Genomic DNA, 54,227 nt, shown 5'->3' with positions numbered 1-54,227 from the left:
TTTTTTTTTTTTTTTGGTTTTTCGAGACAGGGTTTCTCTGTATAGCCCGGGCTGTCCTGGAACTCACTCTGTAGACCAGGCTGGCCTCGAACTCAGAAATCCGCCTGCCTCTGCCTCCCGAGTGCTGGGATTAAAGGCGTGCGCCACCACCGCCCGGTAGTTTGTTTGTTTGTTTTTGTTTTTGTTTTTTTTTTTGTTTTTGGAGACAGGGTTTCTCGGTGTAGCACTGGCTGCCCTGGAACTCACTCTGTAGACCAGCCTGGCCTCGAACTCACTCAAAATATATTTCTATTTTTTGAAAAAATAAAAGAATAAAAAACCCTGAAGGATTAGGGCTACAGCTTAGTGGAATGTAGCACTTGGCTAACATGTATCAGGATCTAGGACTGATACGTCTTAAGAATGATGCTCAGAGGCTGGAGAGATGGCCCAGAGGTTAAGAGCTCACACTACTCTGCCAAAGGACGCGGGTTAAGTCCCTCACACCCATGAGACAACTACAACTGACTGTAACTTCAGTTCTAGGTTACCTAATGCCCTTTTCTGACTTAAATGGACACACATGTAGTGAATATACATATATGCAAATAGAACACTCATACATACAAATACAATTTTTTAAAAGATTTATTTATACAAGTACACTGTCGCTGTCTTCAGACACACCAGAAGAGGGCATCAGATCCCATTACAGATGGTTGTGAGCCACCATGTGGTTGCTGGGAATTGAACTCTAGCCCCTATACAAATAAAATTTTAAAAATCTAAAAAATAAAACGAAAGAGAATGCTTTCTGGAGGTATTGGTTAGTCAGTAAAGCGCTGCTCTGCGAGCGTACGCTCTGTCACCAGACATTTAGAGTCAGGCGAAGTGGCTTTCCCTGCAACCACAGTGCCGGAAGCCAGGGCTTTAGAGAAGCTCACTAGCCAGCCAGCCCAACCAAATCAGAGAGAGAAAGGGGTGGGGGGGAGTGGCGACTGATCAAGGGAGGACATTGGCCTCCACATGCATATTCCTTACACATGCAGGAACACACACATATGCAAACCCACAATAACAAGTACATACAACACACATACACATGTGAGCGTCTCACTCTGTAGTAGTAATATACATATTCTAGGATAATTTACTTTTTCCCTATATGTCCAATGAAAACATTAAAAAGAGGTTTTTTTAGATTTGTTTATTTATTTTATGAATATGAATACACTGTAGCTGTCTTTAGACACACCAGAAGAGGGCATCAGATCCCATTACAGATGGTTGTGAGCCACCATGTGGTTGCTGGGAATTGAACTCAGGATCTCAGGAAGAACAGTCAGTGCTCTTAACTGCTGAGCCCTGAAAACATACTTTTTAAATTAAAAATAAGAAAAGAATTGTATTTAAACTTAACTCTTGACATGTAAGAGGCATTTAGAAGGTTTTATTACATAAATATATGTGTGAGCTCAAAGTGGCTTTCTTTTAAGTGTTAGGAGGTTTTGTCTGTTTTGGTTTTTGAGACAGAATTTCACTATGTAGCCCTAGCTGTTTTGGAGCTCACTATCTAGGCTAGGCTGGCCTCAAACTCACAGAGATCCAGCTGCCTCTGCCTCCCCAGTGCTGGGATTAAAGATGTGTGCTACCACAGCCTGCCCTTTAAGACCCAGCTGGCCCTCTTAAGATTTTGTTTGTTATGAGGTGCGTGTGTGAGTGTGTGTGTGTGTGTGTGTGTGTGTGTGTGTGTTCGAGGATGATTGTGTGTGGGACTTGGTTCTCTTTTACCCATGTATTGTAGGGGGACCATGTCATGTTGTGAGGGGCCTTACACTCCATGGTTTGGGTGCTCTTGTTTCAGTGGCTAAAAGCTGTGTGTTCATCTTTCTCATATTCCTTCCCTACAGAATCCTCTCTAATGTGGCTTCTGTAAACTCTTAATTCTAGATGCATCTTTGTAAAATATTTAGTAATGGGAAGAGTTTATCTTTAGTTACAGAATATCTGGTTCTACTCTGCTCTTATAGAATTTGGCTTTAGAATCTCCTGGAAATGCCATCTATCTCTGGCTTTTACTTTGTTTACTATTTGAAGATTTATTTATGCTGGGTGCAGACCAGCTAATTGATCTTAACTGTGTCACAGTATTCCATGGTGTGCATAGATCCCCATAGCAATGGGTACCTGGGCTACTGTAAACAATAGTTCCAGTAGCAATCTTGCACTGCCCGATAGCAGCATATTTTAGGATACAGGCCCAGGATCGCCATGATGGCATAAGAGCTGTTGAGAGCTAAGTAGATCTATCACACTGCACCCCACAAGCATGGCATGTCTGTAACTGCCCCAGTACTTACATTTCTACCCTTTGCCATTTAGTAACAATGTCTCAGTGTAACTTGTGTAAGGCACTAATGAGATGGAACATTGCTTCCTGTTTCAGTTAATTGCTTCCCTTCTGTGAATTGCCTCTATATATTCTTTGTTTCCCATAGAAACTAGAAATTATATGATTATAATAATCTATAAACTTAATATCTGTACATCCCCTGGTTGGTTTTAAGCCATAGGAGTGTCATCTGAGTATCCTCTGTTAATTCTGTCTGAGTTGTTCTTTCTTGAATACAGATGAACTCCATGTAGTCAGACCCATCACATCTAGCCGTAATAGGCTAGCACTGTTTTCCTTATGGCACTGCTTGGACTTAGCTTTCCCAGGTTGTCTCCTGGTTGTCTTTCTTTTAGTGGGATTGGTTTTCCTGTTACATTTCATGTATGTGAAACCCTTCCTGCCTTTCCTCAATCCTTTCCTTCATCTCCACCCCCTCCTTTCTTCTCTTTCCTGTGCTGGGGACCACGTCTAGGACCTTGGACATGATGCTAAGCAAGCCCTCTGCAGCTGAGATTTCTCAATCCCCTGCTCTAATTTTGACATTGTTTTAATTTTTTGGTAATTTAGCAAGAAGTGGCACCTTTCTTTCTTTCTTCTTCTTTTTTACAATTTATTTATGTATTTTATGTATATGAATGCTTTATCCGTATGTACACCTTAACTGCTGAGTCACCTCTCAAGACCTCATGTTTTATTTTTTATTTTATTTTTTTTATAAATTTTCTCCATTTATGAGCATGAAAGAATAAACATAATTGTTTTTTTCTCTTTTCTTTTCTTTTGTTTCTCTTTTTTCTGTTTGTTTGAGACAGGGTTTCTCTGTGTAGCCCTGGCTGTCTAGAACAGCTCATACCTGTGCTAACCTTGGTATGTCTAACCCAGAGTCTCTGTAGTCATCGTCCTGGAGAGTAAACCTCCCAGCCTCCGTCAGTGGCCACTAGGCAATCAGGGTAGAAGTTCTTACATCCTTCAGTTCTGCCTGCTGTCCTCCTTTTCACAGGTATTCCAAGTTCCAATCACTTTGCTTGGCAGTATGTATAATTTTATTTTTTAAAGACACCTCAGTTTGTATCCCTGGTTAGCCAAGAACTCATCTATAGACCAGGCCAGACTAAAACTCACAGGTATCCTCCTGCCTCTGTCTCCATGGTGCAGAGAACATATGGCTTACTGTTTACTCTTCTGTCTAGGGCTACAACAGAGTCTCAAGTGTTCCTTTCTGTACCTGGGTAGTATTCTCTGAAATAGCCTCTGGCTATCACTGCAAGGTGCTAGGATTAAAACTAGAGCCTCAGGCATGCTAGGCCAGGGATCTACCACTGAATAGTCTATCCATTGCTTATGTCACCAAATGGTCTCTACGTTTACTGTTGTTTTCTGAAATTTAAGTCCCATTTTTCCTCCTCATTGGGCTCTAGTGCTACTTTGGAAATTTTATTTTATTTTATTTTATTTTATTTTATTTTTCCAAGGCAGGATTTCTGTATTTTGCCCTGGCTGACCTAGAACTCATTCTGTAGACCATGCTGGGCTCGAACTCAAGAGATTTACATGGGGCTAGTGAGATGGCTCAGTCGTTGAGAGCACTGACTGCTCTTCCAGAGGTCCTGAGTTCAATTCCCAGCAACCATATGGTGGCTCACAACCATCTATAATGAGATCTGATGCCCTCTTCTGGTATGTCTGAAGACAGCTACAGTGTACTCATATACATAAAATAAATAAATAAATAAATCTTAAAAAAGACCCAGAAAAACAAAAAAGAGATTTACCTGCTTCTGCCTCCTGAGTGCTGAGATTAAAGGCACATGCCACCATCACCTGGTTTATTTTGGTGAATTTTATGTTTTTTGGGTTTTTTTGTTTTTTTGAGTATTTTGGTAAATTTTAAAACTGAGAAAATCTATGCTTTACATTTAAACATTTTTTTCTTTAGGTTTTCTGTAGCTCAGGGTGGCCCTAGAACTGTGTAGTCAGGGCTGGCCATGAAGTCAAAGCACTTCTCCTGGCCTAGCCTCCTGAGTGCTGGGATGCCATTACTGAGCCACCACCTTGGGCTCCTGTTTCTATTTTTAAAGAGCTTACGTGAAGCAATAAAAGGGTTTTTCTACTACTCCTGGTCCTGCTCTGTCAGCTCTAAAAGTGCTTTGTGAGACAGGGTCGGGTCATAGTTAGTAACTGCAAACCATAGACACAAGACTGTAAACTGTGTTCCTTGGTTACTGGAATGCACCAGTAAAGCACTTTGCCCTGGGTGCCCCTGTTTCCTTGGCCATGTGTGGGCAACTCATTTACTGAGTCTGACCCTGTGTTGTTCTGTAAACACCACTCACACCTGTCTCTGAGTCTGACCCTGTGTTGTTCTGTAAACACCACTCACACCTATCATCTCCTTGTAAACCCTGACAGGGTAAATGTGTGAAACACCCCAGCACAGTGATGCTCTGTGAGTGCAGTGGACATCCCCACATGTCCCCTCCCTCCCTCTTAAAGTTGCAGCTCTGTTCTTGAAAAACTGTTGTCTAGTGTTTCTTTTTTAAAATTGTAGTGTGTGTGTGTGTGTCTGTCTGTCTGTCTGTCTGTCTGTCTGTCTTGGTGGGGGTATGTGAATGTGAATGCAATGCCCACAGACTCCAGAAGAGGGCCCTCTGGTGCTAGAGTTACCTACCGGTACTTGTGAGCCACCTGACACAGTGGGAACCAAACCTGGGTCCTCTACAAGAACAGCCTTTTCTCTGAACCACTGGGCCATCTATAGCACATTGTTTAGTCAGTCAGTCAGTCAGTCAGTCAGCCTGTCTGTCTGTCTGTCTGTCTGTCTGCCTGCCTTCCTTCCTTCCTTTTTTAAACTTTTAAAAATTATTTATTTATGGGGGTGGCACTCTTGGAAACCAGAAGAGGGTATTGGAACCCCAAGAGCTGAAGTTACAGGTAGTTGTGAACCTCCTGACATGGGTGCCCAGGTCCTTTTGAAGAACTTGTGTGCTCTTAACTGTTGAACCATTTTCCACCCCATTTTCTAGTATTTCTAAGGAATCCCTAATGACAGCATTGCTGTTTTGAAAGTGGTGTGACTATATTGGAAGGTGAGACTCTCCCAGTTAACAGCATGTGTTGTATGTAGAGGCATAGAGGGTAGGATGAGAATCCCAGCGCGCTGAGATGGGGGCTCTGCTGCACGGTGATAAGGTCATGCCCGTGCCTGTCTCTCTGCTGCTCAGCGTGGGGGGATTGGGATTACTTTGGGAACGAGATCACACTAAGCCAGTACTCTTAGCTCATTCTATTTTATTTTATTTTATTTATTTTATTTTATTTTATTTTATTTTATTTTTTAGTAAGAAGGAATTCTCAATCTAGAATTCTCATCTAATTATGTCCTTTAGCTCCTATGAAGCTTGGTAGTTAAAACTAGGTGGTATTTAAGTAAAATAAAGAACCAAGCCGGGCGGTGGTGGCGCACGCCTTTAATCCTAGCACTTGGGAGGCAGAGGCAGGCGGCTTTCTGAGTTCGAGGCCAGCCTGGTCTACAGAGTGAGTTCTAGGACAGCCAGGGCTACACAGAGAAACCCTGTCTCGAAAAACCTAAAAAAAAAAAAGAAAAGAAAAAAAAATTCAGAACTCTTCATTCTGCCTGGATGACCTAGCTCTTTGATTCCAGCTTGCTCAGAGCTCCCGGAATGTTTAAATACCAGGGTCTCCTCTCACCAGAATAATATCTCACACATACTTATCTATAGTGCATTTATACACGTTTTATTGATTTGGGCAGCATCTTTGGTACAGCTGATGTTATAGGGGAGAAAGTTTAGGGGTCCCAAGTCATAAGTGAGTTGTCCAAGGTCTCTCAGCTCATACGTTAAGGTCTGGGCCATACACTAAAGCCCCCTGGTTCTAAAACGAAGGCTTTTCACTTCCATTATCTGTGCCAACCCTTATAAATGAACAGATCCTCCTGGCATCTTACTGGATATAATGGAATACAGAGTCAGGTCTCATTTGAGATTTGTGGTACTAGGATTTGAACTGAGGGCCTTGAGTTAGGCAAACACTTTATCCCTGAGCTACAGTTTCAGTGTCTCTGATGAAAAGTTAAGGTTGTTGGCTGGGGATACAGCATTATTGGTAGAGTGCTTGCCTGATGGGGAAAGCCCTGCATTTGACTCTATACTCAGCACCACAGAGCAGGCTGGCCTCCAACTCAGCTTCTAAAGCACTGGGATCAGAAGCATATGCCACCACACCCAGCATGGCCTTTAACTAAGATCGAATGTAGTATGTTAAACATAAATTCCATGTGGTTACATATCTTACTTATTGAGTATAGAGGTGATTTACGTAGTTAGGTGTGGAGAGGGGATATCTAAAATTAAATTAAAATTACTTGGTTTTAACTGTAATTAGCTTTGAGGGGAGACGTTATTACTTTGGAAGCCAGAGTGTTTGGATGAGAGAGAAGGATACTGTTTGAATTTGAGGCTCCGCCCATACAGTGCCAACGTGGTTTGTCTGGGTGAGTGTCTCAGACCTGCAGCCTATAATATATAGTAAATTAAGCTCTTCCTATAAAGCTTTTGTGAGTGTCTCAGTCGGTAATTCTTTTGCCTGTGGGCCCAGACTTTTCTTGCCCTGTAGTACTGATTTGCACCAAGTGCGCCCAGATGTGAACCTTGGTCTGCCTGATTTTCAGAAAGCCTCTATTCACTCAGGGCATTGTCGATTTGTATACCTAACTAAAGAAAGGGAGCAGACTAGAGGTGGAGAGAGCCTCGCTTTGCATTAATGCAGACAACTTTCAGCCACCCTGGGCTGGGCTCTTCATCCCCACCCAATCCCAGCTCTGCCCTATTGTACGGCTCTTCTTTTCTTCTCTGTCCTCTCCACATTCTTCTCCCAGGCCCCTTTAGAGATAAAACAACAAATCCTTCCCCTCGTAGAATGCAGAGCAATTTCCCTTTCTCTACATCCATTCTGAGATCTTGACAGCCATTCTTCAGGGAACCGCCCACTCCAAGGAGACTGGACCTTAGAAGTGGGGCCCCATATCCAGGGTGCATATTTTCAAAAAGAAAGTTTCCCTCAAGAGGAATTCTTGTGTTCACTGTTAGGCTGATGAAACAGAGAATTTGCCATCCTGTTACGTAGCAGCTAATACACCAGTTGAGTCTTATTAAATCCCAAATGAAATGTCAGAAATCTAGAAAGTGACATGTGTGACCTATCAGACTTATACATGCTATCTTTGCTTAATATAATACCCTTGAGTATAGGATATGTTGCTTTTAGAGATACTTGCTGCTGCTTCCATATAGGTCAGAAACCCAGTTAATAAATACAAAGACGTCCTCCCGTTCTCCTCTCACTCTCTCGCCAACCCATCATCCTTTACACTTGTGCAGAAGGAAGTTTAGCCTTTGGTACTGGAGTATTTTTGTTAGCATGAGTTTTTAGTTCTGACTGTTTCAAGTTATATACAAAGACAATGTTTCTTTGTATATAACAGAAATGCTTTTTTTTTTCCCCAGAAGAAAACCTTGAAAGCATTTATGGCTTATTTTCCCTGTAAATGACTGAATCCTTGGTTGCTCGTAGCTGAAATATGGGACATATTGTTTCCCATTTTTTGAAATATCAAAGTTGAAAAGTTGTAGGAATTTCACTGTTGTAATATACTAATCCTTTTCTGAAAATTTTTCTGAAAATCTATAAATTTTATAAAAGTTGCTTTTTTCTTGCTGTATATCATAGCTTGCTCACAGGTTGTTTCCCTTGTAGGGAACAGAGGAGAGGAAACCCAGCCAGTGACTTTGTGAGACTATGGAAGACAATGGGAGCACCTTGTTTAATGGGTAAGGAAGATGCTGTGGGAAACCTTACATGAGAATCATTCAGTCCTGTCAGAGGAGGGAGGAACCGTGACCTGTGTCTTGGTGATGTTCTGAACTTTCGGTAAAGTTTTGGGTAGCTTGAAGTTTATTGATGAAAAGACTGCTTGCCATAGCCTGTGGAGTAATTACCCACCCCTTTTGCTCTGAGCACTGCCGGCTGCTGCAATAGCAGGCTCACCGAGGGGGTCTTGGTCACTTGTGCATCGTAGATGTGTGTCAGGTGGTAACAAACAAATTTCAAAAGCCGTTATATGTTTATTGTCCAGAACTCAGATACTCTAGATAACCCAAACTTACATGAATGTTAGGTCCCTATCAGGGTCTAGAAGTTTATGCAGCTTTATCTGGGCAGCCTTCTTTGTCAAGGGCAGTGATCTTCACCCTTCCTAATGCTGCAACCCTTCCTAATGCTGCAACTGTAGTTCCTCATGTGATAACCAACCATAAAATTATTTTCATTGCTACTTCATAACTTAATTTTGCTACTGTCATGAATTGTAATGTGACTATCTGTGTTTTCCAGTGGTCTTAGGTAACCCCTGGGGGTCACCCCACCCCATAGGTTAGAACTGCTAGTGCAGTGGTTGAAACCATGAGCTTCAATTCAGGCCTTCTTTGGGAGAGTTGGTGCCAGTGGCAGTGCAGCAGTGATGGTTTCCTTTCTCATTTCTATCTCCCATGCCCGTTAGTGTTTGAGAATCTTTCCTAAACACTGATCAAAGTATGGCATTTAACCGTGTCTTACAGGGAAGCACTCACACTTTCAGGGGTACATGGGTTGGCATTATTTTAATAACAATATTGGAATATGTTTTGTCTTCCATCCTTTTCCACTCCTGGGCAAGCAGTGAGTTTTCATAAGGCTCCTAACTGTGAAACTGACTGGATGCAGAGGTAGGTAGAAGGACCTATCTCTTCCTTAATTAATCTTGAACATTAAAAAGATTTGTAGAAATATAGAGACCGCTCTTGACTGCAGGTTGGCTAGAAGCTGTTAGCCCAGTGTGAGCTGGAGTCAGGAGCCCTGTTCTTTGTGTGGCATGTTCGTGGCTTCAGAAAGCTCTTCCCAGACGGTTTTTATTTTATGGATTTAGCCAAGCATCTACTGTTGCAGCCTCTATATGGTATTACATGGTAGGGCCTGGAAACAAAACAGTAAACAAAATGAAAGAAAAAACCTTGCTAGAGCCCATGTCACTTCCAGCCTTTGAGTTTGTTGTCCCAGGCATAGCTCCCTTCCCAGGGGAATCTTAGTTAACAGTTACTGTGTGCGTGTGTCTGTGTGTGTGTCCAGTGTCTCACTCTGTAGCCTAGACTAGCCTTGAGCCCCTAGTCTTCTGTGGTGTGTACTCCTGTGCCTGGCTGTCACTGCGGATCTCACACACAGGTCACTCGACTCACATTTCCCAGGGCTTCAAGGAGACTGTGGCTTGACATTTTGTGTTTTGTTTGTTTGTTTTTAAAGAATTATTTATTTATTTTTTATATATGTGAGTACACTCTCGCTGTCTTCAGACACACCAGAAGACAGAAGAGGACATTGGATTCCATTACAGATGGTTGTGAGCCACCATATGTAAACTCTGTCTCAAAAAATCATGTGCTGGGAATTGAACTCAGAACTTCTGGAAGAGCAGTCAGTGCTCTTAACCACTGAGCCATCTCTCCAGCCCGTGCTTTTTTTTTAATTAATTAATTAATTTACTTATTTATTTTGGTTCTTCAAGACTTTTTTTTTTTTTTTTTTTTTGGTTTTTCGAGACAGGGTTTCTCTTACAGCCCAGGCTGTACTGGAACTCACTCTGTAGACCAGGCTAGCCTCGAACTCAGAAATCCACCTGCCTCTGCCTCCCAAGTGCTGGGATTAAAGGCCTGCGCCACCACAGCCCGGTTTCTTCAAGACTTTTTAATTATTTTTAAAGGGCAACAACTGACTTACAAAGTTTAGTATTCTAATGGACCCCCCTCCCCAAGTACAGAAATAAAGTTGGGTCTGCTAAGCATTTCTCTTTATCTGATTTGATCTCATGTGTTTTCAAAATTTGGGCCACTTTTACCAAGATGTTTAAAGGAAATAAAATACCAGTTAGTTTTCAATTTATTCTACTGCTTTTTATTATTTGAAGAAAGATGTACTTGTATGTATGAGATTTTCTGTGCATGGTAAGTTGCTCCCAACACCCTGTAATTTCCTTAAAGAGACTTACATAAAAAGAGATTGCTTGGCTTATTAGATTGGGTCACTTAATAATGACTTGAAGGTTAACTAATAGAGCCATCCGACTCTTGCTCATCAGCTAGATGTCTGTCTGGTATTCGCCAACTCCAGCCATTTCTAAGCACAGACAATAATTGAGACTATCAATAGAATACTAATGGAAAAAGAAACTGACATTCAAAATGGGAATGACTACAGACCTTAGTGGTTATTTTAACCTTAAAATACACTTTTTTTTTTTTTTTTGAGACAGGGTTTCTCTGTATAGTCCTGGCTGTCCTGGAACTCACTCTGTAGACCAGGATGGCCTCGAACACAGAAATCCGACTGCCTCTGCCTCCCAAGTGCTGGGATTAAAGGCGTGCGCCACCACCGCCCGGTCTAAAATACACTTTAACAGAAGCTCTTTTTGTTTTTAATCTGACATTTGACCTCCCTTCCCTTGATTTTTGAGAAGCTTTTTAATCAGAGAACTCAAATGGCTGCTGTCCATTCCGCGTTGCCTCTTGCCAGCTGACTGACCCTTAGCTGTACTTATAGTTCTAAGAACTGGAATGCCCAGCCGTCTTCTGCTTAAAAAGAGATAGTTACACCAGGCATGGTGGCACATGCCCTTAATCCCAGCACTCAGGAGGCAGAGGCAGGTGGATTTCTGTGAGTTCAGAGCCAGGCGTGTCTACAAAGTATGTTCCAGGACATCCAGGGCTGTTAAACAGAGAAACCCTGTCTCAGAAAATCAGAGGGTGGGGGGCAAGGGAGTCACTTGACTACTCAAAGCTCAGGAGCAGGGATTGAGAGAGATCCTTAGGAAGGTCTCTGTCCTGGTTGGGTATTTTGTCAATTTGACACAGCTACAGTTTTCTAGGAAGAGAAACCTATTCCTCTGACTTAAATAAGGGTTTTTAAGAGAATGGCAGGACTGAATGTTGCTCAATAGTAGCATTTTGTTTCATATACAGGGTCAGTGGTTACTTTTAGCACTATAAAAGGAGGGAGGGAGGGAAAGAAGAGAGAAGGGGACAGAGGAGAGGGGAGAGTGAAAGTGAATGAGAAAGAACATGTATAAATGAATTTAATTCCCTTGATGCTGACTGGTGTTCAGTTCAGGTGAACCAAAGTTGGAAACAGTATGCAAGAAGTATTGTTTGTTTTTATATATAGAGAGTCTCTATTGTGTAGCTCTGTAGCTCTGGCAGTTCTGGAGCAAGATACATAAAAAGGGCTGAGCTCAGACTCACAGATATCTACCTGCCTTTGTTGGGATTAAAGGCTGGGGTTAACACACCTTACTGGAGTGGGGAATTTTAACAGCTGTGAATTGTATGCTTGGGTGAAGATGAACATCTGCCATGTCTTTTTGACATTTGTCTGAATATCCTATAGTTACATCATATGCTCCAGGTTCTAGAGAACCATCCTATAGTTACATCATATGCTCCAGGTTCTAGAGAATGGATTTCAGTAGTCACATGGTTTACTGCAATGCAATTGGTCATCTTTTTTTTTTTTTTTTTTTTTTTTGGTTTTTCAAGACAGGGTTACTCTGTGTAGCCCTGGCTGTCCTGGAACTCACTCTGTAGACCAGGCTGGCCTCGAACTCAGAAATCCGCCTGCCTCTGCCTCCCAAGTGCTGGGATTAAAGGCGTGCGCCACCACGGCCCGGCTGGTCATCTTATTTTTAAGCTGATTTCAAATATTATATTTTATTTTTGATTTTTTATTTTATTCTGTCTTTCCTTCTTTCTTTCTTCTCTCTCTCTCTCTCTCTCTCTCTTTCTTTCTCTTTTTCTTTCTTTCTTCTTTCTTTCTTGAGATAGAGTTTCTCTGTGTGGCCCTGGCTGTCCTAGAACTCGCTTCTCTTCTGACCCTTTCAGAACCAGAAGCCAGATGGGCAGCGCGAGATGGCTCAGCAAGTATGAGTGCTTGCTGCAAAACCTAACACCCTGAGTGATTACCCAGAACCCACACTGGGGAAGGAGAACTGACTCCTGCAAATTGTCCTCTGACTTCTACATGTTGTGGCACACACACACACATTCAAACACACTCTTATATTTTTGGTTGTGAGTCTAGCATTTAATGGCTGATCCATCTCTCCAGCCCCCAAACACACTCAAGCACACAAAATAAGTAAGTGTAACACACACACACACATTGGAGGTGTCAGCCTAAAGCTCTGTCATGCATGATGCATGACTGAGCCTGGTGCACTTCTGGGTTTGATTGCCTTGAGTCCATACCGGGGACTTGGCTTGCTGGGACTATAAACCCTGCTCTCTCCAAACCCTCAACCTGCTACTCTACACTGTCTGAGCAGATCTGCCTGTACTCTGTGTGAGAGGCTGTGCAGAACATGCTTACTCTGTCTCACCCATTACTAGAACCCTACAGGAGCAATTAAAAACATTCTCAAAAGACAACAATATAGTAGGGCTAGAGAGATAGCTCATCACTTGTGGCTCTTGAAAAGAACCTGGGCTCAATTCCCCAGCACCCATTCAGTGGCTCACAACCATCTATAATCCCAGTTCTAGGGGAGATTCAACAGGTATATAGCATGCATGCAGGCAAAACACCTATACATATAAATTAAATTTAAGAAAATCTTTTTTAAATAAAGCAAATAATAAACAAATTTAAAACTCTGATGGGTGGGAGGTACATTTTCTTTAGTGATGCAGTCAAATAAATTCCCTTACAGCCTGCAAACAACTCTAATGACGCTCACTGAGTCAGCAAAAAAGTCAAAAGAAATGAAACAGGAGACAGGGCTGGTTAGCTGGGTAAATGCCTGTGGCTGCCTGTCCCCTTAGACTAGGATTAAGTTGAAGAATGCAGCTGTAGAGAGTCACATCTGATCGGCTGCAGGTAATGATGACAGTCACTGACTAGCAGTCGCTGTGCAGCCAGCAGACCCCACCAGCTGTACATCCCGGCCTGGGAGTTACAAAGGCTGGCCTAGCATTCCATACTTGGACATCCGGGCCTGGGAGTTACAGAGGCTGGCCTCACATTCTACACTTGGCACAGCTTGCACCTGCCATCTTGTTCAGAAAGAAAGACTCCAGATGCTCGGTAGGCCCCTTAGGTGACCTGCTACTGTGACTCTGTTCCCAGTAGAACTGTACTGTTTGAAGTCACATTTCAGTGTGTCTTCAAAGTCTTTCTTGGGCAAACACTGCTTGATTTTTTCCCCTGTTCACCCAGAAGCTACTTGGCCATGCGAAGCAGAGACTTTCAGAAAGGGCATTGAGAATGGCTGCTGACGTGTTCGAGCTCAGTGCTACAGGTCTTCAAAGCCTCTTGTTATGCAAGCAGATAGTTGAAAGCCATACTTCAATGGCATGGTAGGTTATAGGAACAAAGAGGTTGGGTTTCATTTGAAAAGAACTAGCCACAACCCAGAGTAATCATTTCCCCAGACATACTTTGTCTGTTACCTGTATCATTTGACCAGTAGGAAGGGAGTTTGTGAGTGTCTGCCAAAAGGACCTTAGCAGGAGCCAGTTAGGCTAGGTTTGTTCACAGTGACTTCTGATTTGAAGGGAGTCCTAGTTATATCAGTTGATGAAATAACTTTCTTGAGCTCTGTTGGTCCCAGGCATTCCTTGAAGCCTTTCTTACCTGTTAACTCATTAAATAGTACAATGATTCCATGTAAATGTTCTGTTTCCTGAAGAAACAGGTCTGGAGACACCGCTTGTCAGTCACACAAAGCTAACAGCTAAGAGATTGACTCCCAAGCCAGCTAGCTTGGTTTGACCTAATGGCTGTGCAGGTGCCTGTGCAGGTGCCTGTCAATGACTGTTAAAATTTTCCCCATTAACATTTTATTGTTGTATGAACAGAAAAAAAGTACAAAGTACTGTTAGTGAGGAAATCATAGTATACAAAAGGAAACGTCAGCTCCCATGGAAGGTCTCTACCGAGCTATGCTCCATGCTCTCAGAGCCAGAGGCTGGCAGGCTCTCCAAGCTTGCAGCTGCTGCTGCTGCTGCTGCTGCTGCTGCTGCTGCTGCTGCTGCTCTTTGTTTTTTGTTTCTCTTCTTGTTTTTTGTCCTGGAACTCACTATGTAAAACAGGCTAGCCTTGAAATCTGCCTGCCTCTGTCCCCTGAATGCTAGAATTAAAGGTATGAGTTACCATCCCCAGCTTTTTTTTGCATTTATTTTATTATTTGTGGTTGTGTACAAGTACAGATTCATGAGGAGGTCAGAGGACAACAGCAGGAGTTGATTCTCTCCTCCTGTCATGTGATTCCCAGGGAATGAACTCAGGTGTTTCAGTTTGTCAGCAAGCCTTTACCCCTGAGCCATCTCATCAGCCTGGCTTTGTTATTCTTTTGAGTCAAGAAGCAATTTTATATTTAATATAATAAAAAATGAGCTACAATAGATACACTTGTTTATCCACACACAAAACAAGATAATAGTGGTTCTCTATTCCAGCAGCCACGCCCATGTCAAAGTGATGACAAGTATGTCTGTCTGTCAGAACTGTTCTCAGATGTTTTGACCTGTGATTTCATGGATCTTTTAAGTATGCGTTTCTTTGCACAAGCTCGTACACGCAAAAACACACATATCCTAAACTACAATCTCCTGTCTTCACCATGAAAACAAAACACTTCAACATCAAGAATGTTGGAGATAAAATTTCTTTCTAAAGAACCAATGTTTCCCAAGAACAGACCTGATAAGATTCCCTCCAGTCAGTTAAATTATTGTTCTGAAGACTTGTGGTTAGCTTACTCATCTAGATTTGTGCTATCAGATTCCATTGGAGTTAGGAAGAATATGGGCCAGATGAACTCTGAAGTGATAGCATCATCCTCGCCATTCATTTTTTCATTTTTTAGGTTAAATGAACTCAGAATTCACAGGCGAGTGTGCACCCATGTGTGAGATCTAGCTCTAGTCCTTCAGGCGCTGTCCACTGTCCGCCTTGTTTTTGAGGTAGTGTCTGACAGCATGGAGCTCACTGAGCAGGTTGGCTGACTGTGAGTAAGCCCCAGGGGTCCACCTGTCGTTTCTCCTGAAGTGTTGGGATTACAGGTGCATCTGTGGATCTAACTTGAGTCTTTGTTTTTGTACTGCAAGCACTCTACTACTGACTAAGGTATCTTCCCCAGCCCTGGTCACAGGTCTTATTTGTGTTGTTTAAAACATGTTGTTTTCCAGCTGGTGAGATGGCTCAGCCGTTAAGAGCACTGACTGCTCTTTTGGAGGTCATGAGTTCAAATTCCAGCAACTACATGGTGGCTCACAACCATTGTAATGAGATCTGATGCCCTCTTACGGGGTGCCTAAAGACAGCTGCGGTGTACTTATATGTATGCACCTATAGATAGTATGTATGCACCTATAGATAGATCAAATAACAAACAAACAAACAAACAAACAAAAACCTTTGGACTGGAGCCAGTGGGGCCGGAGCGAGTGGGAGAAGGGGAGGGAGAAAAAAAAAACTAAACCAAAACAACAACAACAAAACATGTTGTTCTCTTCTGCCTGTGCTGAGATTAAAGGCATGTGCCACCATGCCCGGCTCAGAGTCCTTCCTTTTAAGGCGGAATAATTTCCCATTGTATATAATTCATGTACCAGGTTTTTGGTGGCTTTTTCTTCTTGGTAGTAAAGAAATACAAACTACTACTGTGGACATTGCTGCAAATATATTTTTGAGACTCTTGCTTTAAAATTCTTGACACAACTGGGGAGATGGCTCAGTAGTTAAGAGCACTTTCTACTCTTCTAAAGGACCAAGTTCAGTTCCTAGCACCCACACAGTGGGGGGGTGGTACTCAAAACTGCCTGTAGCACCATTTACAGAGAGTCCATACCCTCTTCTGGCCTCTGTGAGTACCCACATATACAAGTCAGAGACACAGACACATACACAGAACATAAAGATATAAATAAAAATAATAAAAATTTCAGCCGGGTGGTGGCGCACGCCTTTAATCCTAGCACTTGGGAGGCAGAGCCAGGAGGATTTCTGAGTTCGAGGCCAGCCTGGTCTACAGAGTGAGTTCCAGGACAGCCAGGGCTACACAGAGAAACCCTGTCTCAAAAAACCAAAAAAAAAAAAAAAAAAAAAATTCAAAACAGAAATATTTAAAAAATTGCTTGAGGGCCTGAAAATACATGTGTGGTATACATATTCATGTATGAAAATACACATAAATGTGGGCCTTCACGTACTCACACACATATAAATATTTTTTTTAAATAAACTGTTTTTGACAGCTGAGGAGGTGGCTCAGTCTGTCTGTGTAACCCAAGGACCTGAGTTTGGATCCTCAGCACCCACATAGCAGCCAGGCACGGGCTGGCAGGATGCCTCTTTGGGTAAATGCTCTTGCTACCTGGCTAATGAGATGATTCTGATACCTGCAGCCACATGGTGGAAGGAGAAGTTGTCCTCTGATCTCTACATGCTTGCTGTCACACACATGCACACAAGAATAAATGAAACTGGGCATGGCGGTGGTTATCTGTAGCCCGGGCACTTCTTAGGGAAGAGATGTGGGTCCCCAGAGCTCCCTGGCCAGCCAGCCTAATCAACTGATAAGCTCCAGGTTTACTGAGACACCTTAACACACTCAAAAATAAGGTGTCTAAACAATAGAGTAATATACTTGACGTCACTTGTGCACGTGTGTGCATACAAATTAAAAAAAAATTTGGCTTCCTTGTTTTTTTATGCTCCCTCATTGTCCCTGCTATCTGTTGAAGACCAGCATTGCTAGCTTGCTGTTGTTTGTTTCCAGTGGCTTCCAAACTCCGGCACTGTTCTGTCCAGTCCCTCCAGCAGGTTTCACCCACATGTTGGGAGTGCAGTCTACCTCTCTCAGTCCAGAGGAGGAGACCCCATGTGAGGGAATTGAATAACCAGTTGGTGTTCTTTTCCCTGGGAAGACTTTCTCCTGCTCCTGGCATCCTTAGTTGCCTGTAGTTCTATGTGTAGAGTTGAGTGCTCCTGCCTCCGCCACGCACGCTAGCATGCCTATTGTGTTGTTCTGCTAGACTTTAAGGGTGAAGCTCCTGACATTTGCAGGAGACACAACAAACTCCCTATTTCTCTGGCTGTTACAACTTTTTCTGTCCTCAATTATATTTTCTTAATACCCTGGGATTTTCAGTTTGATTTGTTTTTGTTTTTATTTGAGGCAAGACCTTCCAACATAGGCCTGACTGTTCTGGAACTCACTTTGTAGACCAGGCTAGCCTTCAACTCACATAGATCCACTTGCATCTTCCTCCTAAGTTCTGGGACCCACCACACCCAGTTCTTAAAAGCCAGTTTTGAAGTCTGCCACACAACTCAGCCATGCACCAGCAATGTAACTATAGAGAACATTCTTTACTCTTTCTAAGCCTATTTATATTTAAAATGGAGTTACAGAACCAGCAAGATGGCTCAGCAGCTTAAGGCAACTGCCACCAAGCCTAATGATCTAAGTTCAGTCTCTGGAACCCATATGCTAGATGGTTCCTACAAGCTGCCTCTGACTTCCACACATGCCCTGAGACACATGCTTGCCCTACCCAAACATCAATATAAAATAAATAAAATGTAATAAATAGGTCAAATAAAAGTGAATATAGTCAGTACCTAGCCAGCTTGTCATGGGAAATAAATGATGTTTATCTTGAGTTTCAGAACAGTTCTAGGATATAGTATTTGATAATTGTTATATAATTTGTATTATAATCATAATACCAGTTATTTATAAGAATATGGAAAAGCATCTATCCCTAACAAATTTGTCTGTTCTACAGGAGGAGAGCTTGGATAGAGAGCTACCTAGTCCAAAACTACTGCTAGCTCCCAGCCTCTAGCTGAGACCCCTCCCAGGTGGTGTTACCCTAATTCAGTCGTCAGTAGAGTCTGGACTTAACACTGCAAGTTCAGAACCTCAATTTTGTAAGAACCTGATATGATGATGACCAGTTTTCTTGGGAACAGATGACCATGTTTGGAATGACCAGGGTGGAGAGTGATTTGCAGTGAGGACAAGGACTGTTCAGCACACTGATCCTGAGTGTGGCAGTTCTTGCATTCTTTCCCTGAAGGCCAGCCCATAGAAAAATCAGTTTTGGTTTTCTGCAGAGAAGTGCAGAGAGAGCCTTGCTGGGTAGTTTTAGTGACTGCTTGCATCAGGCCCTTTTGTGCTCTCAGCAGATGCCTCTGTTGTATTTATGAGTTGGGAGCCTACTCCCCCTCAGCCTTGTAGGAGGTACACTGACCAATCAGTGCGGAGACTCTCTAGACCTTAGTCTGTGGTCAGGCATAGGATCATATTCCTTGACAGTCAAATTTTCTCTGGCTGTCTAAAGTTGTACCTGGGTCACTTTGATCAGTCTGAGGGGTCTCAGAACTCTGAAGTCACTTAGATGTCTGACATCTGGTTAGTACTAGACTTAGCGTTTTGGCATTTTAGAACATGAATCACTGTGTGTCTAATCATAAGTTTCTTCATTCTTTGGTGTTTAAGCTTTATAAAAGTACCTTTTATTCATCTGATGTAATTGCTGTCTCTGAAGCTTACTGCTTCAGTCTGCTAATCTAGGCCCAGTCCTGGAAGCTTATAGCTTCTGTACAATCTAATCTAAGCCTAGACTGTTTTCAGCCTCTGAGACTTACTGCTGAGTAAGCTCAGCCTTTCCTGTTACTTCTGAACTTTGTTGGCTGGTTCAACTCAGCTGTTCTGGCTCAAATTCCTCTCCAGGATGTCTGAATCAGTAACTCTAGCAATCTGTTCTGTCTTCTGGTTCCTCCTCATTCTCTGGCTTGTTCTGTCTTCTAGCTTGTTCTTGCCTGTGTCTAGCTTGTTTTCTCTCTGCAACCTGTCTCTGTACAAACTGCCACAGTAACACTGCACTGCTCTCTTTAGCTTTCCTTTCCTGTCTCTCCTTGTGAGAGCTGGGCATAGCCTATTCTGTCAGATCTTTCTCTGATTCGTCACTTTGTCTACCACTCAATTAGACATCACTTTCTTTTTTTTGTTGTTTTTTTGTTTGTTTGTTTGGTTTGGTTTGGTTTGGTTTGGTTTTTGTTTTTGTTTTTCAAGACAGGGTTTCTCTGTGTAGCCCTGGCCTGTCCTGGAACTCACTCTGTAGACCAGGCTGTCCTCGAACTCAGAAATCCACCTGCCTCTGCCTCCCAAGTGCTGGGATTAAAGGCGTGTGCCACCACCGCTAGACATGGGCTAGACATCACTTTCAAACATGGGTGCTTCCTTCTACAAACTAACTTTACCTTCCTTGTTTGGGTGTGTACTAAGGCCGAGTTACAACATATCTAGAAACAGGTTTTTTGTTTTTTTTTTCCAGTAAACAGCACAATCTCAGGGTTCACAGTGTGATCAAATATTCTGCAAGAAACCTTAAGCTGTTATTTTGGAAATATTTTATGTCATTGCTATGTATAAGCTTAAAGTGCTCATTCTTTGTATGTGTGTGGGTGTACACACTAATGTTCCAAATCTCTGCCCTTGTACCTGCTAGGTAAATACTCCGGCAGAGCTATAGCCTCAGTCTCCCTCCCTCCCTGTCCTGGGAACTCACTATCTGGACCAAACTGCTTCCAATTTCTGCCACCCTGACTTCTCTGTCCCTGGGGTCTGTGTCCTTGAACTGTGAGCCAAAGGAAAACAACACAATCCTTAGTCAGGTTGCTTTACAGCCACAGAAAAAGAACCTAATCCTAGCACAGCACTTAATTGTCCCGATTCTACCTTTGCATGCAAGCCCAGATCAGGTCTAGGACAATCCTGAGTTAGTTCCTTCTGGGATATAAAATAATATCTATTGTTTTACTCTGCCAATGTTAGATAGGATGTTTCTAATCTGTAGTTCCCTCAAGCAATTTAGTTCTTACCAGCTGTAGCTAGATTCTTCAGATGATACACAGGATGAAGGAGATGTATGTTGGTAGTTTGTTGGTTCAGACAAGCTGTTTGTCTTTGATGTGGGCTGTTAGCAACCATTAACTTAAAGGTAATAAGCAGGCTCTGGGAGGATAGCTACTGGCAGAGTACTGGTTAGAACGTGCAAGGGCCTGGCGTTGAGTCACAGCACCATGGACAAATGAGGAAGGTGAGAACAAGGCCAGTGAGGGAAGGGCTGAGTGTGAGAGGATTCACCGCGCAAGAGTGCTGACCTGAACTAGATCCTGGCACCACACGTCATGCATGCACAGATTAATAATAACTAAAGTAAGTAAAATAAAAATAAATTCATAGCGGGGTGTGGTGGCGCACACCTTTAATCTCAGTGCTTGGGGGGTGGAGGCAGGTGGATCTCTCTGAGTTCCGGGCTAACCTGGTCTTTGAAGTGAGTCCAAAACTCTGTTACACAGAGAAACTCTGTCTCGAAAAACCAGAAATAAAATAAAAATAAAATAAATTTATAGGGACAACGGATTTGGACAACATATGGTTCATATGTGAAAAGTTTACCTTTATAATAACTACTGCTCTACAGAGAAACACTGTCTAGAAAAACCAAAATAAATAAATAAATAAATAAATAAATAAATAAATAAATAATGGCTGCTCTTGATAACTGTTCCATTCTGTGTTTAACTAGGCTTAGTGTTGCATACCTGTACTCCACATACTCAGAAGACAAGAGGCTGGCCGGAGCCTGGGATTTGGGGGCTAGACCAGGCAATTCTGTGTTAGCAAATAATAGGATGAAGCCATGAGTGAACGAACTCCCTTGTCTGATTATTTGGTCTTTGCTATAGACGTGCCTCACTGGTGCTTATAATTTGATCAGTCTATACAGGTGACATAAGAGGGGTGCGGGGGGGTGGGGAATGAAATCAGCAAGGCTCATGTTTCACAGTCTCATGTCTTACGCTTCATGACTGGTGTCGTCATCACAGTGCTAGGCTCGCCCTTCCTTCTGCGGGGTCTCAGGCCAAAACTCATGCTTCTACCTCTCCTTCCTTCTGCCTGCATTTGCTCATACAGTACCCTGTTCCACCACCACCTCAATTCTGCTCTCTGATTCCTGCTGTGCTAAGTGAACCTGCACTAAGTTATTAGCAGCTGCTTGGCTTCGTTGCTTTCCCTAATAAAATCATGTTTGCCTCAGTATAGTCACTGATGTCTTAACTTAATGGCAGGGCAGGAAAGCTGGTTTGGTTTTTGGGTTTTGTTGTTGTTTTGTTTTTTGTTTTGTTTTGTTTGTTTTTGGAAATGGGAGCAGCAATGCTGAGCTCATGGGACTTGAACTACAAGAATACTGCCTGGTGTGTTGGCCTTTGTGTGAGAGCCAGGCCAGTCTTTACCTCTTGGGCCTGCTCACTGGGCTTGTGCTCTGTCCTTACACAGGGAGGAGAGTTCATGCACAGTTCATGTCTCTGACACTCTCTATGCCTTATTGAAAGAAGACCCTTTATACTCCTGCCACACAGCACAGTCTGCAGGGAGTCAGTGTGCATCCCTGGCTGGAGGTCGAATTGAGGCTAACTCGGCCTCTTTAATTCAACAGCACTGTTTGCTTTTAACATCTTAATTGGACGTTTACTACCCTTACTCTGTGATGCTATTAAATAACTTTGAAAGACTTTAGAAAAGTGGCAAGTATAGGATAAAACCTTTAAATTTATTTTGAAAAGATAGTACAGTTTTTACGTTTCTAATTTTAACATAGTCTCTAACTGCTTAAGGTCTCAGTATGAATAACTTGTTAAATGAAACTTTTTGGGTAAAATCAGGACCCGTTTCTTGGTTCTTACAGGACTCTAGGCTCTCTCTGTAGAGGTACCAGGATAAAGCCTGTCTCAGACAAAGCCATCCTTAGCCGCGTTTACCAAGGTCTTGGTTAGATTCAGCGACTTATGAAGTATAAGGGAGTATGTGAACAATTCCTGCCTCAGCTGACTCTCCGTCCTAAACCCCCTTCCCTCCCTCCCTCCTTCAGACAGGTTAGTTGGGTGTAAAGAGAAAATATGCTGGCCTCTCAGCTGGAATATTGTTAGGAGCTGTCCCTCGAGAGAAGAAAAATCTCATTAGAATGGAAGGGGGGAAGACAGTCTCCTCAGAAATCTACTTCTATGAACGACTTTTGGGACTGACCCCTGGGAAGAAGAGAAATTATCATGCTACCATGGCTGATATGAAATGTCAGATGATTGACACTTAAGTGATGGAGGCTCAGTTGTTTTGCAACTCTACAGAAAGCTGGAGAGGCCTGCACTTTGCTTCTCAAAGCTCAGAGAGTTGGAATGAGGAGAGGCTTCTTGTTGAAATGACTAGTTTGTAAAGTAGAGTTTCTTAGGCACTGCATAGTTTTGTCGTTAGATGCCGGTCTTGATGCTTTGTTTTCTAGTGACAGTGCTCTGCATTGAACATTGATCACCTGGCTAATGCCTGAATGTTTAATGCCTGAATGCTCACTTTTGTTCTTGTACACAGGTGTGGGTTGTTGGCCTGTCTGTCTGCTCGTCTGTCTTAGTTAAGATTTCTATTGCTGCCACGAAACACCATGACCATAATGCAGGTTGGGGAAGAAAGGGTTTATTTGGCTTATACTTCCAAGACAATGTTAATCATTGAAGGAAGTCAGGACAGGAATTTAAACAGGACAGGATCCTGGAAGCAGGAGCTGATGTAGAGGCCATGGAGGGGTGCTGCTTACTGGTTTGCTTTCCATGGTTTGCTCAGCCTGCCTTATGAAACCCAGGACCACCAGCCCAGGGATGGCACCACCCATCATGGGGCTGCCCAACCATGCCTGCCTCATTGATCACTAACTGAGAAACTTATAGCTGGATGTCATAGAAGCAATTCCTGAACTGAGGCTCCTTCCTCTCTGATGACTCTAGTTTGTTTCAAGTTGACACACAAACCCAGCCAGTAAAGTGTGTACACTGAGCCAGAGGCATTGGGTCCTCTGAAGCTGGAATTACAGGCAGTTGTGAGCCATCTGACATAGATGCTGGGAACTGAACTTGGGTCCTCTGTAAGAGCAGCTAGTTCTCTTAGCCACTAACCCATGTCTCCTTCCCCTCATGCCTAAGTTAAGACATTGAAATACCAAGTCTCAATGCTACCTCCTCCTTTTGAAAATACAGCAGTTTTTGTCCCTCAGAAGGCGTACTCTTCTTTCCATCACTACTCACATCCCCACAGGACAACACAATGTGCCTAGTTCCTCCTCATTCTCTGCGTGGCCTTAGGCAAGAGGGCACTCATGACCAATAGTATAATATTCTTCCCTTTTGCTTTTTTTTTCACATACTGTTTGGTTTGAGACAGAGTTTCTGTGTGTAGCCCTCCCTTGCTGGTCTTGAACTCACTGAGATCTGCCTGCCTCTGCCTCCGAGTGCTTGGACTAAAGATGTACACCACCTCGTCCAGCCGTGTATGGTGTTTTTAATTACACACATAGCCACCTCCTCTCTGCATTTGTTTTTAAAGGGAAACACATTTTTTTCCCAATCTGTTTTCATACCATTTTAATTACATGCAAAGCAAGTATTAAGGTCAGTTCTAGGTTGAGGAACTAGCAATGCAATAGATGCAAATAGTCAAGAAACAAGCAAGGCAATAGACAAAGTCCCGTAGTCACTCCTGTGATCACTCCCATGATCACTATTTCTAAGGGCCTATCAGGATGACCAAAATATCTGAGCCTACTTCCCTGTCCTAGCCTAAAGTCATTTTCATGCCTGAAGCCTACTTCTTTGTTCTAGCCTAAGATTTAGATTACTGCCTAAAATTACATTGTGCTAGCCTAAGATTTAAATTCCTGCCTGAAGCCCATTTCTTAGTCCTTGGCCTATGTCAGATTCCTGCCAAGCAGCCCCAAAAGCTCTCCACATCTCTCCCTTTTTTATTTCATAAACAAGACTGAGCCTGTCTTAGGTTGTTCTGACAAGAATGCCTTCCTTACCCATTATAGAATATGCATTATCAAAAGCATTGCATTTCTGTCTTAGATTGGTAAGGCTCTGTGCAGAATCTTACCTGTCCTTGGCTTGCCAGCCTGTTAAATTAATAACTCTGTCTTGGGGTCCTCTCTGCATTTTTGAAAACAAGTAGTGGATTCCATATGTGACTGATTTATAAAATCTTACTGTTGCTTTTGTTTAACTTTTCAGATGGTCTCAGGTAGCCAGGCTGATCTAAACTCACTTTGTAGCCAAGGGTGGCCTTGACTCTCTGACTCTCCAGCCTCTACCTCCCAAGTGCTGGGAGAGATCCCAGGGCTTCATACATGAGGAGGTCAGCACTGTGCTATTTGACCTGCATATGCCATCCTGACCTATAACAGCCCTGGCTCATTCCTAATAAAGTACCTAAAGAGTCTCTGCCACTTTTCTCCTTTAGTGTGCATTTAAAAGATAGTCTTGCTTACTTGACTGTTTCTCTTTGGACATTTGTCATTGTTACTCTTGAAATCAAGTGCTTAAGGTCTGTGGCTGATTCATGCAAAATTCAATGGGTCTCTATCCTGACAGATACACTTAGGAGTGCTGAGGGTAGCCTGTGTACACAGGACTCAGTGTCTGCATGTCTTAGAGCAGCCCTTGAAATAACAGACACTGGCATCCAGTCCAGAGGATCATGTGGGAAACTCTAGTCAGATAGAAGGCATAGTTTTTTTTTTTAAGATTTATTTATTTATTATATATGAATACACTGTAGCTGTCTTCAGACACACCAGAAGAGGGCATCAGATCTCATTACAGATGGTTGTGAGCCACCATGTGGTTGCTGGGATTTGAACTCAGGACCTCTGGAAGAGCAGTCAGTGCTCTTAACCACTGAGCCATCTCTCCAGCCCAGAAGGCATAGTTTTTGTTTACAGAAATTGTCTCTTTTTTTTTTCCTCTGCCAGCAGTTCTTAACATATAAATGTGTCTTCTGTACAAATGGTCTGTGTGGAAAGTCATCTTCAGCCATGTGGAGACGTTAGGAAGGAAACTCCCAGTTTCACTGCCTGGGCTGCACCCAGAAAAAACAACTGTTAGATCGTAAGTTTCAAGCTTGAATGAATTTTGTCTGAGACAATACATTTGGCCCATGCCTATAATCTCATTACTTAGGGGAGGTAGAATGGCAAATTCCAAGCCAGCCTAGGCTACATCAAGAGACACTGTCTCAAAATAGAATACTTTTGGTAGCTAACTGCTGCCATGGTAGTGCTGACACTCCAGTCCCTTACAGATATCCAGTAGGTTCAGTGAGGCTTTCTAAAAATGTCATTTAGACTTATTGTTATTTTATGTGTATAGGAGTTTTCCCACCATGTATGTCTTTGCACAATGTGTGTACTGGGGCCTTGGAGGCCAGAAGATAGCCTGCGTCACCAGGTGCTGGAATTATATAGACTGTTGTGGACTACGTGTAGATGCTGAGAATCGAACCTGCATATTCTAGAACAACTAGTGCTCATGACCACTGATTATCTTTCTAGCCCCTCCACGGTATTTACTGAGACAGGGTCTCTCACTGAGTCTGGAGCTCACTGATTGAGCTTGACAGTTGGCCACTGACAGCTGGAGTGCCAGCATGCATCACAATGCTCAGCTTTTACATGGATGGTGGGGGTCTGAACTCAGATCCTCGTGCTTACATGACAAGTACCTCACCACCTGAGCCATCTGCCCATGCTCTCAAGGGACTAGTGACATGTTTGACAGGAAAAGACAGTTGCCAGCAAGCCTGATCATCTAAATTAGATCTGAGGGACCCACATGATGGAAGGAGACAGACTGCTCTCACACACTCTTCTCTGACAGGCACATACTCAGGCGCACACAGATTCCCATAAGCTGAGTAGATAAATGTAATTTCAAAATTACACCTTAGAGTTGGAGACGTGGCTCAGAAAGTAAGATTTGGAAAAATGTGTCAGTGGGCAAAGCACTTACCCTATAAGCATAGGAATCTCTGAGTGTGCATTCCCAGAACCCATGTAAAGTCAGGCGAGGTAGCACATATCTACAGTATTAGACACCTAAGAGGAAATGGGAGGCAAAGACAGGGAATCCCTAGAAGCCAGCAGCCATCAAGCCTGGCATGTGGAGTGATGGACAACAAAGAGATTCTGTCTCAAACAAGGTGGAAGGTGAGGGCTGGCACCAAAGCTGTTCCTTGACCTCCATGGTGGCACACATGTGTCAAACTCATACATGAATATGCACACATATAAATAGGTGCATATCATACACATACCATACACTTCCTCCACCCAACCTGCCAAAGTCCCCACAACGTTGGGCCAGTGAAGTGCCTTAACAGATAGAGGTTTTTGCTATGTAAATTTGACCACCTGAGTCTTGTCCCCAGAACCCATAGTAGAAGAGAAACTAATTTCCAAAACTCCCTTGACCTCCAGGCATGATCAGCAAACTATTTAAACTACTAAACATGAATCAGGCTTACATATGTAATTCTTACAGAGCCATCTGGCTTCTGACTCTGAGCTGTCATCTCTCTGCACAGAGTTGGGGATTATTTTTCTTGAGGTTCTAGGAATTGAACCTGGGGCCTTAACCATGCTTGGCAGGCACTTATCACTGACCAATGTCCTCAGCCCTCTCTTTCCTTTTATATAGAGACAAGATCACACTAAGTTGCTTTCCTGCTACTGTAACAGAGCACCATGACCAAGCAACTTAGAGAAGAGAGAGCTTATTGGGGTTTGCTCATAGTTCCATGGCCATGATGGTGGGGAGCATGGCGGTAGGTGGGCAGGCGGGCGGGCATGGCATTGAAGCAGTAACTAGAACTTGCATCTGATCCACAGGCACAAGGCTAGGGAGTTGGGTGGGGGTAGAAAGAGAGAGAAAACGCTTACTGGGAATGACATGGGCTTTTCAAACCTCTCAGGTAAGATCATCAAAGGATACTTTCAATGAAGACTTCTAAATCACTCAGATAGTTCAGCTCCCCCAGCATCTCCAGACTGTGCTCTGACTATGGGGTATCCCTAGCTTGCTCTCTGACCATTCCCTGTTCATGGAGAGTAGGGATAAAGGCATAGAGAAGCCAGCAGCTTCCACCCCTCCCCTCCCCAGCACACATACTGCCCTTTAGCCAAGGGCTTCTGACCTCAGCTATATCCACTCTTCTCAGTGTTGGCCTACTTTTAGGTTTTTGTTTTAGCCATAAATATAAACATTTAGAAGGCTGGATTCATTGTAATTATAGTCTTGCATTGCCTGCCTTGGCTTCCTGCCTTTTCTCCAGGCAGCCTGCCTGCCTGCCTGCCTGCCTGCTTGCCTGCTTGTTGTCTGCCTGCCTGCTGCCTGCCTGCCTGCCTGCCTGCTGCCTGCCTGCCTGCTGCCTGCCTGCCTGCTGTCTTCCTGCCTGCCTGCCTGCCTGCCTGGGTCTTTCTTTGTTCTGTCAACAAAGGTTGGCCTATAACTCACTATGTAGCCCAGGCTGGCCTTTAATTTGCTGCAATCCTCTTGCCTTAGCCTCCTTAGTGCTGGGGTTAGAGGTGTGAGCCACCATGTCCAGGTAAAACCTTTTAGTTTATGTTTTTGTGGGGTGGTTTGTTGTTGTTTTGGTGTTTTTGTTTTGTTTTGAAAAATATCTCTCTATGCAGCCTTGGCTATCCTATGCATACCAAGCTGACCTCAAAAACACCAGAGATCTGTCTGAACACTGGGATCAAAAGTATACCCACCATACCCAGCTTAAACACCTTCTTGATTACATGTTGATAACAAATTATATTTTCTCCTATGCCTTAAGAATAAAATATTGGACTAGAGAGATGGCTCAGCAGTCAAAAGCAGTGACTATTCTTCCAGAGGTCCTGAGTTCAATTCCCAGCAACCACATGGTGGCTTACAACCATCTGTCACGAGAGCCAATGCCCCCTTCTGGTGTTTCTGAAGACAACAACAGTGTACTCATATACATTAAATAAAAAAATAAATCTTTTTAAAAAGCTGTTCAGTCCTGCAATCCCATTAGGCATTTTTCAAGTGCTTGGTAATCATGTGACTAGCTACTTCAGTAACCAGATTGTCTCTTGGAAAGCAAGAAAGAGTATTCTATCATTTCAGGCAGTGTTGGTCTGAGTGGAAGAATTTGGAAAACAGCCAGTTACGGTGGAGCACAGCACTCAGACAGAAGGCAGAGGTGGGTCACTGTGAGTTTGAGGTCAACCTACTTTACATTGAAAATTCCAGGCCAAACAAGGCTACAAAATGAGACTGTCTTTGGAGAAGTAGGAAAGGATTTGGAAAGTAGAATTCTTTATTTGGTTTCTGAGTTCTTCATCTCTAATTTGTTGGATTAATGCAGTATTTATAGGGCTTTAGGTGAGAGACCCATCTCTGGGGTTTGTTTCAAATGGATATGTGGGCCCTTTTCAGATTCTCATCCCTCATGTATAAAGTACCAAGGAGGTAGGTGGGGGCCTAAAGAATTTTGATCCTGGGGGGTGGGGAGGTGTCAGGAAGTACAGTTTGTAAAACAGAAACTTACTAGTTTCTGGTTTTAGCCTGTTTCCCCCTTCATTTCTTTATGGTTGATTTTGTGTCCCTGGTGTTTGATCTGAGAGCATCCTATGTACCCAGCTCACGCTGCCACTGTGCTGAAGAGCATTTACCGGTTGTCATTTCAGTCCTCACTTATGTGTGTTTCGATTTGGCTGTGCCCTAAGCAAGCAAAAATGTGTATTTCATGTCTGCTTCAAACTGGGAGAGTAATTTCCCTTGGTGTTGAAGACTTAGCTTATGCTCTGGTAGAGCTGTAGCCCCGCCCCAGGAGAGGCGTGCTGCTGGTAATGTGTGACCCAGAGCCTTGTGAGGGAGTAAACATAAATAAAACACGTGAACTCCTCTCTAAAGGAGATTCTATCTAATCAGAATGTGTAGCCTCATCTAGAGAAATGACTTAGAGGGAACATAGCAACAAATCAGTAACAAACTATGAGCATAAAAATAATGATTAGGAAAATAATACACTTGAAGCTAGGTCCTGGGAGGACTTACTTTGATTGGGGTAGTATAGATTCCTTCCTTTTTGTGATTGGAGAATTTTTTTTCTTTTGTGGAGTGTTTTATTTCTCCCATTAATCAGGACATTAAGGTAAAGCCAACATAAAGAAAATCTTTCAAATTATACTACTCATTTTTATGCACAAGGCTGGGGTATGCATGTCCTCTCATATGACCTACTGAGGTCTGGAGATTGAACTCAGGTCATCAGGGTTAGCTACAGTCTTCTAATATGGATCTGTTGTTGCTCTCAGAAATGGAAAGTGAGGAAGAATCAGAGAGGAAAGCCCATTGCTAACAACTAAGGGTGGAGACACAGCTCAGCAGCTGAGAGTGCTTCCTGCTCTTCCAGACGACTGACTGGGATTGGTTCCCAGCACCCACATCAGGGCTCACAGCTTCCTGAAACTCCAGCTCAGGAGAATCTGACTTTTTCTGGCCTCTGTGGTCACATGTGTACATGAGGACAAACCTTCATACATACAGACACAGCACACAAAAATAAAATAGCGTATGTGGTGCTTCATGCCTTTAATTCCAGCACTCAAGAGGCAGAGACAGGTAGTAGATCTCTATGACTTTTGAGGGCAGCCTGGTCTAAATAGTTCCTGGACATCTAGAGGATGATCTGTATCAAAATTAATTAATTAGTTAATTGATTAAATTTAAAGAACTGTCTTTAGAATATTTTTAATCCTGGAGAAACTTTGGGTTTCCAAATAATATAATGTTTTTTAAAAAATATTCGTTGGGTCGGGCGGTGGTGGTGCACGCCTTTGATCCCAGCACTTGGGAGGCAGAGGCAGGCAGATTTCTGAGTTGAAGGCCAGCCTGGTCTACAGAGTGAGTTCCAGGACAGCCAGGGCTACACAGAGAAACCCTGACTCGAAAAACCAAAAAAAAAAAAAAAAAAAAAAAAAAATTCATTGGGCTTAGAAGTTGCCTACTGTATTTCTTTTATGAATATTAAAAACCAACATTAGAAGCCAGATGTGGTGGTACACACCTGTAATCGAATACACTCTGGGGGAGTGCAGAGTAGGTAGATCTCTGTGAGTTCAAGGCCAGCCAGGTCTACATATGTTTCAAACCAGCCAGGGAAGCATGAGACTCTTGTCTCCAAGGCAACAAAAAACCCAGGGCGAAGGGACAGAACTCAGGGGTCCTAGCATTTTGTTCACTGAGGCAGGAGGATCACCACCAATTTGAGGTCAGCCTGGGCTACAGAGTAAGTCAGTCGCAAAACAGAAGAGTGGAGGAAGGGAAGCAAGCTTGCTTCTGTCAACTTGTTTCTTGTGTCTGGGTAGTTGGCTTGAACACTGTGGTTCCAATAGCCATACCACCTCTTGTCCTATCAGATTCATCTGGGAATTTGCTTTTCAATAAAGACTTGAGTTTTGCCATTCTTTCTATAAAATGTGCTCTCTTCATTCAGAAAGGCTAGCTTATAAAATGTTCCTTGAGCTCTGCCTCCTTAGATGTCATTTGTCTTTCTTTTTCTTATCTTTCCCTTATTCTATACCTTTGCTTTGAAATACAGTGAAATTAACCTAAGGTTTTATTTTGAGGCTTCTGTCTCTCTCTCCTTGTGGTACTTTAAATACCAGTTTCAACTTTGAAAGGGACAATTTTTTAATTAAAAACTAATAAGTCTTGCCCAGAAATGCCAGTTGCAACCCTGTTTTTCTAGGAAAATATTTTCCTTAAGTTCTGCTTTTTTTTTTTTTTTCCTTTTGGGCGGCTCTGTGGTGCCAGATTAAGAAAGTGGCGACTGCGCTAAAACATGGATAGATGCAAACATGTAGGACGGTTACGGCTCGCCCAGGACCACTCCATCCTGAACCCCCAGAAGTGGTGCTGTCTGGAGTGTGCCACCACCGAGTCTGCGTGGGCCTGCCTCAAGTGCTCCCACGTGGCCTGCGGCCGCTACATTGAAGACCATGCACTAAAACACTTTGAAGAGACCGGACACCCGCTGGCCATGGAGGTCCGGGATCTCTATGTGTTCTGCTACCTGTGCAAGGACTATGTGCTCAATGACAACCCCGAGGGGGACTTGAAGTTGCTGAGAAGTTCCCTCCTGGCGGTTCGAGGCAAGAAGCAGGACCTGCCCACGAGGCGTGGGCGGACGCTGCGGTCCACGGCTGCAGGCGAGGACGTGGTCCCGCCGCAGCGCACTCCTCAGGGACAGCCGCAGATGCTCACGGCTCTGTGGTACCGGCGCCAGCGCCTGCTGGCCAAGACGCTGCGACTCTGGTTCGAGAAGAGCTCCCGCGGCCGCGCGCAGCTGGAGCAGCGGCGGCAGGAGGAGGCGCTGCAGCGCAAGAAGGAGGCGGCGCGACAGAGGCGGCGCGAGGTCAAGCGGCGACTGCTGGAGGAGCTGGCCAGCGCGCCGCCGCGGAAGAGTGCGCGCCTGCTCCTGCACGCTCCCGGGCCCGTAGCCGTGCGCCCCGCCACCCTCGCTACCTCCCGGCGCATGTCCACGGCTGCCCTCAAGCCGCGCCGCCAGCCGGCGGTAGCCCCGGGTGTCACCGGCCTGCGCAACCTGGGGAACACCTGCTACATGAACTCCATCCTCCAGGTGCTCAGCCACCTCCAGAAGTTCCGGGAGTGTTTCCTGAACCTCGACCCTTCCACCTCCGAGCACCTTTTCCCCCAAGCAACCAACGGCAAGGCTCAGCTCTCTGGGAGGCCAGCCAGCAGCTCTGCAGCGGAGTTGTCAGTAAGGACCCAGGGGTGCGAACCTCAGGGCCTCTGCTGGAGTAGCGGAGCCTCCATCAGCAGAAGTCTGGAGCTCATTCAGAACAAGGAACCCAGCTCAAAGCACATTTCCCTCTGCCACGAACTGCACACCCTCTTCCGAGTCATGTGGTCTGGGAAGTGGGCGCTCGTGTCACCCTTTGCCATGCTTCACTCCGTGTGGAGCCTGATTCCCGCCTTCCGTGGCTACGACCAGCAGGACGCACAGGAATTTCTCTGCGAACTGCTGCACAAGGTGCAGCAGGAACTTGAGTCTGAGGGCTCCACTCGCCGGATCCTCATCCCCTTCTCCCAGAGGAAGCTCACCAAGCAGGTCTTAAAGGTGGTGAACACCATATTTCATGGGCAGCTGCTCAGTCAGGTAGGTGTGTGCCTACCCGAAGCAAGGTGGGAAGCGTGGGTGGTAGTTTGGGCTTCCAGATCCCCGGGCTGATTAGGTATAGGCAGTGTTTTCTGTGACTGCAGTGTTCCGAGCTGGTTGGTTGTACCTGACACTATATACTGGTCACCATGTAGGTGGACTTGGGTGTTCTCTCTGTCCAGATCTTTAATCAGTCTAGTTGACAGAACGGAACAGTCTGCAGAGAAGTCTATTTCCAAAGTCCTTTGAAAGAGCCTTCTTTTATACTTACAAGGAATAGTTAGGAGTATGCCAAAGAACCAGGCATACTGCCCATACAGACCCACTGCCCATACCTCCCCTACCCCGCAAAATATGGTCTCCAGTAGCCCATATAACTGTGCAGCCAAGAATGATCTTAAATGTCTGCTCATCTTGCCTCTACTTCTCAATTGTCAGGTTACAGACTCCATGTCCCAGCACCTTTTATTTTCAGGATCTTTAGCAGGGTCAAGACTTAAGCAAAGATCCCCAGGCCATATAAAATTATGCACAGAAAGAATTATTATAGATTTTTTTAAAAAAATACGAGTGGGCATATAATTTAAGGAAAAATAAATTTTCTACAATGAGTTGCAGAGGTTGTGTGTGTCAGTTGCTAAGATTCTGAAAGGAGTGATGAGTAAGCTAGGAAGAAGGGGATCAAGGCCCCTCCTCTTTTGCCTGTGAAAGGCACCTAGGAGCATCAGTGGGAGAGGAGCTCTAAGCAGGGCTTTGAGGCTCTGCAGAGCAGACACCATAGGAAACAGGGAAATTCGGTGTCATCATGCCAGCACTTGAGAGGTTGAGGCAGGAGATCAGAATCAAGATCAGCTGGGCTCTGTAATGAGGTCCAGGACAGGAGGAGTGGATAGTGAGACTATCTGGGAGGAAAGGAGAAGGAAGGGAGGGAGGGAGAGAGGGAGGGAGGGAGGGAGGGAGGGCACAAGAGAAAAGTAAATTTGCTCCAAGCACCAAGGAAGAGGGAGGAATTTGAGGGCAAGCAAAGCAGACAGTAGCCTGTCATTTTTTTCTCAGCCCAATTCCTTCAATGCCTCTGAGGTAGCTTATCATCTCTACTGAGGCAAATATTCACTGGGAGAAGGCAGAGGGTGCCCTGTGGTTCCTCAGTTACAGCATGGTTAGAAATGCAAGCACATGGAATGTGTTCTAATGCTTTTTAAATTTGAGTTCTTATTAAACTTTTTGGGAGAAGCACTTAAATTTATATGTGTTCTATAAAACAAACAAAATTGTATGTGGGAAGCATGGAAACTATAATCTGCAAACCAATCTTGTCATTCTAGGTCACATGTGTATCATGCAATTATAAATCCAATACCATTGAGCCCTTTTGGGATCTGTCCCTGGAATTCCCTGAACGATACCACTGCATAGAAAAGGGGTTTGTCCCTTTGAATCAGACAGAGTGCCTGCTCACTGAGATGCTAGACAAGTTCACCGAGACAGAGGCCCTGGAGGGGAGAGTCTACGCTTGTGACCAGTGTAACAGTGAGTGCTGCGTGAGGAGGGCAGGGGTTCAGGAGGAACTGCTGAAGGAGCTGCTTTGCCCCTTCAGGCAGCAGTAACCCTGACAGCACCAAGCGCTCTAAAGCACCTTTTGAAGATCTTTTTCTCACAGCCTCTATAGTAGCTAATATGGAGTTTACATTATTAAAAACAGACCTGGGCCAATGAGACGGCTCAGTGGGTAAAGGTGTTTGCCACCCAAGCCTTGACTTAAATTCAGTCCTTAGAACCCACAAAAGGGTGAATGGAGATACCTGCCTGCCATGGTAGCACACATGCCTATGCATGCCCACACCTACTACATGCACAGACTTCTTAGAGTACTAAAAGTAATGCCTCCTGCTGGGCGGTGGTGGCGCACGCCTTTGATCCCAGCACTTGGGAGACAGAAGCAGGTAGGTCTCTATGAGTTTGAGGCCAGCCTGGTCTACAGAGTGAGTTCCAGGACAGCCAGGGCTACACAGAGAAACCCTGTCTTAAAAAACCAAAACCAAAACAAAACAAAAAAAGGTGCCTCTGACCCCTTCTGACTGGCTTCAGTTCTGGGGAAGTGTGTGAAAGTGGCTCTGAAGCAGGGGCAGTGAGAAGTTAGTCCTTAGCTTCCTCATGCTACAGGGCCCTAGGCTCACAAATGTAGCCTAATGGTTCTTGTTAGCTCTGAATCCCATTTGAATGCTGTAGGATGAGAAAGTATGTTCTTGTACTGAGTCCATAGATCTAACGTCTGTTAAAACTCATGCGAAAACATGGGGTGATAAGGCTAGAGAGACTTCTCAGTTGGTAAAGGGTTCACTTTGAGGTGGAGCTCCTAACATAGGGAAAAGGAGGCAGGTGTGGTGGTGTGTGCCTCAGAGCCCTGAAGAAGTTACATACATGATGGATCCTGATGCTTGCTGGTCACCAGCCTAACCTACTTAGCAAGTTACAGACCAGTGAGAGACCTTGTCTCAAATAACAAAAACAAACATGATGGCTCCTGAAGAATGACACCCAGAGTATTTTGCTAGTCTCCACAGGTGCACATGCACGCACACGAGTAACACACACACACACACACACACACACACACAAAGATCGGGGCTAGCAGGATGGCTCAGCAGGTAAAGGCACTGCCACCCAGCCTAACAACCCAAGTTTGATTTCCAGGGCCTACATGGCTGACAGAATACACTCACACAGACACATGGCGAATGACAGCCTCATGGGTATTTTCTTCTTCTTTTCTTGACATGCATCACAAAGAAGTGTCTCTCTGTCACTAGCATAACTTAAAGTGTGTCTCCTTCTGTGTGGTTGCACGAGCATCATGTACAGGCCCTCTGTGTCACCATACTAATACCCAGTGTCCCTGCTGACCCAGATGGAAGTGTACAACAAATGTGGAAGCCCATGTCTGCTGATGGCATTTAAAGATTTATTTATTTTTGTGTGTGCCTGTATGTGTGTCTGTGCACCATGTACATTCCCTGCTGTTACTAGAAGCAGAAGAGGGCTCTGACTCTACAAGAACTAGCTGTAAGCTGCCATGTGGACCTTAGGAACCAAATTCAGATTGTCTTGCAGGAGCGGCCGGTACTCTGAACGCTGAGCAATGTCTCCAACCCTGGTGTCTGCATTTTATGACATACAGAGATTTAGAAACAAAAAATACAAAGTTATAGGTTATACAAGGACCTAGATAATCAGTTTAATACTATATAATAAGAATTTGGAATATACATTGTTTTTTTTTTTCTTTTGGGGGGTGTTTTGGGTTTTGTAGGTTTTTTATTTTTGTTTCTTGTTTGCTTGTTTGTTTGTTTTGAGACAGGATCTCTCTGACACTTCCCTCGCTATCCTAGAACTTGCTCTGTAGACTAGGTTGGCCTCAAACTTAGAGATCTGCCTGCCTCTGCCTGAGTGCTAGGATCAAAGGTGTGTCCCACCACACTAGGCCAAAGCTTTTACCTGTAAGGAACAAAAGGGCATCAACAATTTTGTATCATTCGTAGCTGTGACAGATTAGGTAGGAAACAGTCTTAGTTTTTCCAGAAGGTATCCTTTTCTGGTAGCTAGATGTGCCAGTCAGTCAGGATTTCTCTATGCTGCCGCTGCTGCAGAACAAAAGTTTTTGGGGGCCTGGACTGCATTGACCTGGTACTGATGGAGTTTAAAGATCGCCGCCCTTCTTCCTCATGTATCTTACCTTAAGTACACAGAGACAAAACTGGGTAGTCTCGACTGAGTCCGTAATTTCTGTTCCTTGGTGAATTTCATTTAGGGAAACAAAGCCAGAGTCTACATTTTCGTCTTAGTTCACATACTCCCTCTGCTGTGGATTGTGCTCATTGCAGCTTCCTATGCAGAGCTCCAGCCTTTTCAGGTCTGACTAACAGGACTAGAAGAATAGGGCAGAGCCCCTCTCGGAGTGCTTTGATTCTTTGCATATCCCAAGTGTCATGACTGCATGGCCGGCCGGGCAGGGTTCTCCAGCGGCACATGCACTCTGATGTCCCATACAGCTAACCCTCCATGTCCTGTGGTCAGAGTGCTGCTTGCACACGTGCTACAGACAGAACTTGGAATCAGATGCCATGCTTTCTGCTCTGAGCCCTCAGAGGAACTGTGGAGATGGTAGAGCATGAATGCTGTATTCCCATGTGTTACCTCTGACGGATCAGGAGGTGCTCACACACATCTCTGACTGAGATTAAGAAAATTTGTTCCCATTGTCTGTTTTCCAAGGATATAGGGGTTCATTTCACTTACAAGTCAGTGGTTTAGAATCAAAATTAGAGTCCCCATTTATTCTTTTGGACTAGATGAACTTAGCTGCCTTCCTACCATGTCTATAAGAAATACAGTTGAGCCCAGGCAGTAGTGGCACACACCTTTAATCCCAGTGCTCAGGAGGCAGAAGCCTAAGAAGATCCAGTCACTGGTCTACAGACTGAGTTCCAGGACAGCGAGGGCTACACAGAGAAACCCTGTCTCAAAAAACCAAACCAAACCAAACAAACAACACCCTCCTCCCAAAAAAGAATGACATTTCAGAAACCATGACATAAAAGCCCAGAACTACTGTCCTAGTTTGTTCTCTGTTGCTGTGATAAACACTGACCAGAAACAACATGGGAGAAAAGGGATTATTTTAGCTTATCAGTTATATACAGTCCATCATAAAGGGAACTCAGGGTATGAGCTTAAAGCAGAAACCATGGAGGAAAGCTATTTACTGGCTTGCTTCCAGGCTCAAATCCACACCTCACTATACCACCTAGGCCCAGTTGCCGTGGGTAGTACAGCCCACAGTGGGTCATGCCCTCCCGCATCAGTCAAGGAAATGCTACATGGCCACAGGCCAGTCCTATGTAGAAAATCCTATATCTTCTTCCAGGCCATCACTACTTCTAGAGTTCATATTTAAATATTTGTGGAGGGCTGGAGAGATGGCTCAGCCATTAAGAGCACTGGCTATGCTTCCAGAGGTCCTGAGTTCAATTCCCAGCAACCACATGGTGGCTCACAACCATCTGTAATGAGATCTGATGCACTCTGATGGTGTGCATGAAAACAGAGTCCTGGTATACACTAAAGAAATAAAGAAATAAATCTTTTAAATAATTAAATAAATATTTGTGTATACCATAAGCAAAACATGTTGGAAAACAATCTGCTTTCATATTCTATGCTTTATTAATCGTAATTTATTATCTTTTTCCTAAGCCTCAAGTATCTGTAACATTCCCTCCCACTGAGGGAGCCGAGCCTCAGAGTTTTGAATAGCATATTCATTTGGTATGGATAGTTATAAGCAGGAAGTGCAGCTAGGACTAACTTGTGTAAAGAAAAATCCTAGCTGGGCGGTGGTGGCACACGCCTTTAATCCCAGCACTTGGGAGGCAGAGGCAGGTGGATCTCTGAGTTCGAGAGTTCGAGGCCAGCCTGGTCTATAGAGTGAGTTCCAGGACAGCCAGGGCTACACAGAGAAACCCTGTCTCAAAAAAACCAAAAAAAAAAAAAAAAAAGAAAGAAAAATCCTTTTAGACTTACAGTTTATAATAATTTAAATGATAGGAACGTAAAAGCATAGAAGTACACTCACTTCCAAACAATGAAACATGAAGGCAAACAACAAAAATCCAAGCCAAGCCTTTTGTTCTGAGTGAAGCTAGAAAGCCGTTAATGATCTACAGACTATGTCAGGTCCTCCGGCCACATCATAAAGATTCAGGTGTGCTCACTGCAGTGTATACGCTGTGATAGCAGCCCCTTACATATTCTGTTAAAAGCCATGGTGCCGAGAATGTACCATCCTGAAGCCACACCACTTCTAGAAGCTGCTGGTAGCAAAAATCTGAAAGCAGATGTATCAGAATCCGGCTTAGCTGCTGGTCAGAGCCCAGTAACAGTGACTGTCGTATAAGGAAGCTGGAGGAGACCCCAAGGCTAGCACGTGGCTACATGGTCATTGAGGAATTGCGAGCTCCTTCCTCAGTTTCCTCAGGGTCCCATTACTCCTTTCTCTTTGCCACACCTCCAAAGGCACTCCACTCAGGCCTGTGAAGCTGGGGAATGCAGACATGTTTACAATGTATCATAGTAGTGCCTTAGATAAAACCCAGATCCAACCTGTGACTGGATGATGCTCCTCACTGCCTATGTCTTATACCTTTCCAAACCATGTAGGCAAACGACGCAAGTCCAACCCCAAACCCCTTGTTCTGAGTGAAGCTAGAAAGCAGTTAATGATCTACAGACTACCTCAGGTCCTCCGGCTACACCTTAAAAGATTCAGGTGAGCTTCGGGTGGCTACCTCAAAGGCTGGGGAGGACAGCTTCTGTTTTGACATGGGAAAGAAACCTATTGGTGTGGGGCCTTGCATTTACCATGGAGAGTCACTCTTGTCCCGTAAGACAAGCTGATGGCAGAACAGCAGCCCAGACTTCAGCTCTTGCCATCTCTTTCTTAGCGTGATCTAATGTGTGCCAGTACCCTTCCTGCCCTGTTTGGACTTATGGAAATTCATCCTAAGGACACAATATAAAATCACCAGTGAAAGGGGCAGGCAGTACACTATACAAACTATACAGAGTCTGCTGACTTTTTTCTTCCTTTTTTTGAGGGTGGTGGTGGTTCCAGACAGGGTTTCTCTGACTCTGGCCCAGCTGGCAGCCCAGGGCCCTCTTATGGTCTGTACAGTGCTTCAGGAAAGTTCTGTATAGTGTCCTGGAATTTGCTCTATAGAACCTGCTTTCCTCAAACTCAAGAGATGTGCCTGCCTCTGCCTCCTGAGTGCTGGGATTAAAGGCATTTGCCATCACAGCCAGGCTCGAAACTGCTTCTTTAGGGATTTGTAGGTTCAGATACTCTATGGAACTTTCACAGCAGATATCCACATGATCTTTGATTAGTAGGGGGCAAAAGCAAAACCAAAAGCTGTTCTCTCAGCTCCCTGATAACTATTACCAGTCTTCGTCTTTGCTAGTAAGAATGTCCTTCCATGTTGTAGGTGGTCTGGCCGTAACCATCGTGAGAAGATCGGGGTTCATGTCGTCTTTGACCAGGTATTAACCATGGAGCCTTACTGCTGCAGGGACATGCTCTCCTCTCTTGACAAAGAGACCTTTGCCTATGATCTCTCCGCGGTGGTCATGCATCACGGGAAAGGGTTTGGCTCAGGACACTACACAGCCTATTGCTACAACACAGAGGGAGGTGCGTGCGCTTTACTCTGTGGACTTGGGGACGTGGATAAGGGTTGGTTTGTCCATACCTTACTGCTTTCTGTTATTTCCATCCCCTGGGTCAGCTAGGGACAAATTACACATTAACACCCAATGGGAAGCATTATGAAAGTTAGGAGTTTAGCAAGGATATAGAGCTATGCTAGGAATGAACAGGACTACCCGTACCAAAGCACGTAGACCAGTGCTGCAGGTTAGCACAGATCTGTCACTCCTCGTATTTCATATTGATGGGCTCACTACGGCTCTGGTAATGATAATGCTGCCGACTTCAGCTTCCTTCTCAGTCATGCAGAAATTATGGACTTTGTGGAGATGGATATGTTACTACTCAAGTATCTCATCTCTGAGGGCACTTGTACTCACTAGCTCCCTTACCTTGAAGAGCTTTAACCTTCCCCCGGGCAGTCTCCAGCCGCAGTGCTGAGAGCAGGTTTTCAGCAGCCCAAGCCTACAAACAGGACTGCTGCTGCGCCCTCCACTTCTGTTCTCCCCTCTCCCTGTCTGCCTGCCTCTGCGGAGGATTATAGACAACAGCAGAGCATGGCGGGGAGACGGAACTTGATCGTCAGTACCATAGACAAGTCTTTGTGGTGGTGCAGAGGGGATGAAGGCCAGTGGTTATGGGGAGCCTGCCGTCATATGGCCCCCATTCCCCAGGAATCAGAAGGCGGCTGGGTCCCCCCGTTGTTCTCTCATCTCCTGACTGCAGCTGTCTGAAAATGGAAACTAGGTTGTCATTCTCTCTCTCTCCTTTGGCTTCCTAGGTTTTTGGGTCCACTGCAATGACTCCAAGCTGGATGTATGCAGTGTCGAGGAAGTGTGCAAAACCCAGGCCTACATTCTTTTTTACACTCGAAGAACAGTTCAGGGCAGCGCAAAACTCTCAGAACCCCACCTCCGAGCTCAGGTGCACTCCAGCAGCAAAGACGAACGCAAAACATACACATTTCCCTGACTGGGAGGCAAGCATCAAAATGGCCTCCAGTTCTCCTCTTGGGAAATAAGGCTCGCCACAGTAACAGATTCCTGGGTTTGCCTCACTGGGTTTAGGGGAGACAATGCCCTGTGATTCCTGCTCTGTCAAAAAATTGGTAGTCACTTTCTTGTGAAACCATGGAAATCCCATCCTTTCATAAAAACAATCTAAAGGAGTAGCTTCTATGAAGATTCCTTTGTCAGTTGCTTCTGGATGACAGGGATCTGGGTAGAGGAGACGGGGTAAGTGATCAGCCAGGAGAACAACCATGTCTGTCTTTGTCGTGAGTCCCCTATTAACTAGGCCGTCCCTGAAGCACTGCACAGAGTACATGAGGGCCCTGGGCTGACAGCTGGTGGGAAAGACTTGTTCCTACTCAGAAGCTGAAGTCCCAGGAGTTATTCACACTAAGGAGGTAACCATCCAGATCATGGCTTGCAGACTTTCTTTTTAGGAGCACAGTTGAAGAGTGAGGGGCATGGAGATTTCCTCCATGCCAGTGGGAAGGCTGTCTGTCACAGCTTGGCTTCTGAGCTGCTGTCACCTTGTCACTTCACACGGTGAGGCTGAGGCTTGAGGCATCCCTTCCTTCAGAAGAGGCAGTCAGAAGGACAGACAGACAGACCTGTGTGTACATGGTCTGCACATGTTAAGCCGTGGACACTCCTGACTTCCCCAGTCCTGTAGCAAGGCCCAGGCTTAAAGTCACGGATTGGTTCAGATCGGTTTTGGGTCAGTTGTCAGAAACCTTCTCAGAATGCAGTAAAGGTGACCTGGGCTTGTCTGAATGCCTGCTGCCCCTAAGGTCTCACCTTGTGTGGCATGAAGTTTCTTTCCCGCACCTAGAACATCAGCGTCCACGAGCTTTGGGACCCTTTACTTCCTAGTGTGTGAGCAGAGCTTAGGGACTATGTTTGCTTGTGGCCCTTGTGTGTTCTATCCCGGTGTGCTGGTTATTCACTCCTGCTGTGTTGTCCATGAGGAATAGAGGAAGGCTCCATCTCTTACTCTAGTATTAGTAAAAAAGCATCTCTAAAATTCACTCCATCTCTAAAGGGATTGAGTGCTCAGAGCCTTCCTCCCTGTCAGGCACAGTAAACGTCCTTCTCTGCAGTGCCCCACACCTCCCCCGAATGCTCCCTTGGTAAAGTAGCTCTGTTAATGGTGAGTTCAGGCAGGACACTTGTCACCTGGTGGGAGCTACAGGGGCGGGGAGCAGGGACGGGGAGGCTGAAGGAGGCATCGCCACACTTCCAGGCACATCTGTGGTACTTACTGCTGCTCTCCAAGGTGAACCCTCCTGTAGGCCTGCCAGACATCAGAGACACGGAAGAAATCAGACAGACAGTGGCTCATCCTGACAGAGGTGCCATGCTGGATTTAAACTTGCTTTTTAATAACACTGTGAGGTTTCTGTAATATTTAGCTTTTATTTGGAAGCGATAATGTAAAGCATTTTTGTGCTGTTTGGTTTTTACTGTCTGTTGCAGGCTTTTTTTATGAGCTGTGCTTGGGCTCCTCCTCTCCTGGACACTGTTTTAAGGTGTCCGGTTGCCCACACTGCCCGAGATTCTGAGGTAAAGCTGTGCCCCTTCAGGGAAGTCTACATTACTAAGATGCTATGACAGTGATGATTTGTTACCATGGTAGGAAAGCCCATTCAAAAACAAAGGCAGGTATGCTAGTACACTCCAGTAAGGCAGCACTTGTTAGGCTAAGACAGGAGGATCGTGACTTTGAAGCTACATTGTGAGGCCCTGTTTGAAAAACAAAACCAACAACCTATTGAGAGTGAAGAAAAAAAAAAGGAAGGAAGGAAGACTGGATTGTACCTCACCTTAAACCCTATGTTGTTTATTCTAGAAAGAGAACTTGCAGGCAGAGAATACAGGCCTGTCTAGAGGGGAAACACATTAATCAATATAAAGACACTTACAGGAGCATTAAAAGATTCCTATTCAATTTTTAAAAATAGTTTTATAGCAGCTATCCGCAGGACTGGTAAGCAGATTAGGGACTTTATAAAACAAATGCTTAACTGACCTGAACACCCACATATGAGATTAGTCAAATCATTTAAACTAAGTCGGAACTGAAACCATCTCCACTGAGCCACCCTCATGAAGGTGCCACTGCAACCACAGAGGACACCTCAGCACTGGAAGCAGCAGCGCAGGGGAGTTAGGGATATGGTGCTTAAGGGGACATCTGCTGCAGAAGAGCAGTGCATTGTCAGGGCTCCTGTGGTGCCTGCACAGCCAAAGACAGTGCTGTGTCAACTGCATCACAGTGAAACATTCTAAAAACAAAGGGCAGACATACCGTGACTGGCTGACTCCAGGACAAATCCCAGTGCTGCTCTCCCAGCTGCAGTCTGGTCTGAACCCTTTGTAATAGGCTGGTGTGTTTACTTACTGCTGTAGCCAGCCAAGACAAATACACCCCAGGCCTCAAAAATGACTTCTTACCTCAGTCTAGCCTGGCCCTCATGCTTGTGGCTGCCTCTAAGAGCAGCACCTACTGCTAGTGCGAAACAGCAGGGATACCCTTGGTACCAGGCACTGCAGTGCTCATCCCATGTCAGGCAGAGCTCTTGCCAGCTTTAACCCAGCCTTCTGGCCAAGAAGGGAGGGCACTGCCACATGGTAAAAAAGTTTTAGATGTCCCTTAAAACATCAAGAATAAAATTGGAAACTGTAGAAGAGTTAATGTGTCCTATGGACTCAATAGTAGAGTTTATTTTTGTTCACAGTGGCAAGGCCTCTCAAGTCCATGATTGTATGAGGTCCCTGCTCTGGCTATGCCTTCAGCTCCATCCACATTCAGGGGAAGAACCAATGAGGTGGACTGGCCGGAGTGCCCAGAGTAAGCTGAGAGGTCGATGGTGCAGAATGAAAATTTGGGGGGGAGGGGGAAGATCTGAAATTTGTTTTACTGATAAAGCTTTGTGAACTAATTTTCTACAATTCATAAAATTTGGTGCCTTGTACTTGATTGTGGCTTGCATGAGAGTTGGGGGGGTTCCTTTTTGTTATGTCAAGTGGCAAATGGGTCTGTAGTGTTTAAAGGGTATGTGCTATCAGAATTTTAGAGCATTCCTTTTTCTTCTGTATGAATGTAAATTGTTCTTACCAGCAAGTTCTAGAGTTTTAATGTCTAAATTGTATTTGTAATCAATCATTCATCAAATGTCTGACTACCACTGTTGTTCATTGCCTTTTGTACATGCCGAACATTAATGCTGGCCTTTTCCAGAAGGTGACCATTTCTTGAATGTCTACCACATCCCTATGTGGGGTTGCAGCTTATGTGTGCAAGGGTTTCCGGTTAGTTGGGATAGCACAAATGATCAGAAAAGCCTTTCTCTAAATCACGATGAAGCTAGATGACCAATGGCAGTAGAGCCTGCATTAGCTCTGAGGTCATTCTGCATGAACCATCAGGAAGCAGAGTTGCAACAATACCTACAAGTGAACCTTCAGACTGTGAGACAAGCCACTGTGTAATATGCAGTGACTCATGGAGAAGTGACCCCTTTCTGCCACCCTTGACACTTCCTGGGCAGATGACAACTGAGGACAGTGCTGAGTGGCTGAGGAAGTATCAGAACTCAAGTGTGTTCAGTCAGGGCCAGACAGACAGTTCTTTCACTCCAAGCTTGAAGTTTCTACTGAGCTTGTGAGACTTCACCAAGTGTTCGTGAACTTACCATTCCAAGCGTACTCGGTAACTGGGCCCCTCAGCTTCATCCCTAGACGAATCAGGTGAAGAGCTTTATCTTTGGGGTGTAATTTCCTAGGGTCACTTGACTTTTTTATCAGCGAAGTGTGGGCCTCGCAGGTGGTTCTTTTTGTCACTTTTAAAGCTGAAACGCGCCTTCTCAGGACTGTGACTTTGCCTCTCTTCCACGTTCTCCTCTGCTCTCATCCAGGCCTGTCACTGTAACTGCGATGTACCTGTCAGCCCGGTCACCACTCTAACTCACCGTGCCTCAGCAGCTATGAAGCAAGTGCTTCATGGGACTTGCCCATGCTAAAGTTGGCATCTTTCACTTAAAATACAGCTAGCAGCTGGGGAAACGGCTCATTGCTAGAGCACTTAGCACCTGAGGCCCTGGTTCCACCCAGCTCCACTAAACCGGCTTAAATGAAACTGCCCAACCAGCATTATGGCTCCAAAGAGCTACAGTAAAGTACTTGAAATTAAACCTTAGATTCTGAATGAAACTTCACTTAAGCTCTGAAAGCTGTCATATCTTATTTCTTGCACAGTCTGGTTTTTAACTTAAATTTTTTCACTAACTGTTCAATTATGAGATCACAGCACGGGGCTGGGCAGTGGTGGTGCACGCCTTTAATCCCAGCACTTGGGAGGCAGAGGCAGGTGGATTTCTGAGTTCGAGGCCAGCCTGGTCTACAGAGTGCCAGGACTACACAGAGAAACCCTGTCTCAAACAGCCAAAAAAAAAAAGAATTCGGGTTGGCATGAGATCACAGCACACTTTAAGGTTTTATTTCTCCAAAAATCAGGTTGTTCTTTCCTATCGTAGCCAAGGTCATGTGGGGTTCTAAGTCTAACATACGCCTTACAAGGCTGCTTCCTGGTCACCTTTTGGGGCTCTGCAAGTAATGGCTTGCAATGGAAGCTCTGTCTTCATGTTCATACTCATGACCCTGGCTCCCCAGTTTCATTAGGCTAACCTGGAACTCACTATGCAGAACAGGCTGGCCTTACAGACTCATATGCCTCTGGGATTAAGTGTAGTGTATGCCACCAGGCCCCCAGGCTGTCTTCCTCTCTTCAGAGTATCTGTACTCCCAGGGTAAACTCTAGGCCTGCATTCACTCAGGGTGTTTCGCCTAGCCATGAACTGCACAGGTTCCACCTGATAAACATTCACAAGAAGGTGGTAATCCCCATCCTGTACTTGGCTAGCCATGTAGCTCAGTAGTGCTTGCCTAGCAAACACAAAGCCCCACCTAAACCAGCCAGAGGAAAGCCTCTGAGTCTAACAGGTCTCTTAGGACCTGTGACCCTAAGAGTTGGTTCATGGAAGCAGCGGATTAAGCAGTTTGTGGCCATTTTCAACTATGTAGCTAAGTTTGAGGCCAGCATGGGCTAGAAACCTTCTCCAAAAAAAAGGAAAAAAAAAAAAAACCTTTTAATTGTGCACCCCCCCCCATTATTTTGTGGAGGTCAAATTGAAGCCTTTTCTACAATGAGCTAGTCCGCAGAGAACGGACTGACTGAGGTATTTGCCAGCAGATCCAGGAAAGCTGTTTTGCCCTGTTTCCTTCAGTGAACTGCCATTGGTGAGTAACATCTGTTAGTCATGCAGCTGTGGTCCAGATTCACCAATCCTTTTCCACTCCTGTTCTGTAAACCACGACCAGTTCCAAAGGGGTTGGCGCATAAAAAGCAGTTCTTAAACGCCCAGTAAATTGATTAAATGAAACTATGGAGAGCCTGTTTCTATCACTAGCTGGTTTCCGGTGCAGAAGTCTTTCCATGCTGGTTCTTACATGCTTGGAAGAACACCAGACAGCAGCACCAGCATGAATCTCCGGGTAGGACGCACCTTTCTTTGTAAAGGAAGCTGCTTCCCTGTGCTCACCGACACACCACTGTTCTCTCCTGCCACCAAATCTCAACAATGCCTCCCTGGTACCTGGGAAACACACCTGGCAAACTAAAACACCAATCATCAACTTCTTCCTCCAGGACTCACCAATAGTAACTGCTCAAGAACCAGCTTTGTGCATGTCTGCACCCCATGGAGTGGGTGGTTCCATTCCCATTTCATCTCTACTGCAGTTCATGTTTGGGGCTCATTCCTGTCTCTTGAGTGTGAAATACAAGTCATGTTTATTTGATTTTTGTAAACTGACTTTTTACACCTTGTTTTTGTAAGAAGTTTCTTATTAAAAGAATAAAACACCTGTCTTTATGTGCAGGCTTTATTTGAAATCGTTTTTCAAGAATCATTACTACTCTTGAGGACAAGGGCAAAGATCACCCTCTGCAGAAAGTTAAGAACTGCACACAGAACTGCAGAGGCAACATTTCAGCTGATGAGGGGACTGGCCCGGGGGCGGGAGGGGTAGGTTTAGGCAAGGAGAGTGAGTCAACTTCAGCTGCCACTTGGGTAGTATCTTGTGGTGGTCACATACATACGGTAGGCTGTCTTTGGAAAGTCTGAATATACAAGAGTTCCATTCTCTGCAAGCAGACAACAGGTAGGATTAGAAACGGAAGAACTGCTTTCACCTAGAAACCCAAGAATCTTCCCTACTGCCTGTGACTAGCTGACAGAACTTCCTGCTGTTTTCATCTTTTAGGACTCCTGAAATGGGCAGAGGAAAGTTAAGTGCTTACCTAGCTACACCCCTGGCTGAGGTGCCATCAAATCAATGTCACTCAAGTTCCTGGCCAGCCAAACTCCCGCAGCAAACAGTCCCAAATTGAGGATCAAGTTCCTGAGTAAAGAATACCTTTCATTAGCCGGGTGGTGGTGGCACACGCCTTTAATCCCAGCACTTGGGAGGCAGAGGCAGGCGGATTTCTGAGTTCTAGCCTGGTCTACAGAGTGAGTTCCAGGACAGCCAGGGCTACACAGAGAAACCCTGTCTCGAAAAAACAAAACAAAAAAAGAATACCTTTCATTAACCCTACAGTCCGTGAGTCTCATGCAGCTAATGACATACCATGGGAAGTCTCCTCCCAGCACCACCTTCTGGATGTGCTAACACTTGATACAGTGGTACGTCCCCCTAATATGCACAGGAGAATTTTAAGTTCACATCTACTTCTAACACAAGCAAAGACCAACTCAGCACTCTGCCGGGGCTAAAATTTGTTTATGTGTTGGCACCCCTTCCCTGCCTTCTGGGTTAGGGTGACTTCTAAAAAATATTGCATCCATTAACTTGTGTATGTGTGCGCGCGTGCACATGGCACAATGCACATGTGGTGGTCAGTACAACCAGCAGGAGTTGGTCTCTCCTTCCACCCTGCGGGTCCCATGGATCGAACTCATGTCCTCAGGCTTGGCGGCAGAACTATCGCCGGCAGCCCAGGGCGGACATACCTTGAAAGCCACGTGACAGATGGCTTTTGCCACCAGGAGACCGCTATGTTCTCAATGCGATAAAACCCCTGAGGATGCATGACAGACTAGGGAATGCACCAGGTAGGGAAATACAAGTTTAAGTTTACGGGGACCAGAGAGGGGCCAGGCTCGGTTACCTCCGGAAGTCGTTCCGATCGGTGGCAAAGCGGTAGACGCCGCGGAGCCAGTCTCCCACGTTGTCTGGAACCTCGGAGGCCTCACTGGCCGAGCCGGCGGCGCTCACCGTCACCCCGCTGGAAGCCATAGCAGCACCGAGCACGTCCGTACCGACTGCGCGTCGCACCGGGTCGGCGCAGGCCGATCGCGCAACTTCCGACCCCGCACTTCCGCGATTTGAGTAAGACGTGAGCGAGAAGGCCCGCCCCCCACCGCCTGGTCGGAGGCGGAGCCCCAGCTCGCGGCCCCACCTCCCAGTGCCTGGGGTCTGCTCTCCGCGCCGCGCTACAACTCCGTTAGTTTAAGCAAGGTGCTGCCGGTGAGCCTAGCCCGGCCTTTGGGGATAGGAGGTAGCTCACCCTGGAGGCTCTGGGCAGCGGTGTGCTCCCAAGAAAGTGTCCTTCAGGTCAGAGAACGCGCAGTACCAGTGGGACTGTCCCGCGTGCCTGACCACCCTCAGTCTCGGGTCTTCACACGGCACAGCCTTGCTATCTCGCTTCACAGGTTCCCCCCCGCCCCGCCCCCAATCCCACCACCCCGATCTCCCGGCCGCACCACTAACAAATGGCGCAGTGCTTCCTGGAGATGTCTCTGTCATCTGCTTGAAGGTTTTCCGGGCTTTTCCAGGGATCTGGAAGGTGCCGGCCGAAGAAAAAGCCTTCCGGTTCCGACTCGGAGGAAGAGGAGCAGGTGGGGCAGGGGCTGTCCTCTTCGGGATTCCCGGGTGTCTGTGGACCGTCCCTATCCTGCCTTTTAGACGCCCCACTCGGGGTTTCCAGGGCGAGGCTGGTAACTGCAGAGGGAAGCGCAGCTTGGGAGATGATCTTGTCATCCGAGGAGGCACGGTTCCAGCCGACGCTTGGATCAGGTCCTTCTTCCCCTGTTCCAGACCCATCAGAAATGCCCATCTCAGAGCCCCCAAGTCCCCGTGCAAGAGGCGGGCCAGGGTTGCGTGCGGCCTCCCGCCCCGCCCCAGGCTGTGCCGTGCGCGCCACCGCTGCCGCCAGTCTACCCCAGGGGCCCCCGCCTCCGTCCACCAGTGGGCGACCGCCTCCCCCGCCTGGGAGCGAGTCCGGCGCCGCAGCCCCGCCGGGTGGGTTCAAGAGGCCTTTGGAGCTCGCAGGCCAGGGACGCGCGGTGAGAGCTGCGGGCCCCGATGCTCGCGTCTGGGGGTTGCGGTGGGAGGACGAGGTGTTGCTGGAGCGGGTAGGACAGTGTGGGGATGGATGGGGCGAGGGGTTCTGGCCTGGGAGATTACCCCCTTCTATGCTCAGCCCAAGCCGCCGCTCCCTCCCCTTAAGATCTGCACTGTCCCCTCCTTTACCAAGGCACGCTTGTCCTTCCGCTGCCCCTACTGAGCTAGAGCTTGTACTTCGGTAGCGTCTCGCAAAGCAGCTAGGGCAGCATGGGCTACCCCCAGGCAGTGCATAACGTCCCCCATCCAGGGGCCCTGCGCAGTCTTGGCAGCAGAAGTGGTTCTCGTGCCAGCGCTGTCCCTCGGCCTCAGTGCAGCGCTGGGAGAAGATCAGCTGGGTGAGGGAGAGGAAACCAATTCATTCATTCATTCATTCATTCACCCATTCTTTCATCCATCCAATAATCATGCTGTATACCCATTAACGCTATGCCCACAGGCATTCTGATTTGAAGTACTTTGTGACTTTTGGATTCTGGGAGGGTGATTGGCTTTGGGCCGGATCTTCCACGTAGCAGGTGGCACAGCCAGAAGTTGGGCCCCAGAGCTCCCCTGACTCCTATCCCAAGGTTAATACGGTCTTTCATGTTGACGTTAAGATTTTTCTAGCATTGGGCAAGCACAGCATTGATCATCTGGCATAGTGATGAGATAAACATCTGTTCAAGAATCCAGAAACGTTGTGAATGCAAACTAATTTAAGGACCTCTGCTCGCACTGGGGGAGAGCGGAGATAAATAAAGGCAACAGGTCCCACATGCCCATAGCCCAAGAGAACAACAGGCAATGGGATGACCCTGGCTGGCTCCTAGTTCTGATGATGAGCTGCAACCTAGGAAGCTGTTCCCTGTTCCCGTGCTCCTGTCCCCAGGGAAGAACTCCCTAGTGCCTCCTCTTGGCGCTCTACCTGGTCACAAGCTGGACATCGAGGTCGCAACAGCTCTGCGTGATGACGGCCGCAGTACAGGTGTCCATCGTGGTAATAATAGATGAGGTTTATCAGGGCCTGGCCACAGGCCTGACAAGCAAAGCAGGGTCTGTGCCAGCAGCACCGCTCACCGGCTCTGGCCGCGAACACTCCATACTCCCCTGGATTTAGCAGCTTCTTGCACTGCCAAATGGGGGGCACTGAGCTGGTCAGAATCTGAAGCTTCTTAGCTCCTCTCATGGCTCTTCCACCACAGCCCCCAATCTGACCATTCTCATACTGTACCCCAGGCCCCCCTCCACCAGAAGGCCACCAACCCCCCCAAAACCATTTTTCTCTAACATTTACCAAATCACTGCTCCTGAAACCGTTTCTCCACTAAAGTCCCCCAAGACCCTTCTGCAGAAGTGAGAGAGCAAAGGAATGGAAAGGAAGGGATGGAAAAGGGAGCCGAACTCCCTACCTTCTCACAGATGTATCCTTCAAGCTTGGGAGGTAGCAGACGGGCCACCCCCTGTCCCACGGATTTCTGCTTCCGCTGGGCACAGAAGAGTTGAAGTTGGGCCAGTTCCTCCTCCCCTAGGGCCAGACAGTATCGTTCCTGCCGAAACAGGTCCCCAATGCACTCAGACCTCAGGGTAGAACACCACTAGGACTGAAAAGTTCTATAAGGCTTAGATGCTGGGCCACAGAGGGAGAGAACCTTGGGAGAGAATAGTATATGTGCTCAAAAAAGGGAAGAGAATGCAATGCCGTCGGTTCACTGTGCTGCCCATGGAACTGGCCACCACTGAGGGGCCCTTAGCACTTAGTACTGTCATCAGATAGCTTGGTTCCCATTCCCATAAAGCTAGATCTCGGCATCGCTCTCAGGTCTGTGTGTTCGTTCTGCTTCATAGCTGTCTCAGCTCCCCTAGTGAAGTGTAAGTCTTTAGACTGTACATGGTGGGGCCTCAATAAATGCTAAACGATCATTTTTCTACATTTGTGCATTCCATTCTTGATTTCAAATGCCGTTCATGTCCATTTTCCCATTTGCTCTTAGGCTAAGCAAGCTGTGTGGTACACAGAACAAATATTACCGTACCTGTTATTAGACTCAAGCTAAGGGGAATGACTTCCACCAGCTAGCGGCAGAGCTGGGCCTTCTAGTCATATCCCCTGGATTCTAGATCAAGGGTCTTTCTGCTTATTAACAATGTGGGGAGAGGGAGGGAAGCAGGAGACTGAGGGGGAATCAGAGGAGAGACCCACATCACTGTCCTGTGGAGGCAGCTGCTGCAGGAGGGTCCGAAAGCCAGGCCAGTTTGAAGCTTGATTGATATCCAGGCAAGGTGGACCCAAGCTTGGGCATGAAGGAGCCTGAAGAAGGACATAGGAGGAAAAGGGGGGCTAGGCTTTCTTTTCCCTTCCCTTATTTTCCTCCAGTCTACAGCAGTTCTCAAGTGTTCCTCTGCACCGGGAGTGAAAGCCTTCCAGTCCTTCACTGAGCCAGAACAGTAGGTCCACTTCTGATCTGAGGTCTGCCCTGAAGGAACCCCCAAACACTACCTCATATATTTGAAGCCCCTCCATTCACTCATTCCCTGGAGTCAAAGTCCCTTTCATCTACTCTGACAACTCAGACCAGACCTAGGAAAGGTACTATATGGCATTTCAAGTCAGACCCCCAATTCCTGACCAAAGAAAGGGTCTGCAAAGCGGCCGTGCATCCCTGTGATCCCACCCACTGGGAGGCTGAAGCAGGACTGAGGGTTCAAGGCTGCACACTAGAGCTTGGCTCAAGGTAGGGGAGAGTAGGGAACAGGAAGATGGCTCAGCAGGTAAAGCCTAAGTTTGAGCCCCAGAACCCACGTGGTAGAGGAAGCCAGCTGCCTCTGCCACTGAGTTCTGGACTAACGGTGTGCACTGTCACCCCTGGCTAACAAAGGTTTTGTTTTAATAGAAAGAGAAATGCAAACTACGTCCTAGTGGGCAAAAAGGGGATGAAGGCCAGAGGATGAGACCACAGCGGTCTCAGAAAGAGTGGGACTCCTACAACCTGAGCAGAGGTATCCTCATAACTCTCCACTGGCCGGTGGCCTGAGTCACTGTCTGTGCTGACTGGTGGATCTGGCTCCCTGAAGATAGGATTGTCCTGTTGGAAGGACCAGTTAGAATTCTGAACTGACATTGGTGACAGTCACCTGAAAGAAACCAAACAAGAACACCCCATTCAGTAAGCTTTCAAAGTATGCCGAGTAAACCAAAGTGCTTTGCAAACCCCAGCTCACAGCCTTGCCAGTAGCCGGTGACTTAGATAGACTTGTCCCCATTTTACAGATAGCCAGACTGGGGCTCTGAGAGCAGAGATATATACCCAAGGCCAAACAGCTGAGAAATGGCAAAGCCAGATGGTTTAGCCTCTGGGTTTGTGAAGTTCAAATTCTTGGGTCTTACAAAGCTGGGATGGACTAGAAAAGGAGGGAACAGTGAAAGAAACCATTTTGCTCTCCCATGAGACTCTGGGCAGGTTGGACCTCTCTTCCCCACCTCAGTCTTCCCTGGTTCCTCAGTGCACCCTTTCCCAGGACCTGCCTCCTCTCCCAGCCCACTCAGCCTGCACATTTCCAGTTCTGTCATGTGGGGGCCCTGGTTACAGGCCTGGAATCCTCCTCAGTGTCTCTGGCCTGTACCAGTAATCCCTTCCCTGAGTTCCCAAGTGAAGTAGTCCACAGCCTCAAATTAGCACCCAGCGTTTCCTCATCTAGTCTGAATGCCTCGAGGGTACAAGAGAATGCCTGTCTCTGATGGAACCCATAGCCTCTCACAAACCAGGTAAGCCATCTTCCCCTATATAGCTATACCACCTGTTTTTATAGCAGCTTTAAAACAAAAGATTTATCTTATATGAGTACACTGGAGCTGTCTTCAGACACACCAGAAGACGGCATCGGATCCCATTAACTGATGGTTGTGAGCTACTGTCTGATTGCTGGGAATTGAACTCAGGACCTCTGGAAGAGCAGTCAGTGCTCTTAACCACTGAGCCATCTCTCCAGCACGCACCATTTTTTTTTTTGAGACAGGGTTTCAGAGCCAAGGCCGGCCTTGAACTCCTGATCCTCCTACCTCCAAAGTGCTGAGATCCAAGGCGTGCACCACCACAGCCAGCTTTGCAGCAGCAATTTTAATCGACAGTCCCAGTGCACCTGTTTAGCCAGTCTAGATGGGACCACAGTGTCCTTGGGCGGAACTAACTACTGAAGTAAAGAAAAGATGGGCCCTGCTCTCAGCGAGGTCGCGGGCTAGCGAACAAGAAGAACCGTAGTAGCCAGGGAGAACAGGCGTCATGTACTAGGTGAAGGGTTCGAGGTGAACGGTTGGGTTGTGTGGGGTGGGGATAGCCAGAGCAAACAGAGCAAAGCAGTGTATGTTTATTCAATGTCTGAGATTATTCTAGAACTGGGGTGATCTGACAGCAGCTGGACTCAGGAGGACCTGCCAGTAAACCACTGGGCTTTGGGGATGGCCAGCAGGCTGGGTTTATAACCATCTGATTGCCTTCCAACTCCAAGCACTGCCTCACTCCCCTTTCCTATACCCAGTGCCACCCTTCCCTATTCCATGCTCCACACCCACCTGCTTCCTTCCTGTTCTGTCCCTCAGGTCAGGTTTCCTGTGGAAGGTGGCCAGGATAGACTGTCCACACTCAGGGCTAGGAACAGCAGCCACACCCCTTAGCACTGGTTCAGCTCCATGCAACAAGGCAGGGCGGCAGGGTGTGGGGCGAGGATTCTGAGGCCCCAGAAGAGTACTTGCACCCTCTTCCAGATTAGTTCTAGTTTGCATGGAACTATTCAGCACAGAAATAACTATCAAAATACAAACCTCTACCCAACACCCTTCCCGCCCCACACCCAAGGACAACCTAATTTACCCCGATACCATTACAACCCATCTTACTAACATTCTGGTTTCCTTCCATAGTTCCCTTCCTC

General features: G+C 45.8%; 3 protein-coding genes across 4 annotated transcripts; 1 reads left to right on the top strand and 2 right to left on the bottom strand.

Annotated features, from left to right (window-relative positions):
* Positions 1–8,154: 8,154 nt before the first annotated feature.
* Positions 8,155–41,014, top strand: LOC114616549 (ubiquitin carboxyl-terminal hydrolase 49). Of its 2 annotated transcripts, XM_028761987.1 has the most exons (6): positions 8,155–8,223; positions 31,220–32,585; positions 33,911–34,115; positions 38,802–38,910; positions 39,626–39,831; positions 40,628–41,014. In XM_028761987.1, exons 2-6 carry the CDS (start codon positions 31,248–31,250, stop codon positions 40,816–40,818), a joined length of 2,049 nt encoding a protein of 682 aa, XP_028617820.1. In that variant the 5' UTR covers positions 8,155–8,223; positions 31,220–31,247; the 3' UTR covers positions 40,819–41,014. The 2 variants fall into 2 exon arrangements, with proteins under 2 accessions (XP_028617820.1, XP_028617821.1); XM_028761988.1 differs by lacking the exons at positions 38,802–38,910; positions 40,628–41,014 and having other exon boundaries at positions 39,626–39,795.
* A 5,766-nt stretch (positions 41,015–46,780) lies between these two features.
* Positions 46,781–48,254, bottom strand: LOC114616551 (mitochondrial import receptor subunit TOM6 homolog). Its single transcript, XM_028761990.1, has 3 exons — positions 48,085–48,254; positions 47,215–47,315; positions 46,781–47,058 (listed from the first exon to the last, which is right to left on the bottom strand). The coding sequence occupies exons 1-2, from the start codon at positions 48,210–48,212 to the stop codon at positions 47,219–47,221; spliced, it is 225 nt and encodes a 74-aa protein (XP_028617823.1). The 5' UTR covers positions 48,213–48,254; the 3' UTR covers positions 46,781–47,058; positions 47,215–47,218.
* A 427-nt stretch (positions 48,255–48,681) lies between these two features.
* On the bottom strand, positions 48,682–53,947 carry LOC114616550 (prickle-like protein 4). Its single transcript, XM_028761989.1, has 7 exons — positions 53,869–53,947; positions 52,289–52,433; positions 51,502–51,609; positions 50,711–50,848; positions 50,227–50,430; positions 49,449–49,653; positions 48,682–49,004 (listed from the first exon to the last, which is right to left on the bottom strand). The coding sequence occupies exons 2-7, from the start codon at positions 52,418–52,420 to the stop codon at positions 48,682–48,684; spliced, it is 1,110 nt and encodes a 369-aa protein (XP_028617822.1). The 5' UTR covers positions 52,421–52,433; positions 53,869–53,947.
* Positions 53,948–54,227: the final 280 nt, after the last annotated feature.

Source organism: Grammomys surdaster, unplaced genomic scaffold, assembly GCF_004785775.1.
Source record: "Grammomys surdaster isolate TR1022 unplaced genomic scaffold, NIH_TR_1.0 332514, whole genome shotgun sequence".
Classification (NCBI taxonomy): domain Eukaryota; kingdom Metazoa; phylum Chordata; class Mammalia; order Rodentia; family Muridae; genus Grammomys; species Grammomys surdaster.
Note: the sequence above shows the minus strand (reverse complement) of the source record. Positions and strands in the feature narration are given on the sequence as shown.

Coding starts and splice junctions, on each gene's coding strand:
- LOC114616549 (XM_028761987.1), top strand. CDS start 31,248: ATGGATAGATGCAAACATGTAGGACGGTTACGGCTCGCCCAGGACCAC. Junction 34,116..38,801: donor CGCTTGTGACCAGTGTAACA/GTGAGTGCTGCG, acceptor CAAACCATGTAG/GCAAACGACGCAAGTCCAAC. Junction 38,911..39,625: donor CTACACCTTAAAAGATTCAG/GTGAGCTTCGGG, acceptor TCCATGTTGTAG/GTGGTCTGGCCGTAACCATC.
- LOC114616551 (XM_028761990.1), bottom strand. CDS start 48,212: ATGGCTTCCAGCGGGGTGACGGTGAGCGCCGCCGGCTCGGCCAGTGAG. Junction 47,316..48,084: donor GATCGGAACGACTTCCGGAG/GTAACCGAGCCT, acceptor TTCTTTACTCAG/GAACTTGATCCTCAATTTGG.
- LOC114616550 (XM_028761989.1), bottom strand. CDS start 52,420: ATGTCAGTTCAGAATTCTAACTGGTCCTTCCAACAGGACAATCCTATC. Junction 51,610..52,288: donor ATGAGGATACCTCTGCTCAG/GTTGTAGGAGTC, acceptor GTCCTTCTTCAG/GCTCCTTCATGCCCAAGCTT. Junction 49,654..50,226: donor GATGTCCAGCTTGTGACCAG/GTAGAGCGCCAA, acceptor TCCCTCACCCAG/CTGATCTTCTCCCAGCGCTG.